This window comes from Elephas maximus, chromosome 20 (assembly GCF_024166365.1).
Source record: "Elephas maximus indicus isolate mEleMax1 chromosome 20, mEleMax1 primary haplotype, whole genome shotgun sequence".
Classification (NCBI taxonomy): Eukaryota; Metazoa; Chordata; class Mammalia; order Proboscidea; family Elephantidae; genus Elephas; species Elephas maximus.
In genome coordinates, this window is record NC_064838.1 from 80,967,997 (window position 1) to 81,040,085 (window position 72,089).

Here is a 72,089-nt window from a genome sequence, read left to right on the forward strand (position 1 = left end):
GGGTGCAGCAGACAAGGTACAGAATGCTTTTAGGCGCCACAAATATGAAAGCCAGACAAGAGGGGGAGACATTTCTGCTGACTCATCAACATCTATTCGTCTTGAAATTTGGGATAGGGAAAGGCTGAACTTAGAGATTGCCCCTGGAAACTCCTTACCCTCACTATGCCCTGTGTCTGAAATATATTACAAAGTATAAGAATTGCAAGTTTCTTGATATTTTGATAAAAGTAACATAAAAATTATATGACAGTGATTTGCTTTGGATTTTACTAGTTCAGTAGCTTTCTAGTTTAGGTATTTTCTATTCAGTACTTTTTTGGTATTTTATTGATTATATTTTGTTGATGTATATCTGTGAACAGACTTACACGCGTGTATATGAACGCACACATGCATGCACACACTCCTACACTCGTGAACACACATATCCACTCAAGGATTTCATGGATAAAATTATAATATTGACATGAAGGTAGATCTCAATAATTCTTGAGATATAGAAATTTAATGGTTAAGAAGACTAAATTCCACCAATACTGTTTATATATTCTATGCAAATCTAATAAAAATCACAACAAAATTTGTAAAGAAAATGACAAACTAATGCTAAAACTTATGTAGGTATGTAAAGGCCCAATAGTAGCTAGAGTAGTACTAAAAAATAAGTAACATCCCCTACCAGATACCTGACATTTTGTAATAAATGAACAGTGCTGTGTCCTTACTTAAATAAACAGACTTCTCATTTGACTAAATCTAGTTTATGTCATTGTTTAATTTCTATCTCTATGCTTACAACTACCAAATTTATATCTCCAAATAGAATCTCTTCCCTGAAATCCATGGTTGAATATCAACTTCCAAGTTAATATCTCCATGAGGATACATATTAAGTATTCAAAGTTGACATATTTGAAGTTTAAAGGTTGATTACGCTCTCCAAGATATTTTCCTGCTCAATCTTCATCCTATCAATAAATGATGCCTTTATTCAACCAAAGCTTTAGTAGCATCCCTGACTCCACTGTTCTCTCAAAGAATGCATTATTCAACATTTCCTCATTGTCTTCAGGATTTTGCTACTTTTGCTATTTTCCATACTTGATGGTTCAAGTCATCATACTTACTCACCTGTACTTTTGTAATATCTATCTAAATGGTCTTACTGTGCCCATCTTTGTACCATAAAGCACATGGAATAATCCATTTAAAGTATGTTAGATTTTATTAAGGTTCTATTCAATTTTACAAAAACCTGAGTTGAATGGAAAGCTTTTAAAATTAAACTCAAGGCCCAACTCCACCTGGCCTCCATTATTGTATGCTTCTCAATTCCTATTACATCACTGGGCTCTTTCATTGTATTACAGCTATATTTTGCTGAGGTTTCTTCTATTTTAGGGCTTTAGCCAGTTCATTTGCTTTGAGCAGTCTGCTTCTAGAAATGATAGAGAGACTTCATCCCTGAACCAGTTACTATCTTGTCTTTTACCCTACTTTTTAAATTTTTCTTCAGATAGCAAGGCACCATCTAACTATATATATGTAATTATGTGTGTCTATTTCTGTCTATCTACTACTAGAAAAAGAATCGATGCATGCAAACTCCAGCATTGATGAAGAATGTGGAATATACCATAGACTCCCAATAGAATTAATGTTTACTCATTCAGTCTTAGAAGAAATACAACCAAAACGTACCTTAGAAATTAGGATGGTGTCTTAGTCATCTAATGCTGCTATATCAGAAATACCACAGGAGGATGGCTTTAACAAAGAAAAATTTATTCTCTCACTGTCTAGTAGGCTACAAGTCCAAATTCAGTCGTCAGCTCCAGGGGAAGGCTTTCTCTCTCTGTCTGCTCTGGAGGAACGCCCTTGTCATCAATCTTCCCTTGGTCTGGGAGCATCTCAGTGCAGGAATCTCAGACCCAAAGGACATGCTCTGCTCCAGCACTCCTTTCTTGGTGGTATGAGGCTCCCATGTCTCTCTTCTCACTTTGCTCTTTTGTATCTCAAAAGACATTCACTTAAGACACTACCTGATCTTATACATTTCATCAACATAACTTCTGCTAATCCATCTTATTACATCATAGTGATAGGGTGTACAACACTTAGTGAAACCACATCAGATCGTAAAATGATAGGCAATCGTAGAATCGTACAAGGGAATCATGACCTAGGCAAGTTGACAGATATTTTGGGGGGGACACAATTCAATCCATGACAGATGGTGAGACTTCAAATTGTTTACTTTGAACATGTCATCAGGAAAAACCAATTGCTAGAAAAAGGTACCATGTTTGGTAAAGTAGAGAGCCAACCAAAATGGGGGAAACCCTCAGTGAGACGGATTAACCCAATAGCTGCAACAACGGACTCAAAATACCAAAGATCATGAAGATGTTACAGGACATGGCAATCTTTCATTTTATTATGCATAAAGTCACCATAACTCGGAACCTACTTGATGGCAGCTAACAACAACTAGAATGCATATACTTTGACATCCTGCTTTGGTATCTGAAAAAAAGATTTGTGTCCAGAAAGTGTTTCTTGGATGAGTGAATGCAACTTGTGTAGATTAGATTATTAGTCACCAAATATTGACATTATTCCCCTGCTTGCCCCCACACACATAGACCTACACTGTCTCCATGGGAGGAGTATATTTCCTGACCCACTGACACTAGTCTTGGCCATGTTACTTGGTTAATGGAATGTGGATATGAGTGTGAGTGTGGTGTTTCCCAGCCTAGTCTGTAAGAGACTTCTCCTCTGAAAGCTTGAAGTTCTACCATGAGATGAACATGCCTCAAGTGTCTGCTGCCCCTTCAACTTGTCCAAGGAAATTAAGAGATGCATGGAAACAACCTGAACTCAAAACCTAGCTGATCTGTAGAGTTGCATGAAATACTTTTTATTACGTGTCACTAAGATTTTGTGGTTGTCTTTTATGCATCATTATTGTAGTAAAATTCTGACCAATATCCCAACCCAGTGCCTTCGAGTCGATTCCATGACTAATATAGGAACATGATATGGAAGCCAAATACAGACCTAATGGTATATGAAATATATGATTAATTCACTATACCTAGAAACGAGGGAGAGGGTTATCCTTGGTGCATCCTGAGTAGCGGGGTATTTCTCTTCTCTTTCACGTCAGGATTTGCCATATGACTTGCTGGGCAAATGGAATATGAGTGAAGTGAAAGATTCCACATTCAAACAGAAGAATTAAGTGCCATTTACCTGGTTCCATCCGTATTCCTATGCATTTGCCATGATAGTGGCTAACATAAGAGCTGCTAACCAGAAATGAAATTAGAAAAGATGATAATACAGAGCAGATTTGCACTTGACTCACACCCAAGAGGTATTATAAATGAGAAATATCCCCACATTTTAAGTCAATGAAGCTTGTGGATTGTCAATCAACTAGGATAGAGTTCAAGCCCAGTTCTAAGGATATAACCTAACCATTTCACCAATAACAGTAATCCCATTTGTCGTGATTATGTCTGGAGCATGAATTAAACCAGATGTTGTCTAATTAGGTCAATTGTTTATTTATTCTAGAAGGGGTTCATGCACCTGTAATTATTATACAAGTTTGAACTCAGGTTTTTTTTTTTTTAACCCAGTTAACACAAATTTAAACTGATTTAGTGATAATGCAAAAAAAGTGCTTTCGCTGATGATAATGGTGATGATATACACCCGTTCCAACCCATATGTATTTTATATAATTAATACTGACAGAAGCTTGGGTGAAACTTTGACTTGCTCTACAAGCATGACTAGAAACCAGTGAGATATCACAGGTGTCTCCTATGAACAATAGGCATATTGGTTTTGACAGACCCTAAACGAAAGATGTCTCTATAATGGTATTTTTAATACCATTAGGTGACCATTTATATATTTTTATAACTGGTCCTTATTAATGGTAAGATAAACGGGACAATAATAGATTTGAATATCTGTATAACAACAGGAAACTGCAAGAAATTGAAGCCAGATTCAGAAGAGGGAGTGGAACCAGGGATATCATTGCTGATGTCAGATGGATCCTGGCTGAAAGCAGAGAATACCAGAAGGATGTTTACTTGTGTTTTACTGGCTATGCAAAGGCATTTGACTGTGTGGATCATAACAAATTATGGACAACATTGTGAAGAATGGGAATTCCAGAACACATAGTTGTGTTATCGGGAACCTGTACATGGATCAAGAAGCAATTGTTCAGACAGAACATGGGGGAGACTGAGTGGTTTACAGTCAAGAAAGGTGAGTGTCAGGGTTGTGTCCTTTCACCATACCTATTCAATCTCTATGCTGAGCAAATAATCTGAAGAACTGGACTATATGAAGAAGAATGAGGTATCAGAATTGGAGGAAGACTCATTACAGCCTGCATTATGCAGATGACACAACCTTACTTGCTGAAAGTGAAGAGGATTTGAAGCATTTACTGAGGAAAATCAAAGACTACAGCCTTCGTTATGGATTACACTTCAACATAAAAAAACAAAAATCCTCACAACTGGACCAATAAGCCAAACCATGATAAACAGAGAAAAGATTGAAGTTGTCAAGGATTTCATTTTACTTGGATCCACAATCAATACCCATAGCAGCAGCAATCAAGAAATTAAAAGATGCTATTTCCAGAGGCAGAGCCAAGTTGGCAGAATAGACAGGTGCTTCCAGCGAGCCCTCTTTACAACAAACACCAGAAAATAACAAGTGAAACAAGTATATTTATGACAAGCTAGGAACCCTGAGTATCAAAGGCAAGCTTAGAAAAAGAACTGAGGGGCAAGGGGAGGAAGAGATGGTTCAGAAGTGGAGAGGAGTTACCAGACCTGAATCATGGGGAGCCCTCAGGCACCATTCCCAGGAGCCACAGTGGCAGGATGGTACTAGTGTTTGGCCACAGTTTCCTCAGGGAGAAGCAGCCAGCCATACAGCCTACTCAAACCTCCGGAACCAGAGAAGAATGGTTCTCTCAGCAAAAGCTAATTACCTGCATATATTTCACCGCACCTCCCACTCTGCCCCCCTACCCCCCTACTCCCAAGATGGCTTCAGTGGCTGACTTCCCTGGGCCTGAGATAGGTCCTGTTGAGAGCCTAGACCCATCCTCACGGGCTTTGAGAAGGAGTAAATTTGCAATTGGGGAAAAACATAATTTACCAGCTCCATTAACTGGGGAAGCTCAGGACAGAAGCAGCTCCTGATCAGACATAAACAGTCCGTGGACTTTGACAACCTTTCCCCTCTGAATGGACCTGTCTAGGTTTATTTCAGGAGAATAGGCCCCTGTTGGCAGACACCAACTATTTCAGCTGTGCAGTGGAGAGGTGGGTGTTTGATGTTTGACATTGCTTTGCCTATTAAACAGGGTCCTCACCTACCCATATCAGGGGCCTAAGGACAGATGGCTCCACTCGGGTCACCCAGCCACCAGCAAAAGAGGTCCGAGGATAACTGGTACTTCTCAGTCCTTACAATGAAAAATATTGGGCACCCATGGTCCATCTGAAGAACCCACCCACCTGTACACTCTAGGGAATAGGGGCACACTTTCCTCAGAGACACTTGGGGGATGATTCTCAGCCCCCTGCCGTGTTCAGAGTATGACCACCTGCTACAACCAGATACAGGTACCTGCACCAATCACCCCTGCCCCTCTAAGGGTGTGGGACACAGCCTGCACCACACACTTGATGATCAGCTACCTAGACACCTGAGCTGAATTCATACAAGAAAACTGAATGCACTCCTAGACTGATCTACCTGAGAACAGCTCTAACCATCTGGTGAGAGGACATCAGAGCTCCAAAAGTGAAAATAATCAAGTTAGCTTTACTCAAGCAACCCATCGGGGCATATCAAAACAAAACAAAGCAAGAAGCTATGACACAGTAAGCAAACATAAAATAAACTAATACAATAACTTATAGATGGCTCAGAGAAAACAGTCAATTTCAAGTCACATAAAGAAACAGACCATAATCACCTCAACAAACTCTCAAAACGAAAAATCAAGGGATCTTCTAGATGAAAGTGCATTCCTGGACTTACCAGAGGCAAAAAACAAAACATTAATATGCAGAACTTTTCAAGACATCAAGAAGGAAATAAGGCTATGCGTGGAACAAGCCAAGGAACATACAGATAAAGCAATTGAAGAAATTAAAAAGATTATTCAGGAACATAATGAAAAATTTCATAAGCTGGAAAAATCCATAGACAGACATCAATCAGAAATTCAGAAAATTAACAATAAAATTAAAGAAATGGACAACTCCAATAGAAAGCCAGAGAAGCAGATTTGAGCAAATGGAAGGCAGAATTTCTGAACTTGAAGATAAAGCACTTGGCACTCATATGTTTGAAGAAAAATCAGATAAAAGAATTTTTAAAAAATGAAGAAAGCTTAAGAATCATGGCAGACTGTATCAAGGGAAATAACCTACGAGTAATTGGAGTATCAGAACAGGGAGGGACAACACAAAATATAGAAAAAATTGTTGAAGATTTTTTAGCAGAAAACTTCCCTGATATCATGAAAGATGAAAAGATATCTATCCAAGATACTCATCTAACTGAACATGAGGCAGATGTCCAAAGAAAGTCTCCAAGACAGATTATACTTGAACTTGCCAAAACCAAAGATAAAGACAGAATTTTAAGAGCAGCTAGGGATAAAGGAAAAGTCACCTAGAAAGGAGGGCCAATAAGAATAAGCTTGGACTACTAGGCAGAAACCACACAGGCAAGAAGGCAATGGGATGACATATAAAAAGTTGAAGGAAAAAATTGCCAGCCAAGAATCATGTATCCAGCAAAAATGTCTCTCAAATATAAAGGTGAAATTAAGACATTTCCAGATAAACAGAAGTTAGCAAATTCATAAAAACCAAAGCAAAACTACAAGAAATACTAAAGGGAGTTCTTTGGCTAGAAAATCGATAATATCAGGTATCAACCAAAGACTAGAACACTGGGCAGAGCAACCAGAAGTCAACCCAGACGGGGAAATCCAAAAAAACAAAGCAAGATTATTAAAAAAAAAAAAAGCTCAAAATAAGGTAACAGCAATGTTATCATAGAAAAGAAGACAACATTAGAATAATAAAGAGGGAGTTAGAAACGTATCATACACATTCCATATGGAGAGGAAAATACGGCGATACAAAGAAATAGAAGTTACGTTTAAATTTAGAAAAATAGGGGTAAATAATTAGGTAACCGCAAAGGAGACAAACTATCCTACTCATCAAAATAAAAAAAATTAAAAAATAGAGACTCAGCAGAAACAAAATCAATAACAACAAATATGAGGAAAGGACAATATATAAAGAAAATCTACTCAGCACATAAAATCAAGTGGGAAAAAGAAACTGTCAACACACAAAAAAAGACATCAAAATGATAGCACTAAATGCACACCTATCCATAATTACTCTGAATGTAAATGGACTAAATGCACCAATAAAGAGACAGAGAGTGGCAGAATGGATTAAAAAACAAGATCCGTCTATATGCTGCCTACAAGAAATATACATTAGAATTAAAAACACAAACTAAAACTCAAAGGATGGAAAAAAATATATCAAGCAAACAACAATCAAAAAACAGCAGGAGTAGCAATATTAATTTCTGACAAAATAGACTTTAAAATTAAATCCATCATAAAGGATAAGGAAGGACACTATATAATGATTAAAGGGACAATACACCAAGTAGATATAACCATATTAAATATTTACACACCCAATGACAGAGCTGCAAGATACATAAAACAAACTCTATCAGCATTGAAAAGTGAGATAGATAGCTCCACAATAATACTAGGAGACTTCAACACACCACTTTCACTGAAGGATAGGAAATCCAGAAAGAAGCTCAATAAAGACACGGAAGATCTAAATGCCACAATCAACTAACATGACCTCGTAGACATATACAGAACACTCCACCCAACAGCAACCAACTATACTTTCTTTTCTAGTGCACATGGAACATTCTCTAGAATAGACCACATATTAGGTCATAAAGCAAGCCTTAGCAGAATCCAAAACATTGAAATACTACAAAGCATTTTCTCTGACCAGAAGGCCATAAAAGTGGGAATCAATAACAGGAAAAGCAGGAAAAAGAAATCAAACACTCGGAAACTGAACAATACCCTCCTCAAAAAAGATTGGATTATAGAAGACATTAAAAAAAAAAAAAGGATGGAATAAAGAAATTCATAGATTCCAATAAGAATGAAAACACTTCCTATTAGAATCTTTGGGACACAGCAAAAGCGGTGCTCAGAGACCAATTTACATCAATAAATGCACACATACAAAAAGAAAAAATGGCCAAAATGAAAGAATTATCTCTACAACTTGAAGAAATAGAAAGAGAGCAACAAAAGAAACTCACAGGCACTAGAAGAAAACAAATAATAAAAATTAGAGCAGAACTAAAAGAAATAGCAAACAGAAAAACAATTGAAAGAATTAACAAGACCAAAAGCTAGTTTTTTTTAAAAAAAAATCAATCAAATTGATAAACCACTGGCCAAACTGACAAAAGAAAAACAGGAGAGGAACCAAATAACCCAAATCAGAAATGAGAAGGGCAATATTACAACACACCCAACTGATATTAAAATAATCATATCAGATTACTCTGAAAAATTATACTCTAACAATTTGAAAACCTAGAAGAAATGGATGAATTCCTAGAAACACAGTGCCTACCTAAAGTAACACAAACAGAGGTAGAACAACTAAATAGACCCATAACAAAAGACGAGGTGAAAAAGGTAATCAAAAAACTGCCCCCCCCCCAAAAAAAAGAGCTCTGGCCCGTACAGTTTCACTGAAGAGTTCTACCAAACTTTCAGAGAAGGGTTAACACCAACTAAAGGTATTTCAGAGAACAGAAAAGGACAAAATACTCCCAAACTCTATGAAGCCACCATATCCCTGATACCAAAACCATGTAAAGACATCACACACACGCACACAAAAAATTACAGACCCATATCCCTTATGAACTTAGATGCCAAAATCCTCAACAAAACTCTGGCCAATAGAGTTCAACAACATATCAAAAAAATAATTCACCATGACCAAGTGGGATTCATACCACGTATGCAGGAATGATTCAACATTAGAAAAACCATTAATGTAAGCCATCTTATAAATAAAACAAAAGACAAGAATCACATGATTTCATCAATTGATGTAGAAAAGGCATTTGACAAAGTTCAACCCCCATTCATGATAAAAACTCTCAGCAAAATAGGAATAGAAGGAAAATTCCTCAACATAATAGGGGGCATTGATACAAAACCGATAGCCAACATCATCCTAAATGGAGAGAGCCTGAAAGTATTCCCCTTGAGATAGGGAAACAGACAAGGATGCCCTTTATCACCAGTCTTATGGAACACTGTGCTGGAGGTCCTACCCATAGCAATTAGGCTAGATAAAGACATAAAGGGCATCCAGATTGGCAAGGAAAAAGTAAAAGTATCTCTTTGTGCAGATGACATGATCTTATACACAGGAAACCCTAAGGAATCCTCCAGAAAACTACTGAAAGTAATAGAAGAGTTCAGCAGAGTATCAGGATACAAGATAAACATACAAAAATCAGTTGGATTCCTCTACGCCAACAAAAAGAACATCGAAGAGGAAATCACCAAATCAATACCATTTACAATAGCCCTGAAGAAGATAAAAGACTTAGGAATACATCTTACCAGAGATGTAAAATACCTAAACATAGAAAACTAGAAGACGCTACTGCAAGAAACCAAAAGAGACCTACCTATGTGGAAGAACGTACGTTGCTCATGGATAGGAAGACTTAACATTATAAAAATGTCTACTCTACCAAAAGCGATCTATAGATTTAATGCAATTCCGAGCCAAATTCCAACTTTTTAAAAATAATTTGTATTGTGCTTTAAGTGAAAGTTTACAAATTTATATACACCTTACTACACAATGAGACAGCCTGCTCCCTCCTTCCAGTCTCTCTTTTCGTGACCATTTTGTAAGCTTCTAACCCTCCCATCTTCCCTCCAAATAGGAGATGCCAACATAGTCTCAAGTGTCCACCTGATACAAGTAGCTCACTCCTCATCATCTTTCTCTCCAATCCATCGTCCAGTCCAATCCATGTCTAATGAGTCCAATGACATTTTTTAATGAGATGGAGAAAAAATCACCATCTTCACATGGAAGGGAAAGAGGCCCCAGAGAAGTAAAGCATTACTGAAAAGAAGAATAAAGTGGGAGGCCTCACTCTACGTTATTTTAGAACATATTATACTGCCACCGTAGTCAAAACAGCCTGGTACTGCGACAACAACAGATACATAGGCCAAGAGAACAGATTTGAGAATCCAGACATAAATCCATCCACATATGAGCAGTTGATATTTGACTAAGGCCCCAAAACAGTTAAATGGGGAAAAGACAGTTTTTTTAACAAATGATGCTGGCATAACTGGATATCCATCTGCAAAAAAATGAAACAAGACCCATACCTCACTCCATGTACAAAAACAAACTCAAAATGGATCAAAGGCCTAAATGTAAAATCTAAAATGATAAAGATCATGGAAGAAAAAATAGGGACACTGTTTGGAGCCCTAATACATGGCATAAACAGTATACAAAACATTATTAACAATGCAGAAGAAAAACTAGATAACTGGGAGCTCCTAAAAATTAAACACCTATGCTCATCCAAAGACTTCACCAAAAGTGTTAAAAGACTACCTAGACTGAGGAAAAGTTTTTAGGTATGACATTTCCAATCAGTGCCTGATCCCTAAAATCTACATGATACTGCAAAAATTCAACTACAAAAAGAAAAATAACCCAATTAAAAAATTGGCAAAAGATATGAACAGACACTTCACTAAAGAAGACATTCACGTAGCTAACAGATACAGGAGGAAATGTTCACGGTCATTAGCCATTAGAGAAATGCAGATCAAAACTACAATGAGATTCCATCTCACTCCAACAAGGCTGGAATTAATCCAAAAAACACAAAACAAGAAATGTTGGGGAAGTTGTGGAGAGATTGGAACACTTATACACGGTTGGTGGGAATGTAAAATGGTACAACCACTTTTGAAATCAATTTGGCGCTTCCTTAAAAAGCTACAAATAGAACTACCATATGATCCAGCAATCCCACTCCTTGGAATATATCCTAGAGAAATAAGAACTTTTACAGGAACAGATATATGCACCCTTATGTTCATTGCAGCACTGTTTAAAATAGCAAAAAATGGAAGCAACCAAGGTGCCCATCAGTGGATGAATGAATAAACAAACTATGATATATTCACACGACAGAATACTACACATTGATAAAGAACAGTGATGAATCTGTGAAACATTTCATAACATGGAGGAACCTGGAAGGCATTATGCTGAGTGAAATTAGTTACAAAAGAATAAGTATTGTATAAGACCACTACTGTAAGAACTGAGAAATAGTTTAAACAGAGAAGAAAATATTCTTTGATGGTTAAGAGAGATGGGAGGCAGGGAGGGAGGGAGAGGAATGTTCACTAATTAGATAGTAGATAAGAACTACTTTGGGTGATGGGAAAGACAACACACAATACAGGGGAGGTCAGCACAACTGGACTAAACCAAAAGCAAAGAAGTTTCTGAATAAACTGAACGCTTCAAAAGCCAGAGTAGCAGGGGCAGGAGTTTGGGGACCATGGTTTCAAGGGACATCTAAGTCAATTGGCATAATAAAATCTATTAAGAAAACATTCTGCATCCCACTTTGGAGATTGGCATCTGGGGTCTTTGGCCCTAGCAAGCGGCCATCAAAGATGCATCAACTGGTCTCAGTCCACCTGGATCAAAGGAGAATGTAGAACACCAAGGACACAAGGCCATTATGAGCCCAAGAGACAGAAAGGGCCACATAAACCAGAGACTACCTCAGCCTGAGACCAGAAGAACTAGATGGGGCCCAGCTACAACTGATGACTACCCTGACAGGGAACACAGAGAACCCCTGAGGGAGCAGGAGAACAGTGGGATGCAGACTCCAAATTCTCGTAAAAAGACCAGACTTAATGGCCTGACTGAGACTAGAAGGACCCTGGTGGTCATGGCCCCCAGACCTTCTGTTGGCCCAGGACAGGAACCATTCCCAAACCCAACTCTTCAGACAGGGATTGGACTGAACAATAGGTTGGAGAGGGATGCTGGTGAGGAGTGAGCTTCTTGGATCAGGTGGACACTTGAGACTATGTTGGCATCTCCTGTCTGGAGGGAAGAGGAGAGGGTAGAGAGTGTTAGAAGCTGGAGGAATGGACATGAAAAGAGAGAGTGGAGGGAGGGAGTAGTCTGTCTCATTAGGGGAAGAGCAATTAGGAGTATGTAACAAGGTGTATATACGTTTTTGTGGGAGAGACTGACTTGATTTGTAAACTCACTTAAAGCACAACAAAAATTAAAAAAAAAAAAGAAAGAAATCAAAAGACGATTGCATTGGGCAAATCTGCCTCAAAGGACTTCTTTAAAGTGTTGAAAAGCAAATATGTCACCTTGAAGACTAAGGTGTGCCTGACCCAAGCCATTGTGTTTTCAATCGCCTAATATGCATGTGAAAGCTGGACAATGAATAAGGAAGACCAAAGAAGAATTGACGCCTTTGAATTGTGGCGTTGGCAAAGAATATTGAATGCACTGCCAAAAGAAGGAACAAATCTGTCTTGGAAGAAGTACAACCAGAATGCTCCTTGGAAGCAAGGATGGCGAGACTGTGTCTTACATACTTTGGACATGTTGTCAGGAAAGATCAGTTCCTGGAGAAAGACATCATGCTTGGTAAAGTACAGGATCAGCGGGGAAAAAAGGAAGACCCTCAAAGAGATAGATTGACACAGTGGGTGCTACAATGGGCTCAAACATAGTAATGATTGTAAGAATGGCACAGGAGCAGGCAGTGTTTTGTTCTGTGATACATAGGTTGGCGATGAGTCAGAACAGACTTGATGGCACCTAACAACAACAATCGATTTGAAAATGATATCTTCAGTTCTTTTTTACTGCAATTTACTGAATGCTCTATAATTCTGGTTGACTCATAGTGTCACAGTATTTCAAATTTATTTTCCTAACTTTTTTCAGATTCTTTGAAATGATCCTACTGAGTGATTTGGATAACTTTTATATACAACTCCCATCAACCTAGTCGCATGGTACATTGGAATATTAGTCAACCCATTTATTTAAGTCTGATTAGAGCCACTTCATTTCTCACAAAATGATTTAATAAATATCTAATTATTTTACAAATAGTTGTGTTGACATTTGTAAACATATTCCATTTTCTCACGCTTTACTTGAGTCATATTAAGCCCTGATATCCTCCTTCCTTTTGGGAATGTGAGAGTGGAGAGGCAATTAAGAATAATCCACAGCTGGCTCCAGTCAGGCATTTCCTTTCCATGGACCCTTCCTTTATGATAAAAATCTCACATGAGATGATTCTAGATGATGTAATTATCAAGGAAGAGTAAAATTCCCATGTTTCCATATGAGGTTTCATTTCACTGAGAATTAAATTACCTTGATTAGTGTTTATTTTTCTGGTACCACACACGAGCAGTTGCACATAGAAGATATTGCTTGTTTAAGATATTTCTGTTCATTTGTTTAACTTTAAGAGTCTTCTCTGGGACCCAGTCAAGACAGCCAAATCGCATTTGGTTCTTTTTCTGGTCTTTAGGAGCCAATGATGTAACCACCAGGAAGGTAAGTAGCTATAAAAATGAATGTTTCTGCACAGATGACTTCAAATGCATGACTGCAGGACATCAGGAATGTTCTGGATGAAATATGATGAATATGTTGCTGTTTCTAAGATTTGGTGGAAACCCTGGTGGCATAGTGGTTAAGTGCTATGGCTGCTAACCAAAGGGTCGGCAGTTTGAATCTGCCAGGCACTCCTTGGAAACTCTATGGGGCAGTTCTACTCTGTCCTATAGGGTCGCCATGAGTAGGAATCAACTCGACGGCACTGGGTTTAGTTTGGCTTTTTGGTTCTAAGATTTTGCAGGTAAGGATAAATTTTCTTAATCTTTTTATTCCCATAAATGATTGTCTAATCAAATATACATTATTCTATTTTAAACACCATTGTAGAAGCAACCTTCTGTATGTTCCTGCTATGAACATATTTTACATTTTGTTTGATTATTACTGTTGTAGTCCTACCCTTCTGAGAGCCAATCGTTTTGAAATCCTCACCTGCTCTTCATATTAGGTTTCTAACTTACTCTTCTTACATTAAAAACAAAATATTAACATCTATATTTATAAATTTATCACTTCAACATGACAGTTAAATTATCTAGCCTGATGTATGGATTCAATAGATAATAAGTAACATATTTATATTTTCTTACTATTTTAAATAACTTCCGCATGCCATGTGAGGCACGCAGTGCAGGAATTATCTATATTTCAGTTTCAGGAAGGTAAATTTGCTTACTTAGATGCATACCCCCAATAGCATATAAACACTGAAATTCAACCTAGCGTTTGTGAATTCACAATGAAACTGAAAGGGAAACAAAAAGAGGTAGCATAGAAAGAAAGAAGAAAGGAAGGAAAGAAACGTATCTGAGCAAACTGTCTAGAAGCTTGGAGTGAGTAAAGAAGGCAGGTAGAAGAAATACCAATATTTGTTAGTATTGGCTTTGTTTCATCCATTGTCAGAAGTAAGTTTCATACGTCTGTATATATGTGTAAATATATATATATGTATGTATGTATATATATATATGTATATTCTTTCCAGATGAGGGTCATCATCCCATATTGTGGGTGAGTAAATCAAGGCTATGGAAAGTAAAGAAGCATAGAAGCATACTTAAAGTCATCAGCCAATAAGGGACAGAGTGGGATTACAAATACAAATCTGCCTAATTAAAAAGCCAGCATTGTATCAATGATATTTCCCTTAACGTTATAATGGCTCCCACTTTATACTTACAATGTAAGCATTGCTGGACAGTATAAAATATCTATTTGAATCCTGAGTTTCCTACACAAAAAAGTAATGATGAAAGTGGTGAGAAATTTAAAGTATTGAACACTACAAACACTCTGGGCTGTACCATACATAATACGACATGAACAATTGACTTTGTTCTCCAAGAGTAAAAGATAAGAAATATTAGACAGTAAAGATAATTTAAATCTATTAGCCAGCAAAACATGTGAAAATAGTAGCCCAACCACTCCTGACCGTCTACTCTGTTAGCATCATAATCGCTATTCAGAGACTGATGCTGAGTTTGTGCCATTGAGAATGGGTGAAAACAGGAGCACCAACTGGTCTCAAAGGCATTTAAACCCCTGCTGAGATCTGGAGCTAATCATTTTATCTTACTTATTTGGAATTTATTATAATTTTTGATCAATTTACATTTTAAAATTTTAAACATTACATAATTCTCTTTGACATATTTCATGCACTAAATACATAGCTGGAATATAAGCTTATCAATTTATCTGACTTATTACAAGAAAGGAGTCCTGGTGATGTAGTGGATTACAACCTGGCTGCTAACCAAAAGGCCGACAGTTCAAATCCAGCAGCCACTCCTTGGAAATCCTTATGGAGCAGCTCTCCTCTGTCCTATAGAGTCGGTATGAGTTGGAGTCAACTTGGTGACAACAGGTTTGGTTTAGTTTTTTTATCACAAGAAAAATCTAAATGTTAACATTATTTTTGGTGAATTTATATTTTGAAATTAAAAAAAATGTATATATCTAAAAAAAGCATAGATAGATTATAACCTGTTTTACAAATGTTGAAATTAAGTTTTATAGTCAGTAAGTATTGCCGATATACAGCTAGTCAATGAAGGAAGTAAAACCCAGGTAATTGAAACTTGATTCTAAATCCCATTCTGTCTCCACAAAAATGTAATTACCCGTATGTTTAATCATGCCTGAACTCTGAGTGGACAAGAAGAAATATAATAAAAGAAAACAACAACAACAAATAAAATGAAACACTGTTGTAAGTGTTAAGGTAGAGAAATAAGAAAGACATTTAAAAGTAAATAACAGGGCTTCAACAACAGGTAAAGAGCGCAATAAGGCAGTAAACATCTTGAGTCGACAATAGTGACCATAGTGCTATAGGATGTAAAAAAAAAAAAAAAGACTTCACAGGGACACAGAGTGATCAGTGTCACATAAAATGGTGGTGGGACTAGAACTTGGGTTTACAGCTTTGCAAAGATTTTCAAAGCTATTTATTTTTATTTATTTATTTTTTTTAAAGGGAAAAATAATGGGTTCAGAATGGGAAGAGTTGTGAGCAAAGCTATGTTTATGTAATGATTTAAGCATTTTTTCTACAGCATGAGACTTGTAAAATGATTTATTGCATAAAAATAATACTTGAATGACATGGACAACTAGTTTAATTCCAATAAATCAGAAATTGCAATACCTGCTAAAGGGAAAAGCTGCTGGATGCACATTTTGAAGCATCTAGCTATTTTATTTCAGTGTCAAGATGCTCCGCTCTTTTACATAATGCTGGTAACCTCTGCTGCACTTATTTTTTATTCTTTGTTTTCTGTTTCTATCTGTCATGATAATAGACATCTATTGACTTATTCTGCTGTTTAATGTGTTTTTATTTGTTTTTGTCTTTTTTAACCATCTGAATTATTACATTAAACATTTACCTACAAGTACACCTACAGTTATGGAACATATTTGTTGTTGAAACTTTCATGTCAAAATATTTTTTGATTCAATATTCTCTAGCCACAATAGTCCCTCCAACTCTTTAAACCATTGGAACATCACTATAATTTGAAATGTAATGATATACACATTATTAGACACCTGATTGCTGCCTTAAGCCACATTAAAAAAAAAAAAAATTTTATATAGAGACAATGATTTGACAAAATAGTGGTTTGCCTAATAATAAAATTTAACATTTTTATAAGATTTTTCACTGTACTTTTCAAGGAGAGATTTGGAGCCAATTCTTGAACAATGCTCTTGGCAGGCTGAAGAATTTTAACCTTAGTAGAAGGTGAAGAGCCCTTGCAAATATTGAGACAAAGCTGTCTTTCTTCCTGTGCTGAGATGAAGGTCCATGTTGCTGTGTGGAACTGCATCAGGTAGAGAATTTCTAAAGTGAGCCAAGACCCACTATGCAATTTCTTCATCCTTAGAGTTAAATAACCATAAGAATATTTCCTATACTTCAATTTATTCTTGAACATTGAGTAAATGGTCAAAAAAATGAATGACATTGGGTAATATTTGTGAGAAAAATATGTGTAGAATGTTCATTATATGTACACAGAACTCTGGGTATATGGAGCAAGAAAAATATCTACAAAAAATATGAATTAATTAAGAGAATTAGATTCTGGCAACCAACACAGAACCAATATGCACTTATGTCTTTAGTGATGTTCAATATCCAATGCCTTTATTTTCAATTGACTTGCTTACAGAGCTGTGTTTTGTTCTAGAGATCAGTGTTATGAAGGCAAGTGGGACTTGCTGAGGCACCACAAATGAAGTCAGTGTGATTATACATATTCAGCTGGGGATCCATCATCAAAACTCTTGGTAAACTACTGGTAAGTAAGCACTTTTATTCAACCTATTTCTGACTAAAAGAGCCAGTCCCCAAAATATACTAAAAGGTGGATGTCATGGATTGTATTATGTCCCCCTCAAAATGTGTGCACCAAGTTGGTTAGGCCATGATTCCCAGTGTTCTGTACTTGTCCTCCATTTTGTGATTGTAATTTTATGATAAGGAGGATTAGGGTGGGATTGTAACAAAAAACATTACTAACAATGTACAAGTACCCAAACAGAAATTAGATAACTCCTAAAAATCAAACACTTATGCTCATCCAAAGTCTTCACCAGAAGAGTAAACTGATTGCCTACAGACTGGGATACAGTTTTTAGCTATAACATTTCCGATCAGCCTCTGATCTCTAAAATCTACATGATATTGCAAAAACTCAATAACAAAAGACAAATAATCCATTTTAAAAATGGGCAAAGGATAGGAACAGGTGCTTCAACGAAGAAGACATTCAGGCAGGTAACAGATACATGAGGAAATGCTCATAATCATTAGCCATTAGAGAAATGTAAATCAAAACTACAATGAGATACCATCTCACTCCAACAGGGCTGCCATTAATCCCAAATCACAAAATAATAAGTGTTCGAAAGGTTGTAGAGAGACTGGAACACTTATTCACTGCTGGTGGGAATTTAAAATGGTGCAGCAACTTTGGAAATCAATCTGGCACTTCCTTAAAAAGCTAGAAATACAACTACCATAGCATATGGCAATCCCACTCCTTGCAATATATCTTAGAGAAATAAGAGCCTTTATATGAACAGATATATGCACAACCATGTTCACTGCAGCACTGTTTACAATAGCAGAAAGATGGAAGTAACCAAGGTGCCCATCAACAGATGAATGGATAAATAAATTGTGGTACATTCACACGATGGAATACTTCACATAGATCAAGAACAATGATGAATCCGTGAAATATTTCATAGCTTGGAGAAATCTGGAGGGCATTATGCTGAGTGAAATTAGTCAGTTGCAAAAGGACGAATATTGTATGAGACCACTATTATAAGAACTCAAGAAATAGTTTAAACAGAGAAGAAAATATTCTTTGATGGTTATGAGGGTGGGGAGGAAGGGAGGGAGAAGGATACTCACAAATTAGATAGTAGACAAGAACTACTTTAGGTGAAGGGAAAGACATCATACAATAAAGGAGAGGTCAGCATAACTGGACTAAACCAAAAGCAGTTTCCTGAATAAACCAAATGTTCCAAAGGCCAGAGTAGCAGGGGCAGCAGTTGGGGGACCATGTTTTCAGGGGACATCTAGGTCAACTGACATAATAAAATCTATTAAGAAAACATTCTGCATCCCACTTTGGTGAGTGGCATCTGCAGTCTTAAAAACACTATCAAGCGGCCATCTAAGATGCATCAATTGGTCTCAACCCACCCGGAGCAAAGGAGAATGAAGAACACCAAAGATACAAGGTAATTATGAGTCCAAAAGACAGAAATGGCCACGTAAATCCAAGACTACATCAGCCTGAGACCGGACGAACTAGATGGTGCCCGTCTACAACCGAAGACTGCCCCGACAGGGAACGAAACAGAGTATCCCTGACGGAGCATGAGAGCAGTGAGATGCAGACCTCAAAGTCCCATAAAAAAATCAGACTTAATGATCTGACTGAGACTAGAGGAACCCTGGAGGTCATGGTCCCCAGACCTTCTGTTGGCCCAAGACTGGAACCATTCCCAAAGCCAACTCTTCAGACAGGGACTGGACTGGATCATAGGATAGAAAATGACAGTGGTGAGGAGTGACCTTCTTGTCTCAAGTGGACACATGAGACTATGTGGGCAGCTCCCGTTTGGAGGGGAGATGAGAAGGCAGAGGGGGACAGAAAGTGGCTGAATGGACACGGGGAATTCAGGGCTGAGAGAAGGAGTGTGCTGTCTCATTGGTGGGAGAGGAACTAGGAGTACATAGCAAGCTGTATACTAATTTTTGTATGAGAGACTGACTTGATTTGTAAAGTTTCACTTAAAGCACACACACAAAAGATGGGAAGAACACACAGAGTCACAGTACCAAAAGAAATGGTCGACTTTCAGTCGTTTCATGAGGTGGCACGTGATGAAGAACTGGTAATAGTGAAGCAAGAAGTCCAAGCTACACTGAAGGCACTGGCGAAAAACAAGGCTCCAGGAGCTGACAGAATACCCAGAGTTGTTTCAACAAACAGATGCAGCACTGTTCATGCCCATTCCACCATGCAAAGAAATTTGGAAGCTAGCTACCTGGCCAACAGACTGCAAGAGATGCATGTTTGTGTCCATTCCAAAGAAAAGCAATCCAACAGAATGTGGAAGTTATCAAATGTAAATCACAGTATTAGTAAATATGGTAAACAAACAAACAAAGAAACTCTATCTATTCTACAGTGAATGTGACATTCTATTCCCAGGAGATCCAGTGAGTTTATGACGTTGTTGTTAGGTGCTGTTGGGTCAGTTCCAACTCATAGCGGCCCTGTGTACAACAGAACGGAACAGTGCCCAGCCCTGGGCCTTTCTCATTGCTATGTCTGAGCCCACTGTTGCAGCCACCGTCTCAATCTGTCTCATTGAGGATCTTTGTCTTTTTCACTGACCCTCTACTTTACCAAGCACGATGTCTTTTTCCAGGGACTGATTCCTCCTGATAATATGTCCAGAGTACGTAAGACCAAGTCTTGCCACCCACCTTTCTAAGGAGCATTCTGGCTGTACTTCTTCCAAGACAGGTGTGTTCATTCTTCTAGCAGTCCATGGTATATTCATTATTCTTCACCAACAACATAATTCAAGTTTCAGTTCTTTTGTCTTCCTTATTCATTGTCCAGCTTTATCTGCACATGAGGCGACTGAAAATATCATGGCTTGGTTCAGGCACACCTTAGTCCTCAAAGTGACATCTTCGATTTTTAACACTTTAAAGACGTCTTTTGTAGCAGATTTGTCCAATGAAATATGTCGTTTGATTTCTTGACGGCTGCTTCCACGGGTGTTGATTGTGGATCCAAGTAAAATGAAATCCTTGACGACTCCAGTATTTTGTCTGTTTACTGTGATTTTTTTATTGTTCCAGTTGTGAGGATTTTTGTTTTCTTTATGTTGAAGTGTAATCCATACTGAAGGCTGAAGTCTTTGATCCTCATCAGCAAGTGCTTCAAGTCGTCTTCACTTTCAGTAAGCAAGGTTGTGTCATCTGCATGTCTAGGCTGTTAATGAGTCTTCCTCTAATCCTCATGCCCCTTCTTCTTCATATAATACAGCTTCTTGGACTGTTTGGATTATACGTTTTTTTAAAGACACTCAGTTTTTGGTAATTTACTAGGGCAGCCCTAGAAAATGAATACAGAGCCCTTCACCAAGAACAAGTCAAGTTAGCACCAAAAATGCTCCTGTAAGGGTAGCCAAGTAACATGAGACATGGCAGTTTTAAAAAGTATGAAGTAAAACTCTCAGCTTTGACAGACAAAGGGCTCCTCTAAGACTAAGTTCATTGCTGTTGAGTCGATTCTATCTCATAGTGACCCTAAAGGACAGAGTAGAATTGACCCATAGGGTTTCCAAGGAGCGACTGGTAGATTCAAACTGCAGACCTTTTGGTAGCAGCCAAATGCATAATCATCGCACCACCAGTGGCTTTCAAATCAGCTATAGGCTGATGATATCCAAATTCTTAGAACCCGGAAAACTACTCTACCTCAGAGTGGTATCCACAGCTGGGAACTGTTCTCCACACTTGGATGACCTCAGACATCCAAATCTAACATGTCCAGAAAAAATCTTTTGGTCATTTTCTCAAGTTTGTTCCTCCATGGTTTTCCACATGGTAGTGAATGGCTCTGGTGACCATGCTCTCATGGTAGCCTGAATTCTAGAAGTCACCTTTGATTCTCCGTTCCCCTCATCCCATACGTCTGATCCACCAGCAATTCTTGGCAGCTCAAGCTCCAAAGTACACCTCAAGCCTGCCCACTGTTCCCACCTGCACTACCACCATCACTCCTCACCCTGACCACTGCAGAAGCATCCTGACCAGTCCTCTGTATTTGCTGTCTTCAAGTTCTCCTGGACTACAGTTAATTCCTGGGACACATTCTTTCTCAAGACCATTGAACAATAGAAGGAGAAGGGCATTTAGTTGTATGCTACCTCCTCCGCTTGAGCTGCATGTCCCTCAGAAATCACTTTTCACTGTCCACTCTATAATGTCTCTATTCCAATTTCGTGTATTTGGCTGCACTGCTTTGATAGCGTGCCGTTCATGTGTGCTTCAGGGGTCATGTAGACAGCTGCTTGGAGGAATTTTTCTTAGGACAATCATGGTTGTGTGCCATCAAGAGATTCTGACTCATATCAACCCTGTATGACAACTTAGAACTGCCTCACAAGGTTTCCTAGGTTGCAGTCTTTATGGCGCAGCCCTGGTGGCCCCGTGGTTAAGAGCTCGGCTGCTAACCAAAGGGTGGACAGTTCGAATCCACCAGTTGCTTCTTGGCAGAAAGACATGGCAGTCTGCTTCTGTAAAGACTTATAGTCTTAGAAACCCTGTGGGGCAGTTCTGCTCTGCCCTATAGGGTCACTATGAGTCGCAATTGATTCAACAGCAACTGGTTTGGATTTTGTTTGGTTAGAATCTTTATGGGAGCCCATCTCCAGATCTTTTCAACCCCTGAGCTGGTGGGTTCCAACGGCCCACCTTTCAGTTAGCCAAGCACTTAACCGTTGCACCTCCAATACTTAACTCTGCACGCGAGAGGGCCCTCTCCTGACGTCTCCCGTCTCCTCGCCCCGCACACCTTGGTGTTGTCCTTGCTTCTAGACCCCACCGTCCCCTCTGGAGGCCCAACCCCCCCACGCCCCCCCCCAACCCGGGCCGCTGGGCGGGGCCGGCAGCCATGTTCCACGCCGTCCAGCCAGTTACTCCCGGAAGCGCTGGGACGGGCGGTGAGGGGCCCGGGCCGGATGGCGCGCCTTAGAGAGGATGGTGTTCGTGCTGCTTTCCGTGCCGTGTTTTCTGAAAGGTATGAAACTCCGGCAGCTGGCTGGAGGGACCCGCTCCCAGAGTGAACAAGCCCGGCCCCTTGAAGGTGTGGAGGGAAGGCGCCAGGAGGGCGGGTCTCAGTCCCAGCACCCCGTGGGCTCCAGAGGTTGGAGAGTCCGGACGTTGGGTTAGCAGCTTGCATCGCCCCCTCCGTCGTACCCCGTCCCGAGTGATCCCCAGGGGCGGACGCAGCGCGGGGGAGGGAGGAAGCGGCCACTCTAGGGGCTGCGAGAGGGAGCCTCTGGCCCAGGAGACGCAGCTGGTCTGCGAATTTGCATCCCCATGGATTTGCGGGGGGGGGGGTCCAGCCGCGGGATCCAGCTGCGGAGTGCCCTCGGGCCTGGGGGCTTGAAGGGCTTGGGGAGAAAGGCCGTGTCCAGGGCTGTGCCCAGGTCCCTACTCTGCCCGGGGCGGGTTTGCGGGCCAAGCTGGGGGAGGGGCGCCTGCCCCCCCCTCGCCCCCCACCTGCTCCCTGTGCCAGGGGGGAAACCAAGGCCCAGAGTTCACCCGGGGGGGGGTGAGATTCCAGACTGAGGGCGGGGCACTCACCCCCATTCGTCGTCCCACCCCCACCAGACTCCGTAGGGTGCCAGGGACAGGGGAGAGAGGGATCCCCCGCCCAAGGCCCTGCTGCCCCTTACTGTTTTGGGCGCTGTGCCTGGGAGGCTGAGGCACCCTGCGCCCGCGCCTGCCCCCGGCTAGTCTACTCTCGGGGCTGGGGCGTCAGCGCGGCCCCACCGGGAGAGGAAGGGGTCCTGGGAATCTGTGGAGCAGCGCGGGGATCCTACTCCTTGTGGAAGCAGCGATTCAGTGTCTGTTAACAGTGTGGATGCCGGGTCCCGCTCCCCCTCTGGGTGGCGGGGGTGGGGGTAGAAGGAAGGGGGCCTGAGCAACCAGGTTGTTTGTTAACTTAAACGTTTGTGCGGCGCTGTGTACCAGTCGCTGTGGACGCGGTCTCTGGTGCTGAGGGAATTTGAGGGTTCCTCACACTGGCGGGATTTGGAGCCTCTACCCTGGTGGCAGTAGGTTTAGTGGGTTACCCTGGTGGCGTAGTGGTTAAGTGCTAAGGCTGCTAGCCAAAAGGTTGGCAGTTTGAATCCACCAGGCGCTCCTTGGAAACTGTGGGGCAGTTCTACTCTGTCCTATAGGGTCGTTATGAGTCAGAATTGACTCGATGGCAACGGGTGTGTTTTGTTTTTTTTTTAGGTTGGAGATTAGGTGTCTCTCGGGCTGACATTTGAAGGTCTGGAGCTGACGGTTTGTGAGGGTTTCTAAGGGTTTTAAGCGCTCCGGCCATGGGCACCAACCCGATCTTCCAGCCCCTGCGGATAGACCGCCCCCCCCCGGGGGGGATTGGCTGCTCTGGGACCCCGAGCCCAGAGGGCGGTGAGAAGCTGACAAACGTGAGTGATGCCCTGCAGGCTCCAGTTGGCGGGGCAGCCCTTCTCACATGGTCTCAATACGGGCAGTCGGCTTCGTGCCTGGGGGTGGTTTCCGGATGTTCCCTCGTGTCCCCCCACCCCGTGCGGGGCGACAACTCTCCTCTGGGTGGGGACCTAGTAGAGGCCTGCAGAGCATCAGGGTATGGAGGGGCAGAGCTTGGGCGGGGAGGGCGCGGCCCTGCAGGTTCCTCTACGTGACCACGGCAGGAGGGTGCGGGTCGTGAAGGCTGGGCCTGGTCGAGGACCCACTAGGTCTCGCAGAAGGAGTGGGTTAGGATAATAACAGCATTAATGGGAGTATTGAGAGAGCGCCCTGGGGCGTTGGATCCCTTGGGAAGAAAAGCTTCTGCTATCGCCACTGGAGCGGTACCCAGGTCGGTCCGGGCTTAGGTCCAGGAGGTTCCCATGCTCAGAGGGCCTGGTGGGCAGAACAGAACCTGCGGTGCGTGCGCCCTCTCGCGGCCTTGCGCCGAATCGCTGAAGTTCAGTGTCAGGCGATTCTAAGCCATGGTTTTGGAACTGAATAGTGAAGCAGAGCAAATGATGCAGTGCCTTGATGGGACCGGTGGAGACACCAACAAGCAAAGCACAGCTCAAAGTTCAAAATTCCACTGAGTGTTAGTAGGATTTGGAGGGAGAAAATAGACGGAGAGTCGAGAGGCCCAGAGATGCAGAAGGGTTAGAGGATTAGCGTTAGGGGTTAGGGTTTGGTGTTATGGGTCCAGGTTTGGGGGTTAGAGGTTTGGGAGTTAGGTTTAGGGGTATAGGTTTTAGGTGGTTGGGGGTTGGGGTTAGGGCTGGGGTTACTAGGCTCGGGCACAAGTGGTTTAGGGTTAGGGTTAGAGTGAGGCTGAGGTTGATTCCCCAGTCTTGTGTACCGTCTCTTCCTTCGCCAGAGTTACCACATATCTGTCGTTTGGTTGGAAACCCTGATGGCGTAGTGGTTAAGAGCCACCAGTGCTAACCAAAGGCCTGCAGTTCAAATCCACCAGGCACTCCTTGGAAACTCTATGGGGCAGTTCTAATCTGTCCTATAGGGTCGCTATGAGCTGGAATTGACTCGACGGCAGTGGGTTTGGTTTTTTTGGTTATTGTTTAGTTGGCTTTTCTCTACCCACTCTTCGTCTCCCTGGTGAACATCAAGGATTGTTTCTGTGCGTAAATGTTTTCATGAGTTTTTATGATAGTGGTCTCTTACTGTATATGTCGTTTTGTGATTGACTTAGTGTGATGCGCCCCAGATTCATCCATGGCGTGAGGTGTTTTGGAGATTCATCATTGGTCTTTATTGTCGTGTAGTGTTCCACTGTGTGTATGTACCGTAGTTTGTTTATCCATTCCTCTGTGGACGAGCACTTAGGTTGTTTCCATCTTTTTGCTACTGTGAATAATGTTGCAGTGAACACGGGTGTGCATATGTCTATTCCTGTGACTGCTCATGGAAACCCTGGTGGCTAGTGGTTAAGTGCTACAGCTGCTAACAAAAAGGGTTAGGGTTTGGGCTTAGGGATGTTAGGGTTAGGGTTGTTAGAGTTAGGGTTGTTAGTGTTTGGAGTTAGAGTTTAGGGTTAGGGTTTTTTGGTTGGGGTTAGGTGTTAGGGTTAGGTTTAGGGTTTGAGGTTAGAGTTTGGAGTTACAGGTTAGGTGTTAGGGGTTGCAGTTTGGGGTTTAGGGTTTTGGGGTTTAGTCGTTAGGGTTTGGGTTAGGTTTTAGGGGTTAGGGTTTAGGTTTAGGGTTGGGGTTGGTGTTGGGTTTGTTTGGGATATGTGGTTTGGGGTTAGAGGGTTGGGGTCTAGAGTGTTGGGGGTTAGAGATTGAGGGAGTTAGAGGGTGAGGGGTTAGAGGGTGAGGGGGTTAGAGGTTGAGAAGATTATAGAGTGAGGGAGTGAGAAGGTGAGGGTGTGAGGGGGTGAAGGTTAGGGTTTAGGGTTAGAGGGTTTAGGCTTAGGGTTCAGAGGCTTGGGGTTAGGGGGTTAGGGTTTCAGGGTCCAGAGGTTGGGGTTGGTGTTGTGGTTTGGGTTAGAGAGTTAGGGTTAGAGGGTTAGGGTTAGAAGTTTAGGGTTAGAGGATTAGGGGTATAGTTTAGAGGTTTAGGGTTAGGAGTTAGGGCTAGGGCTTAGGGGTTCAGGTTTAGGGGTTTGGGATGGGTTTGGGGTAAGGTTTTAGGGTTTAGGATTAGAGGGTTAGGCTTAGGGCTTAGAGCCTAGGGTTTAGGGCTTAAGGTTTAAGGCTTAGAGTGAGCGTTAAGGCTGGGGGCTGGGGTTAGGGTTTAGGTTATTAGGGTTAGAGGGTTAGATGGTTTAGCGTTTAAGTTTAGGGTTTAGGGGTTGGGGTTAAGGGTGTTAGTGTTTAGGGTTTTGGTGTTTAGGGTGTTAGGGTTAAATGTGTTAGGGCTAAGGGTGTTAGGGTTTTGCGTGTTAGGGTTTTAAGTGTTATGGTTTAGGATTTAGAGTTAAGTGATAGGGTTAGGCTTAGGCTCATTCTTAGGTTTAGGGCTAGGGATTTGAGGTTTAGGGTTTGGGGTTGGGTTTGGAGGTTGGGGTTAGGATTAGGGCTAGGGTTAGAGGGTTAGGGTTTCGGATTAGGGTTTCATGTTAGCGTTAGAGGGTTAGGGTTCGAGGGTTAGGGTTAGGGTCGTTAGGATTAGGGTGGTTAGGGGTTAGGGTTAGGTGTTAGGGTTTAGGGTTTACAGTTAGGTTTAGGGTTTGGGCTTTCGGATTTGAGGTGTGCGTTTAGGATTTGAGGCTTAGAGTATAGGGTTTAGTGTGTAGGGTTTTGATGTGTAGTGTTTTGGGGTGTAGGTGTTTAGGTTGTAGGGTTTAGGGTATAGGGGTTAGGGTTTGGGTTAGGGTTAGAGTGAGTTTAGGGCCTTGGGGGTTAGGACCTAAGGGCTTAGGGTCTTAGGGGCTTTGGGGCTCAGGGCTTAGGGGCTAGAGTTAGAGGGCTAAGGCCAGAGGGCCAGAAGGCCAGAGGGCCTCGGTTATGGTTTCATTCCTGGCTGGCAAATTTTTTCCTTCAATATTTTGTATAAGTCATCTCATTGCCTTCTTGCCTCCATGATTTCTGCTGAGTAGTCCAAGTTTATTATTATTTACTCTCCTTTGTTGGTGACTTCTTTTATCCCTAGCCTCTCTTAAAATTCTCTTTATCTTTGATTTTGGCAAGTTTGATTATTATGTGTCTCGGTCACTTTCTTTTGAGATCTACCTTATGTGGAATTCAATGAGCATCTTTCATGATATCATGGAATTTTTCTGCCAACAAATCTTCAACAGTTCCCTTTGTATTTTCTGTTACCCCTCCCTGTTCTGGTACTGAAATCACTCATAGTTATTTCTCTTGATAAAGTCCCACATGATACTTTGGATTTCCTCATTTAAAATTCTTTTATCTGCTTTCTCTTCAAATATATTAGTCCCAAGAGTTTGATCTTCAATCTCAGTAATTCTGCCTTCCAGTTCTTCGATTGTGCTCTTCTTACTTTCTATTGAGTTTTCTAAATCTGTAATTTTATTGTTAATCTTCTGAATTTCTGATTGCAGTCTCTCTATGGTTTCTTGCAGCTTATTAAATTTTTAATTATGTTCTTGAGTAACATTTTAATTTCTTCAGCTGCTTTATATTTGTGTTCCTTGGCTTGATCTGCATTTTGCCTCGTTGGAGAAATCCTTGGGCCCTTCACTGGCTCTCCATTCAGCTCCACGACGTCCACTCCTGGGCCTGGCATTTGGCCGGTGCCCCACTGAGCGTGTGCTCCGGAGCCATGTTTCTGCACCCATCACTATCATTCTGCCACCAGGGGATATGTGAGTGTGGGAGTCACCATCTGTCACTGGCAGCAGTCTCACAAGTCACTAGACTTCCAGGTACTCGCAGACCTAGGCTGCCTTCTGCCTCAGGCAAGGTCCCAAATCCTTTATACCAGATGCTGACACCTGGCCACTGGGGAACATTCATTTTGATCAACACAGAGGTCTGAGTGAGGGTCAGCAGGCCAGCTAGGTGAAGTGAAGTCCAGGTGGGCGTAACTGAGGTTTCTTTGCCATCACTATGGAGAGAGTCCCCCCACCGGAAGAGTGGGCGGAGCTTATGATGGGCCTGGTGACAAGACTCAGCCAATGGCAGAGATCCAGTCCGCCAGGCAGATGACACAGGGCCCTCCATTGTGACCTAGGACACCTAGTGGCCACAGGATTTGAGCACACCCTGGGAAAGGCTACGCAGGCACAAGGGAGCCCCTGGTGCAGACTGGTTCAGGGCATTGGCAGAGCAGGCCAGGGTCCAATTTTCCCACCTTCCTCAGGATATCAGTACACAAGACATCCCCACTCAGCATCTCTTGCCTCTCTCTCTGTATATGTTCATACTCTGAAATCTCTTCCTTCTCTCCCCGAGTCACTTCACAGCTTGGAGTGTCTGAGAGAGTGCCTAGAGACGAAAGAGCAAAGGGGGAAGGCCTCTGGCTCTACTGGTTGCCCATGGGCAGAGAAGATCTGCTAGTCTATCTGGAAGGTCTAGAGAGTAGTGACTGATTGGGGAGCTACATCACGGGTGGACCCTGGCCGGGTGAAGCTTGTTGACATGTGGCAGCCTCTCCGGAGACTACTAATTCCGCTGATGACATTGTATGCAAATACCCGGGTGAGTGCCATGGGCAGAAAATATTGAAACATATCTGCCAGAGGCCTATCCTGGGTCTGAAGAGTCCCCTCTGGTCTCCAGGGTCTCATCATCTCAGCACACACTTTGCCTGCACACATGGAATCCGCCTCTCTCCACGAATGCCTTCTCCTGCTAGGAAACACAGGATGGCACTCAGCCAAGGGAGAGAACAAGCAAAGTCTACTGAAGCCCCCATTGTCAAGATTTTGCTTCTGCTGGGCCACAGCCCCCGGTGGCACACTGCATGCACGTCACTTCTCCAAACACAAGGCCGAAATCCGGGCGTCCAGGGCCCCAGCAGTCCAGAGTCTGCGGATGGCGGCATACTCTGCGGAGGGTGCCACCTCTTTGCCACGTACAGGAGGGAGGCCTGGGCCCTCGACTGGCTCCGCTAGAGCTCCACGACCTCAGCTATTTTCCCTGACCTTTGGCCCATGCCCTCATGAGTGTGTGATCTCTAGTAACACTTCTCCTCCGACCACTCTCAATCCGCCACCTGCGGATACCTGAGCATGGAAATTAACATCTATCACTGGCTGCAGTGTCACAGGTCACTAGGTGTCTAGGCTCAGACTGACCTTGGCTGTCTTCTGCCCAGGCAACTAGCCTAAGCCTTCAAAGGAAATGAGGACACGTGGTCACTGGCCGACATCCTTTAACCAACACTGAGTCCCTGGTCAGCATCCTGGAGTCCTGGCAAGAAGAGCCAGGCACCTCCAGGAGCATCTGGAGGAGGAGACAGGGGCTGAAGAAGCTACCACACCTACTGGTGCTGCTACACATGTGGGAGACCTGGCTGCAGAGGTTGCAGGCATGGCCTCAAAGTCAAAGGAGAAAGCACCTGAAGACGTGCTAGGACTCTTAGACTGAGAGAAGCAGGATGTCTGGACTGCAAAATATGCACCCTTCAGGGAAGAAGTTCATTCAGGCTTCTTAAACCCACCTCACCTGGAAGATCCATCCTCTTTTAGCCTTGTGCCCCTTCCACGCCCCCTCTAGTACAAGGAGAGATGCAGCCCTACAGCACCAGGGTGGAAGAAGCCCCAGGATAGCTGTCCGAAGACATGAGGTCCACTCAAAAGCTTCCCCCGCCAAGGAGAGAAGAGGACAAGACTCATCTGCAGATGAGGTCTCAGGGCCCTGAGAATGAGCATAATGTTTGTAAGGAAAGAGAAACAGGATTTCAGTGGGACATGGAAGTCTGAGAAAGAGCCTCTGCAAAGATAGCTCTAAGGGAGGTGTGATTGTGAAGGTGGGCTGGGCACTGAGTTCTCTGTAGTACAAGGTACCAGACAGAAGCCAGACTCTGGGGGGAACCTGCCTGCTGGTGAGCAGTGGGCATAAAACCCTAAACCAATGAGAATCGAATCCCTTCCCAGCAGCTTCTGCACAGATCAGTGATGTTTGCTTGGTCTTTCTCTTTTGTGTGGTCTAACCTGATCTGTTCTGAGATCAGAGAGTTGGAATAGAAAAGCCTGACTGAAATGAAACGAGCAAAGAGAAGACAAGGCCTCCTAAATCTGGTGAAGACAGAACACAGATAACCAAAGGTGAGGATGGGAAGAAACAGATTGAGTTCCAAGTCCCATCCACAGTATCCCAGGGCCTGGGAATCCCTGGAAGTGCCAGAGGTGTGTTCTCCCTGGGAGATGCGACCCCAAGTGTCAGAGGAAGCCCTATGGAGCAAGGAAGGGAGGGCAGGGCCTCTAGGATGGGCACTTCCATACAGGCTGCCCATGTGAATTTCTCAGAGTGACCGTGACAGATCCTGAGAGGGACAGTTTGAGGCAAAGGAAAGTAAGTTTTCTGAAGAGGGGTGAATTCCACAGTCTCCTGATAATGAAACAGAAATCCCGTCCTGCTCAGAGGTACTGAGTAGGAGGGATTGTGAATTCCCATCCTGCACAGAGGTTGGCTGCGAAGTTCGACTGTCTAAAGACAATTTGGCCAAAGTCTTCTTTATCTTTCAAAGATATATCTTTAACTTCCTGCAAATTCAATCCTGGAAAAAAGCCTAGAATATACAAGTGTGGGTTTTTCAGGAGAGCAACAAGGGGAGAAGGTGATAGTGGCATATCAGAGAAGGAGAACAATAGTCTAAGGGTCCCTGTGTTACTTAATGAACCACACACGGTGTCCAGCATACTTCCTTACCTGTAGACATGTAAATGCAGTAGATGTTTTAGCAATAACTGAATTAATCCTCACAGAATTCCTTTTGGCCATTTCCAGGCATAGAGACCAGAAGAAGTCATTAGTTCCAAGAGCAAGCAATAATTCGCTGGTCTGAATTTTGTTCAATTTCTGTGTTTGCCCTTCACAGATGGATAAAAGTCTCTGAATCTGGCATTGAAGACAGTGTTTTCTCTATTGTTATGGATTGAATAGTGTCCCCCAAAATGTGTGCCAACCTGGCCAGACCATGATTCCCAGTATTGTGTGGTTGTCCTGCATTTTGTGATCTGATGTGATTACTTCTGTGTTGTAAATTCTAACCTCTGTGACGTTAATGAGGCAGGATTAGAGGCAGTTATGTTAATGAGGGAGGACACAATCTACAGGATAAGGGTGAGTCTTGAGTCAGTCTCTTTTGAGACACAAAGAGAAAAGTGAGCAGAAATGAGAGGGACCTCATACCACCAAGGAAGAAGTGCCTGGAGTGGAGCAGGTCCTTTTGACCCAGCGTCCACGCGCTGAGAATTTCCTAGGCCAGGGGAAGATGGATGACAAGGACTTTCCCCCAGAGCCACAAAGAGAGAAAGCTTTCTCCTAGAGCTGGTGCCCTGACTTCAAACTTCTTGCTTCTTAAACTGTGAGAGAATAAGTTTCTGTTTGTTAAAGCTATCCACTTGTGGAATCTCTGCTATAGCCACACTAGATAACTAAAAAACACATATATAAAATAGTCAAAAAAAAAAAAAGTTTCAAATACACACACGTACACGTATGATGTTATTAAACTTTAAAAGGTTTTACATTCTTATAACACATTTAACAACAGAGATTTGTATACAGAAGTTATAATAAGAGCCATCCCCACATAAGTATATTGTACCTGCTCCCCCAAAGTGTCCAGTGTCCAAAGATACATATGTACCCTTTTACACACTTCTTTTTGTTTGTTTTTATGGAAATTAGGTCACACTCTACCCATGTTTTTCTCTGAATCACTCTTCACTTGACAATTTTTCATGGTTCCTCTAAATCAGCAGACATGGAAGAAGCACTCTTTTTGGTTCTTCTTATTTTTAACTCTCACCATTCTTCTGTCAGTTTGTTGTACTGTGGTGGCTTGCATGTTGCTGTGATGTTGGAAGCTATGCCACCGGTATTTCAAATACCACCAGGTTCCCCCATGGTAGACAGGTTTGAGTGGAGCTCTGGATTTAGACAGACTAGGAAAAAGGACCTAGTGATCTATTTCTAAAAACAACTGGCCAGTGAAATCTTACAAATAGTACTGGAACACTGATTCAATGACAGAGGATAACCCCTTAGGTTGGAAGGCACTCAAAATACGAGTGGGGAAGAGCTACCTCCTCAAAGTAGATCCCACTTTAATGACGTTTCCTGATGGGGCACAACTCAAAATGAGAAGAAACTGATGCAAATATCCTTTAATAATCAGAATGTGGAATGAAGGAAGTATGAATCTAGGGAAATTGGAAGTCATCAAAAATGAAATGGAATGCATAAAGGTCAATAATCCAAGGCATTAGTGAGCTGAAATAGCTTGGTTTTGGAAATTTTAAACTAGACAATGATATGTTCTACTATGCCAGGATTCAGGTACTGAAGAGAACGGCATCATATTCATCGATAAAAAGAACATTTCAAGATCTTTTCTGAAGTACAACACTACGAGCAATAGGATAATATCCACAGGCCTACCAGGAAAACCAGGAAGAGCAGTTAATAAGACTATTATTCAAATTTACACACAAATCATGAATGTGAAAGATGAAGAAGTTGAAGGTTTTTACCAAGTTCCGCAGTTTGAAACTGATCAAACGTGATGCATTCATCAATCAAGATGTACTGATAATTACGTAATTAGAATGCGAAGTTGAAAACAAAGCAGACAAATCAGCAGTTGGAAAATAAGGTATTGATGATAGAAATGACAATAAAGCTTACATGATAGAATTTGGCAAGACCAATGACTTATTCATTGCACATACCTTTCGTCAGGAACATAAATGGTGACTATACTCGTGAACTATTCCAGGCAGAATAGACAGGAATCAAATTTGTGGAAGGTGATGATGGAGAAGGTCAATATCATGAGTCAGAATCAGGCCAGGGGCTGACTGCAGAACAGATGATCATTTGCTCATATTCACGTTCAAGTTGAAGCTGAAGAAAATTAAAACAAGTCCATGAGTCAAAGTATGCCCTTGAGTATATCAAACCTGGATTTAGAGACCATCTCAAGAATAGATTTGATGCACTGCACACTAATGATCGAAGACCAGATTAGTTGTGGGATGATAGCAAGGACATCATATATGAAAAAAACAAAAAGTCATTAGAAAGACAGGAAAGAAAGCAAAGACCAAAGAGGATGTCACAAGAGACTCTGAATCTTGCTCTTGAATGTACAGTAGCTAAAGAGAATGGAAGGAAAAATAAAGTAAAAGAGCTCAATAGAGTACCTGAAAGGGAAGCTGGAGAAGACAAAGTATGATAATAATAATGTGAACAGATCTGGAGTTAGAAAACCAAAAGGGAAGAAAACACCTGGCATTTCTCAAGCTGAAAGAACTGAAGGAAATATTCAAGCCTCTAGGTGCAATACTGAAGGATTCTATGGGCAAAATATCGAACAACACAGGAAACATCAAAAGAAGACGGAAGGAATACACAGACTCAGTACACGAAAAAGAATTGGTCGACGTTCAACCATATCAGGAGGTAGCATAGGATCAAGAGCTGATGATACTGAAGGAAGAACTCCAAGCTGCACTGAAGGCATTGGAAAGAACACGGCTCCAGGAACTGATGGCGTACCAAATGAGATGTTTCAACACACGGACGCGGTGCTGGAGGTGCTCACTTGACTATTCCAATATATTTGGAAGACAGCTACCTGACCAAATGACTGAAAGAGATCTATATGTGTACACATTCCAAAGAGAGGTGGTCCAACGCAATGCGGAAATTATCGAGCAATGTCATTAACATCACACGCAAGAAAAAATTTGCTGAATATAATTTAAAAACAGTTGCAGCAGTACACAGACAGGGAACTACCAAAAATTCAAGCTGGATTCAGAGGAAGACATGAAACATGGGATATCATTTCTCATGTCTGATGGATCTTGGCTGAAAGTAGAGAATATCAGTAAGATGTTTACCTATTTTTGTTTCCTATACAAGCACACTCAACTGTGTGGCTCATGACAAATTATGGATAGCTTAGCAAAGAATGGGAATTCCAGAACACTTAACTGTATTCATGCGGAATATCTACGTAGACCAAGAGGCAGTCATTTGAGTAGGGCAAGGAGATACTGTGTGGTTTAAAATCAGAAAGTTATGTGTCATGGTGGTATCCTTTCACCATACTTACTCAATCTGTATGCTGAGCAAACATTCTGAGAAGCTGGTCTCGAAGAAGAAGAACATGGCATTAGTTTTGGAGAAAGATTCACTAACAACCTATGATATGCAGCTGATACGACCCTGCTTGCTGAAAGTAAAGAGGACTTGAAGCAGTTACTGATGAAGAGCAACCACTATAGCCCTCAGTATGGATTACACCTCAACATAAAGAAAACAAAAATTCTCACAGCTGGACGAGTAAGCAACACCATGATAAACAGAGAAAATACTGAACTCATCAAGCATTTCATTTAACTTGAATCCATAATCAATGCCCACAGAAGCAGCAGTCAAGATTTCAAACAATGTATTGCATTGGGCAAATCTGTTGCAAAAGACCTCCTTGAAGTGTTGTGAAGGAAAGATGTCACTTTGAAGACTAAGGTGTGCCTGAGCAAAGCCATGATATTTTCTATCACCTCACATGCTTGAGCAAGTTAGACAATGAATACGGAAAACCGAAGAACTGATTCATTTAAAATATGGTGTTGGCAAAGAATACTGAATATACCATGGACTGCCAGAAGAATAAACAAATCCATCTTGGAAGAAGTACACCAAGAATGCACCTTAGAAGCAAGGATGGCGAGACTTCGTCTCACGTGCCTTGGACATATTTTCAGGAAGGACCTGTCCCAGGAGAGGCTCATCATGCTTGGAAAAGCTGAGGGTCAGAAAAAAAGAGGAAGGCGCTCAACAACATGAACTGACACAATGGCTGCAAGAATGGGCTCAAACATAGCAATGATTGTGAGGATGGTTCAGGATCAGGCGGTGTTTCATTTTGTTTTACACAGGATCGATGGCATCTAACAGCCACAACTAACATATGTATGCATATATATATGTATGTGTGTGTGCATGTGTGTGTGTGTGTATATATATATATATATATACCCATTGCCATCGAGTCGGTTCCAACTCATAGTGACCCTACAGGACAAAGTAGAACTGCCCCACAGAGTTCCCAAGGAGCGCCTGGTGGATTCGAACTGCTAACCTTTTGGTTAGCAGCTATAGCTATTAACCATTATGCGACTAGGGTTTCCTTATATATATATATATATTCTCTTCACTAGTTTTGCACCTCTAGAGATCCCAGGCTAAGACATTTGGTACCTACTGTGGTTCTAGAGGAACCAAATCTTAAGGATGAGTTTTCTGAATTGATTCTCAAGTCTGGCTAGTCTTAAAGGCACTGATGACTGTCTCCATTAGTAAACAGGCTATTGCTAATCCATGGTGGGAGGTGACAATAGAAATACGCAAAATACTACTACCACTGGATCAAATATTTGTGAGAGACAAGGCTCTGCCTGATTACATATTTGATACTTTTCTATAATTTTGTCAGAATAAGAATAATAAGGAAGCTGCTTGGTTGGTCCCGCTTTTGCTAGCCACACTGGTGAATGAAAGAAATGGACTCAAAGCTCAAGCACCACATACAAGATCTGAAAGCTGCCACTTGTGCCCAGAAGGAAAACCATATTTCTTATAGTAACAAGGCTAATGCTGCCAAAAATAAACTCAGATTCTTATCATAAGAGTGACTGAATTAAAGCGCCAGTTGAATATCCAACCTCAAATGGTGTCTGAAGTTAGAGTGAGGGCACTGATTGGGAAGAAATGGGATCCTGAAACTCGGGATGAGGACATATGCGCAGACAGTCAGGAAGCGGGGGACAATGAACCTCCAATTTCTGTTGAATCGCTCTTCCTAACAGAACCAGACCTCTTACTCCCATCTGAAGAGATTCTCTAACTGCCTGCTAAGGCACCCTTCCCAGTAAAACAATTATCCCTTCCACCTCCATCTGATGAGATTGCCCCAGCTGTGCCTGAAGTGTCTTGTTTGAGTTATCTCCTGGGGTGGTGTCTGGGGCATTGCCTGGGGCATCACCTTAGGCAGATGCCTTATAAGACACGGCTGAACATCCCACTGCCACTGCCCATTTTTGCTTCTAGACCTATACCTAGGCTTCAGTCCCAACAAGCCCCAAAAGGCAAACTATAAAGTGTGACCCAGGAGAAGGTATGCTAAACTCCAAAAGAACTGCTTGATTTTTCTAATATATACATACAGAAACCTGGTGAATATGTGTGGGAATGGCTATTATGGGTGTGGGATAACGGTGCAAGCAACATAAAGGTGGATTAGTCTGAGTTTATTGATATAGACCCAGGAAGCATAGATTCTTCATTCAGTGTTTCAGCTTCAGAGGTTAGAAAAGGATCTCATAGTTTATTTGGCTGGTTTACTGAAGCATGGATTAAGTGGTGGCCTACAATAAATCAAGTGGAAATGGCAGATCTGCCATGGTATACCGTAGGAGAAGGTAACCAAAGGATGAGGAAAATTGGCAGGTTAGAATGGATTTATTAGGCTGGACCCACAGACCCACACACGGAGTGCCCAGAGGGCTCTCTTTTTACCATAGCGGTGAGGTACAAATTTGTGCAGCAAGCCCCAGCATTATTGAAGACTTCTGTGGTTGCTATTTTATGTAAGTAAGAGTCCACAGTGAGAACTGCCCTAACTGAATTAAGACACCTGACTACAATGCAGTTGACTGGACCCCATGGTTGTAGCAGCCAAGTGGTGGCACTCAATCAACAAAGACAAGGTGGGTGTGGTTACCATAACAGACAGTAGAGTCAAAGCAGTAATCAGAATAGTCTGCTCGCATGGATTTATGGCAATGGCTACTTAGTCATAGTGGCCCTGGGAGTGAAAGAGCTGGGAAATGTACATCTCCTGGTACCTAGTGTCTTAGATATCTAGTGCTCCTGTAACAGAAATACCACAAACGGATGACTTTATCAAAGAAAATTATTCCCTCACAGTCCAGGAGGCTCTGTAAGTCCAAATTCAGGGTGCCAACTCCAGGGGAAGACTTTTTCTCTCTGTCACTCCTAGGGGAAGGTCTTTGTCACCAATCTTCCCCTGGACAAGAAGGTTCTCAGCACAGGGATCCTAGGTCCAAAGGATGCACTGCTCCTGACACTTCTTTCTTGGTGGTACTGAGGTCCCCCTGTCTCTCTGCTCTTTTCTCTTTTATATCTCAAAAGAGATTGACTTAAAACACAACTTAATCTTGTAGATTGAGCCCTGCCTCCTTAACATAACTGCTTCAAATCTTCGCTCATTAACATCATAGAGGTAAGATTTACAATACATTGGAAAATCACACCAGGTGACAAAATGGTGGATAATCGCACAATACTGGGAAGCATGGCCTAGTCAAGCTGATATATACATTTTGGGAAGACAGAGTTTAATCCGTAACACCTAGTATGCAGCTATCGACCTATTAATGCCTTTTTCTCCATACCTGTTTGGAAGTATCACCAGAAACAGTGTGCCTTCTCTCTGACCTAAGTATATAAGGACCAAATAATATAGAGGAATCTCTGTTACATTTTCTCCATCTTACCGTTATTTGGCCTCATAGGCAGACCCAGTCACTTAATTGCACGGCAGAATGAAGAGATTAAAGCCCCAACATTCTTGCCAGTGGACCAGGAAGGTAGCTGCTCAGACATCAGAGAGGCTCACAGAGACAGAGACCAGGCGGCTCAAGAGAGGGATACCATAAAGTTGTTTTTCATACCCCCTCCACTCCCATAGTTGCATATGCTTTGCTCTGACCCCAAGAAGTAGATCAATCCTTTGAGAACTGCATTATGGGTTAGAACACCAACAAGGTCCCAGACTGAGTGACACTCCCATAGATTACATCCAAATATCACTGCAAAGTCTTCAAAATCTGAACTGACATCTGAGCCACAGCATCCAGAAGTTGAGAAAGAACCTGCAGCCTGAACATAACTGGGTCAAGTGATTCCTAAAACAAACAACATCAACATTTTCTGTAAGATTGAAGTAAGACACAGTCTTGGAATCATAGACAAAAATTTTAAAAAGCTACTTTAACCACGCTCAAAGAAGTAACAGGCACACCTTAGAAAAATAGAAAAATACATAGAAACCATTCACAAATGAAAATTTTAGACAGGAAAAATAGAGATAAAAAATTCACTTGATCAGCGGAATGCTGTTGACAGACAAAAGGATCAACGAGATGAAAATAGTTCAATTGAAAATATCCAATTGAAAACAGAGAACAAATATTGAAAAAAAAAATGAACAGAGCCTCAAAAAAATCCAAAAATATCTAACATTTATTTATTGGAATTCCATAAGGTGTAGAGAAAATATGTAGTGTAGAAAAAAGTATCTGAACAAATACTGGCTCAACACTTTCCCAATTTGTTGAAAGACATAAACTTACAGATTCAAGAAGCTATGCAAACTCCAACAAGTTAAACTCACATAATTTTACGCCCAAATGCCTCACTGTCAATTGTGGAATAACAAGGACCAAGAAAATATCTTCAAAGAAGCTAGAGAGAACAACTCATTTCACACAGGAAAAACATTTGGAATGACCCTGTATTCATCGTCAGAAGCCATGGAGGCCAAAAGGCTGTGAAAACAACATTTTTTCAACACTGAAAGAAAAGAAACATTAACCCAGTGTTCTATAGGCTGTTATTTCCTTCATGAGTAAAGGAAAAATATTGACATTCTCAGGTGAAGGACGCTTAAGAGAATTCATCGCCACCAGACTTGTTCTAAATGAAACACTAAAGGAAGTTCTTCAGGTGGCAGGCTTGGAATTTCAGGAATTATGGAAAGCAACAAAGTCGAAAGTACCTTCTGAAGTTCGCCGTTCAGCCAAAGATTAGACAGGTCTATAAAACAAACAATAACACACGTGAAGAAAGTGTTTCTTAGTTCAATCGTGTGTATGAGACCAAAAGTGCAAAACCTGCCCAAAAGCACAGAAAAGAGGGCAGGATGGAACAGGAATCATGGCGGATGGAAACGGGAACTGGAGCATAGAAGAGAATACTGACACATCATGAATATTGCCACCAATGTCACAAAACAATTGTGTATAAATGGTTGAACAAGAAAGTAATTTGCTCTGTAAAGTTTCAAATAAAGCACAATAAAAAATTTTTAAAAAGTGGTAGGTATCTGGGTAAACATATTATGCCAACCCTGCTGTCACTGCACAACATGGCGCAGGACTCCCCTCTTTGGAAAGACTTTCTAGCGTATTGGAAACACTTTGGAATATACTCTTGGTGGCAAATTAGTATTAGAGAATGGGATTAATTTTGAAAATATGAGATGTCTGTACTCATGTCTGGTGAATAAACTGGATAATAACATTTTCAGAGCGAAATGAGATGTTCTAACAGAAAAATAGGCCTGAATTCCCACGTGGGCCATGAGCCTACTCTGAAGGCCTTTCCCACAGAGGCATTTCAGGCACTTCTAGGGCAGCAGGAGCACTGGGGAATGCATGTATCAACCTCCCCCAGGGCCTTCTCTGAGGGGTAAGTACCTGCTTTAGTACTAAGCTTAGTGGTTCATAAATAGTCATTCTGCATAAGGTCTTCAGGTTCAAGTCTGTAATCCAGCTGGGATTCTGTGTGTGTTGCATCTCTGCATCAAAAGAACATGCTTCTAGAAGCAGAATGCCAGGAGAGAGGAGGTTGGGCAGTTGGGGGTGGGGGGTGCTGCACAGACAGGGGTGCCCAAGGGAGGCACAATATAGTCATTCTGCAGCAGGTCTAGTCATTCTGCGTAAGAATTAGAATGCTTCTGTCAATGCGTAATAGGTTACATGCAGGACATAAACAAAGTGACTGAAGGACAAAGTCGAACAGTAAACCAAGCCACTCCCTGTCAATCCTTACCTGAGAGGGTCTTCATGAAGACTTCCGGGGATGGAGAAGGACACAGTAAATGCTGATTTATTTTACCTCTTCCTTCCTCAAGAAACAGGAACTGGTGTTAAGATGTCAGGTGTCAAGCCCCAAACTCCTCTTCTGGTCTGTATTTAAGCTGTATAATAAAACTGGGAATCAGGCAATCAGCCGTGAGCAGACAGACCCAGAGTATTCCCAGTGCCCCACATCTCTGAGCTCCATTGAGATCCTGTTCTTAGTCACTAGATTAGCAGAGGAGCTGAAAGACTGAAATTCCGTGTTTTAAGGCAACTTGGGCTTCAAACAGTCACTTATTGCTAAAGTCATATTTCTCTGTGTTAATTTATGATCCTTAACTCAAATCCGGAGTTTGGAGCTCATTTTGATAACTCCTCATTAGTCTGCATAGACTAGAGTCTGCTCACAGTCAGTGATGACAATGGAGGAAACAAAGTCCCTAGCCCAGAGGAGGGACTGCTCCCCATATTTGAGGAAATGCCCCTGGGAAGCATCGGAGAGGTGCACTTTGGCCTCTGTGGCTCTGCCTTCTGCTCCTGGAATTGCACCCTGGGGGCCTCCATATGCAGATCCAGAGTCCGTGGGTGACCACAACTCCCCCCTTCTGGGTCATCGTCCGGACACACATTGCGATATGCTTCCTGCCCTCCTTTCCAGCATAAGCGCTGCGATCACAAGTGGCAGAACCAGTTCTCAGGTCCAGACCCTAGACCTTGCCCTCCTTGGCCTTAGGCTTCCCCTAGTCCTGGTGGAACCTGCAAGCCTGGCGGATGTGAGGTTAGCACCCGGCTGGGCAGGCTTGGGCCTGTCTCAAAAGGCTCATGGCACACGCAGGTTCCTCCTCCTTGAAGCCTGCGGGCTTGCGGTGGGCAGCCCGGCATCTCGTGCCTCCCTCGGGCGCCCTCTCTGAGCAGCAGCTCCCTTCCCCCTACCCCGCCAACCACCCAACAGTCGCACTGCCTGCTTTCTGCTTCTAGAAGCGTGTTCTTTTGATGCACACATGCAGCACACACAGAAGCTCAGCTGGATTACAGACTTGAACCTGAAACGCACAACTTTAAAACTACTAGACTGGGGGGAGGGGGGTATTGGCAGTGAAAAAAGGAAAAAAAAAAAATAAGAAAAAGAACAATTACAAAAAAAGTATTAGAAGACTGTATCCTCACATTATGGACTCAAGAAGGCTGCGGATAAACAACTGCGTAGATAGCATACTGTTGTCTCTTTGCAAATAAGTCTTAAATGAGGGAATTTGGTACTGGGAAGAGTTGCAGAGCCTGACTTTGGGGAAATCTGGGATTGACGAATTGCCTTGCATGAGGCTACAAGCCCTGATAATCAATATTTGAAGATGAGATTCGAGCAACCTAGAACATGCATCAGAATTTTTTCTAAGTAAATTAGCACCAGAAGATGCCTTTAACCACTAAATAAAATGGGTCAGTAGTTCAAGATCTCCCTACAAAGAAAACAGCAGACCTAGATCGTTTCCAGTCAGGTTCCAGCAAACATGCAAGAAACAGTAATTTTAATCTTGTACATAGTCAACAGAGATTAGAAAACCATGAGATACTCCCCTAACTTGATCCTTAAGGCTAGTTTAAAAATGATAACAAATTAGAGAAGGATGGTAGAAGAAGAGTTAGAGGACAAGCACACTCAGTAACTGAGATGCAAAACCCTACGTAAGATGCCAGCAAAGGAAATCCAGCAAAGTATAAACCGTGTAACATGCCATGATCAAGGTGGTTTATTGTAGGCATATAAATTTGAGTGAACGTTAAAGATTTAGTAATTTCATTCACCACATGCACAGGTGAAAGAAGAGAAGACATATGCTCACCTCAAGAGATGGGGGCAAAGCAGGTTGATAAAATCCAATCACACGGAGAGATAAGGACTAGGAGCAAACATGGAACAGAAAAGGAGTTCCCAAACGTGGAAAACTACAACTAGCATGATAGTTCATGGTGACGTGTGGGACATTCTCTTTAAAATTAATAAACAATAAAATAAGGGTGCTTCTATCATTACTTTTATTAAACATTTAACACTGGAAGTGTAAGCTAGTACAAAAAGAGAAAAAGTATAACTGCTATTCATAGATTATAGGACTGTCTCCATTGAAAACTGTAGAAAATACTGGAATTAATAGTAATCATAAATAAAAAATAAATTAAAATTTCAATGCATCACCATCGAGCTGACTCTGTCATAGCTCTTAGGTGAAAGCAAAGGACACTGATAGGGAAAGAGCAGGTTCGGGTGGTCTAGACCAAGGAGGGAAGAAAATTATTCTGCACTGGGCTGAACTTATAAGAACGGGTATGTGTGTTAGTTACCTAGTCCCTCCATAACAAAAAATAACACAACTGGATGGCTTTAAAGAACAGAAATTTATTTTCTCACAGTTTAGCAGGTAGTCGTTCGAATTCAGGGCATGGCTGTAGTGGGAGGTCCTTCCTTGTCTACCTCAGCTTCTAGTAGATGCCAGCAATCATTTGTGTTCCTGGCCTTCTAGAAGCATCTGTCTTCTTTGTCTGTCTTCCTTTTCACCTGTTTGTGTCTGTGTGTATTCTGCTCCTTTTATAACTAAGAAGAGTTAGGCTTAGGACCCACCCTACATTGGTATGACCTCATTCACATAATAAAAGCAGGCCCCCTCTTTCCTAACAAGGTCAGATTTACAGGTACAGGGGTTAGGATTTCCACATACATTTTGGAGGGACACAATTCAATCCCTAACAGTCGACTTACCAGATATTCTGGATTGAGAGTACTCGCATGAACAGCTGAGAGTGGTTCCAATTCTTTGCTACATTCGTTGGCTGAAACTTGTCTCAATGGTCACCCATAGGAATGCTGGAGCAATTTATTGTGTAGGACATAGCCAACCATTCCTAATCACGTCCATTGTGTGGAAAAACACACACTCCCATCACCGAAGCCTTGAGAAACTCATCGATAAGAAGAGAACGGTGGTTGGAACCAAGAATTGTTTCATAGCCTAGATAACATGGTGTAGCTGTTAGATATCCACATGGAGATGTCCGGTAATAAAACTTCACCCCACATGGGGATGTCAAGGATAATACCAACAGCTAATGGTCATTGAGTACCTGCACTGGTGCCAGGCACTCCTGTGCTTTTCCTTTCATGTTTGCTTTTCGTGATGGCCATATGAGGAATGTATCATTATAATGCATAAAGAGGTCAATACAGAGAGTTACGCTGACATTTGAATATATGAGTCTGGACCCAGGAGGAGTTTGAATGGACGGAGGTATAAACCTCAGGTCCTTAGCTACAAATAGACAGCAGTGAACTCACTGAGGCATCCTAGAGGGAGGGTGTCAGTAGAGAGAGGAGCAGGCACCAAGCCCAAGGGTACTCTGGTGTCTAGAAGCCTGCCAGGTGAACAGCAGCCAACAAGCCTCTCTGAAGTCCAGTGTGCTTCCTGGAGGGTTGTCTGTCCTTGCTCTCAGCTGCATTTCCCCAGTGCTCCTCCCACCTGCACTGGGTTGTCCCCTTCATGAGGACAGGGACAGTGTGTACCTTTCACCACTGTATCTGCATAATATAGACTATTTCTGGCCTATGGAATATACTGACTGAATGAAAAATAAACAAACGATAAGGACGTAAAATCCTTCGTAGTTGATACCTTGGAATACATTGAGGGGCTTCATGAGTAAGAGGGAGAAAAACTGATCAGGGCTGCTTCTGAGACCATCTCTTAGGCGTAAAGAGTGTTAAACAATAATTAAACAAAGAGATTTAATGGCAGAGATGTATGTTAAAAAGATGTAAGTATAGGTTGAGGATTACTAGAAACATGCACATTTATTATTGCAACTACAGTCATATCGTTAAAAAACATATACTACATGCACACAGAATATTATAAAGTAATTTAATGCCCTCATTAAAAAAAAACAAAAAAAATTTATCATGAGAAAAGACTAATGTTGAATGAAAATATCAGGATATAATATCCGTGTTAATATACATAAATGTGTGTGCTAATACCCACATAAAACCAGTTGCCACTGAGTCAGTTCTGATTCATGACGACACCAGTGTGCCAGAGTAGAACTGTACTCCAGAGGGGTTTCAGTGGCTGAGTTTTCGGAAGTAGACTGCCAGACCTCTCTTTCATAGCAATTCTGGGTGGACCTGAACTCCAACTTTCTGTCAGCAGCTCAAGATATTAACCATTTGCATCAACCAGAGACTCTAATACACATACATGCCAATATAAGTAAGATAACAGACATATCGGAACGTTAATAATTTATTCTATGCATTACGCATGTTTTCTTGTTATTTATTGCATACTTTCCCATTGCTTCCAAGTTTTTGAGGAATAGAATGTACTTCTGGAAAAATTCATGAGAGATTTTTAAGTAATGAAATAATTAACAGAGACAGAATGAGTAATCTGTGGCAAGGCAGCCCATGTACCCAAGATTACAGTAACACTGGTATGAAAAGCAGAATTGTGGAGTCCTGAAGCTCAGTGGTCCCATGCATCCATCAGGAAAGAGGGAAGAGCAAATAAACAAGGAGGAAATACAGTGAGCCAGAGGAGTGGGAGCCCTCTGTTGTGGGCACAGTTTTCTCATGAAACTTTAGATGGGCACAATGGGTGGGATTATCCACTTCCATCATACAAACATTTTTATTACCCTTGATTTTAACGGAACTATGTTATAAAAACAAATGATAAAATAAAGTATAATAAAAGAATAAATCTCATCAGTGGACTACTATCATTTTCCCCAGCCACTGAGGAGGGCAGGAGACACACACGGGAAAGAAGATGCAGCAGTGTGAAGACTCATGCTAAGTGAGGAGGGGAATGTTTCTGAGACAGGCCTTAGCTGCTACCAACTAGGGAAGTAGGCAGCCGTGCACAACCAACTGGAAGAAATGGCACATTATTTCTGAGACCTACTCCAGCTCCTAACAAATTATGGATAACATGGGGAAGAATGAGATTTCCAGGACACTTAATTGTTCTCATGAGAAACCTGTACATAGAAAAAGAGGCAGTCATCTAAATAGAACAAGGAAACTGCATGGTTTAAAGTCAAGAAAGGTGTGCATCACCGTTGTACCCTTTCACCATACCTATTCAACCTGTATGCTGAGCAAATCATCCGAGAAGCTGGACTGTCTGAAGAAGAATAAGGCATCAGGATTAGAGGAAGACTCATTAATAACCTGAGATATGCAGATGATACAATCTTGCTTGCTGAAAGTGAAGAGGCCTTAAAGCATTTACTGATGAAGATCAAAGACCACAGACCAACAGCCTAACAACTGGACCAATAAGCAACATCATGATAACAGAGAAAATGTTGACATCATTAAGGGCTTCATTTTACTTGGATCCACAATAAACACCCACGGAAGCAGCAGTCAAGAAATCAAACGACACATTGCATTGGACAAATCTGCTGCCAGAGACCTCTTTATAGTGTTCAAACGCACAGATGTCACCTTGAAAACTAATGTACGCCTGACTCAAGCCATGGTGTTTTCAGTCGCCTCATACGCACACGAAAGGTGGGCAATGAATAAGGACGACCAAAGAAAAATTGAGGGCATTGAATTACGGTGTTTGCAAAGAATATTGAATATACCACAGACTGCCAAAAGAATGAACAAATCTGTGTTGAAAGAAGTACAGCCAGAATATTCCTTAGAAGCAAGAATGGCGAGGCTTCATCTCACGTATTTTGAACATGTTGTCAGGAGAGATCAGTCCCTGGAGAAGAAAGTCATACTTGGTAACAAGTGGCCAGAACAATCGGCTCAAACATAACAACGACTGTGAAGGTGACAATAGGTAGTTTAACATACATTTTGACCCATACGAATTAAAATTTAAACAATTATTTCATGCCTTTTTGTAGTGGTTTTAGAATATACAATTAAAATAAATGCAAACAATTAATAGAAAAAATCTCTGAAAACAAAATTTAATTTTTTTAAGTGACTGCTCCATACCCCAAATCTAAGTGACGTGATATAAAGCACTGGTCTTTGCGATTCACAAAAAACAGGTGCCAATTCCTGAACAAGAACTGAAGTGACAGGAGAAACTCCCCATGCTGTTATAGCCCTGAGTATGGGCCCTAATCCAATAATCTGTCTTCATTAATTCCTTTTCATTTCATCTCTGTGAAAGAGGGGAGGGAGAAGGTGAGAGAGGGTTACATGTGCCTATTCTGTTCTTTAGCATCTAGTTCACTGCCAGGAACAAGTATTCGTAAGAGTCTAAAAATCATTAAAGTACAAATAAGGAGGAAAACCTCCTAGTATATATATGTATTAGGTGGCACAAAGAGTTAAGTGCTCAGCTACTAACTGAAAGGTTGGCAGTTTAAATCCACTCAGATGCCTTGGAAGAAAGGCCTGGCAATCTACCTCCAAATGGTCACAGCTATTGAAAACCACATGGAGGGCAGTCCTACTTTGAAAACTCACGGGGTCGTCATGACTGAAAATCTACTCAACGGCAACTGGATTGGTAATCTATACATGGCATAAATGTTCGGAAAATTAGTTTCTGAACATATACATGGCATATAGAATACACTGGACATTAGTATTATGTGCCAAAACCCATTGTCATCAAGTCGATTCTAACTCATAGTGACCCCAAAGGACAGAGTAAAATTGCCCCATAGGGTTTCCAAGGCTGTAAGTCTTCACTGAAGCAGACTGCCACATCTGTCTCCTACAGAGAGGCTGGTGGGTTCGAACCACTGACCTTTCAGTTAGCAGCCAAGGTCTTTAACCACAGAGCCACTAGGGCTCACTGCTGTCATGTACAGTGATTACATAAGCAAATTCTGAAACAAACTGCCTGGGTTTAAATCCTAACTCAATTTATCAGCTGGGTGATCTGGGCACATTACTTTACCTCTCACTGCCTCAGTTTCCCATTTCTAAAACGGATCTTATTCAAAAGGTTGTTACTCAGGTTAAATAAAACACACAAGGCACTTAGAAAAAGGCCTCACACACAGAATGAACACAATAAATGTTAGCTTACATAATTATTAAGGGAATACAAACAGCTTAGTTGAAGAAACTTCCATTGAGAAATAGTTGCGTTCCAAAATTCATGTGTAAAGTCATTTACATCAACTGTTAAAGTTGTATGTTTAGATTCAAGTGATTACTGAGGTGTGTTATGATCTTGAACAGAGTTCTGGGGACTATACAGGCAGACTCTGCATGCCCTTCTCCTGCACATCCATTCCATCTCCCTTGGAGCCCAGACATCAGGTTATCAATTAAACCCCTCCCACACTGGTGGTGTACTGTTTAAGAGCTACAGCTGCTAACCAAAAGGTCATCAGTTCAAATCCACCAGGCGCTCCTTGGAAAGTCTATGGCACAGTTCTGCTCTGCCCTATTGGGCCGCTATGAGTTGGAATAGACTCAGTGGCAATGGGTTTTTAATGGGTATGAGTTAACTGTTCAGTGCTTAAAGACATACAAAAAGCAACCACGAACACAAAAGTATAGTAAAAAGTTCTTATTTCAGAATAGCAAAACCTTTTTCTAACACAGTGGTGAATTAGGGTGGACTGTGTATCAAGAGGAGGCCTGGTGGCATAGTGGTTAAGAGCTCAGCTGCTAACCAAAAGGTCAGCAGTTCGAATCCACCAACTAGTCCTTGGAAACTCTATGAGGTAGTTCTACTCTATGCTATAGGGTCTCTATGAGTTAATATCAACTAGGGTCTCTACGGGTTGGAATCAACTTGATGGTGACAAGTTTGGTTTGGTTTGGATTGAATTATGACCCTAAAAAACGTGTGTTTCAACTTGGTTAGGCCATGATTCCCACTATTGCGTAGTTGTCCTTCATTTTGTGATTGTAATTTTACTTTAAGAGGATTAGGGTGGGATTGTAACACCACCCTCACTCAGGTCACCTTTCCCTGGGGTGTGGCCGGCACCACCTTTTATCTCGCAAGAGGTAAAAGGAAAGGGAAGCAAGCGGAGAGTTGGGGGCCTCAGACTATCAAGAAAGTAGCACCAGGAGCAGAGCATGTCCTCTGGACCCAGGGTCCCTGCACCTGAGAAGCTCCTTGACCATGGGAAGGCTAAGGACAAGGACCTTCTTCCAGAGCCGAAAGAGAGAGAAAGCTTTCCCTTAGAGCTGATGCCTTGAATTTGGACTATTAGCCTACTTTAATGTGAGGTATTACATTTCTCTTGGTTAAAGCCATCCACTCATGGTATTTCTGTTACGGCAGCACTAGATGATGAAGACAGTGGGTCAAGGTGGAAGGGGCGGATGAAGGACAAAAAAAGAAAAATGGACAACAAGAGAAATATAAGAATTCAGAGAACTGTGAAAATTTAATTCCTGAATATACTTTCTTTCTCCTCCCTGTAACTGTAAGGACTTTTCTCATATACAGCATATATAAGTAAATCCTTGCAATATTTAAAACACTTAGATTTTTGTAAAACTCATTCTCTGAAAACTCATGGTGGCCCCATTAATTTGTGGCTTAAAAACAACTCAGAACTAAAAAGAAGCATAAATAAATAAATAAAGGCACTGCTGTCATTTGCGGGTGATGTTCTTTTCCTGCTATCCACAACCCACACACTTGGGAGTTAATTTTCCAGGGTCAGTGTTCATAGACCATCCTCTTTCTCTTACCACCACCCCACCACCCTTAATTATTTAGAAAACGCAGTGCCAGTCAGTGCTCCAAACATCAAGTTTTCTCTCCAAAATGCCAACTCGCACTTGGGGAGCAGGCTACATTCTCAGCTATCAGCACTTCCACTAGCCCCTGCAGATAAGGAACATGTCTCCACTGAACTGTTCGTTGTAATTAAAAAAACAAAAAAAGTAAAAAACCGTTTCTTAAAACCAGAAAAAAAAAAAAACAGGCATTTCCCTATTACCCACCCACCCCACTCTCCCACACCGAGTGCTCCCCTCACCACACACACACGCAAATATTTCCTACCAAGGGTGTGTCCCAAGCACGGGGTCTGGCTCCGCTCTTCTTTTACACCCCTTGGAGGCCTCTGGAGAAACCATACGTTTGGTTGGCAATTCCCTGAACCCTGCCTATTCAAGCTGGCACTTATTCAAAAAGGCAGGTGAGTCTTCAAGTCAGGTTTTTATAAGGAGTTTAAGAGGAGCCAGGTGATATGCCTACTCACCCTCAAGTTTCTCAAAGGTAATAATTTCTTGAGATGTTTACAATGTCTCAACTATGGGTTAATTAAATCCCTTAGGATGGTGGGCATAGGAAAATCCTCCATCTCAATGCCCCCCATTTTGAAAAAAAAGAGGGGGAATCTCCAAAATCACAAATTTGAATTTCTACATACTTGATTGAAGTAAGGAGTAAGTTCCTCACGTGTGTTATTCTTGGTCTGAGCCTGGTGGTGCAGTGGTTAAGAGCTCAGCTGCTAACCAAAAGGTCTGCTGTTTGAATCCAACAGCTGCTCCTTAGAAACCCTATGGGGTAGTTCTACTCCATCCTATAGGGTTGCTAAGAGTCAGAATTCACTGGATGGCAATTGGTTTGTTTGTTTTTCAATCTTTGGCTGAAAGGTAGACTTTGTTATCAATTTATTAAATCAACTGGTAATTTGCTGGATATTTCTCATACACGAACTTATGATGTCTTCAAATCCAGCCAATCAGGTTTAGGAAGAGGGAAACTTCTCTACCTTAGCCTCCCTGACACTCCCACACCTTTTTCATTGATTTCCATGCCCTGTTTAAGTAACATCATTCATCACTTCTCACTATCTAGGTTATCTGAGCCAATTCATGGCAGTCAATTCCAACTGAGCCCTAGGATACCCTCATTTACATACTCTGCCCTGTTGTTCCTTCATCAATGGCTGTCTTCACATCTCCCCTTGAATGTCTACTAGGCATCTCAAACTTAATGTGGTTCAAATAAAATTCTTCGTCCAAGTGTCTTATCTACCTCCCAGTCTTCCTTATCTCAGCAAATGTTCTCACTGTCCTCTGGGTTGTTCAGGACAAAAACCTAGAAATCATCCTTGATTTCTCTCCTTTATTCAAATCTTGCATCCAATCCATTGACACATATTCTGGACTCTTGGCGCTACCTTAACATAAATCCTGACTCTATCCACTTCTCACTACCTCCACCTTACAGCCACCATCATCTCTTGGTTAAAACTGGACTCCGTACCACCGATCTTCCCTCTTACAGTCTACATAACAGCATCACCTCAGTGGCTTCTCATGGCAATTAGGAAAAATTCCCAAATCCTTCCCATGGTCTTTCATGATGCAGGGCTTGCCCACCATACTAACCTCATTTCCTCGGTTCACTCCACACTAGCCATGACTTATCTCCTGAGCTTCCTCAAAACATGCCAGAACACTTGGTTATTTAAGGGCCTCAGAAACAACTCTTTCCTTTATTGGCAATATCCTCCCTCCAGAACTTCATACAGCTATTCTCTCCTTTGATATAGGTCAGTTATCTCCTCAAATATCCTGCTCCCATAAGCCTTTACTAACTATTAATCTAAAACAGCTCACCCCACTCATTCCCTCACATGCAACTCTGTCTTATTTTCAAAATATTTAGCTCTCCTTGACATTTTTTGTTAATTATTACCTGTAAATGTATTTTTTGTGGTTGAGAATATATGCAGCAAAACATACACCAACTCAACAGTTTCTACCTGTACAATTTAATGACATCGGTTACATTCAAGTTGTGCAACCATTCTTACCCTCCTTTTCTGAGTAGTTCCTCTGTCATTAGCATAAACCCACTGCTCCTTAAGGTTCCTTTCTAATCTTTTCGGTAGCTGTTGTCAATCTGATGCCATATAGACAGTTCTTAAAAGAGCATATGCTCAAGGTAGACCATTTTTATTAGTTAAGTAGCTAATGTTCTGGAGCCCTCGTGGCACAGTGGTTAAGTGATACGGTAGCCAAGCAAAAGAAGAGCAGTTTGAATCCACCACCTGCACCTTGGAAACTCTATGAGGCAGTGCTATCCTGTCCTACAGGGTCTCTGAGTCGGAATCAACTCAACAGCAACAGTATGGTGTTTTCTTTTTTATACTTCAGTTTTAAGATGATTCAAGGGAATGCTTTTGGTGTAATGTTTAAAGATCATCTCACGGCAATAGCTTCAGGAGTTCATTCACCCTCAATGGCTCCAAAAAGTCTAGGGTTCATGAGAATGTGAAATTCTGTTCTGCATTTTCCCCCCTTTGATCAGGGCTTTGCTATGGACTCTTTGATCAAAATGTTCAGCAACAGTAGCCGGGAACCTTCTGGTTCTTCTGATCTCATGGCATACTAGATGTTCTTTTAAAAAACATGAGTGGATACTGGAGGTTATCAAATACTTATTTTATTACACCTATTAATATAATCACATTTATTTTTCCTGTACATATGGTAAATTATACTGATTCATTTTTGAATGTTAAACTAACCTTGAATTCTTGGGATAGACCCAACTTGGTCATAATATATTCTTCTTTAGAGTATTGCTGGATTTGTTTTGCCTATTTATTTTTATATTTTGCATCTATGTTCATCAGTGACATTGGCCTGTAATTTTCCCATCTTGTGCTGTTCTTGTCAGGTTTTGGTATCAATATTCATTCTACAAGCTTTATAAAATGAGTTTGGGTATATATTTCATTTTATATTGAAGAATTTGTGAAGTATTTCTTGAATATTTGGCAGAATTTGCAGGAAAAGCCATCTGACATGAAGTTTCTTTTTGAGAATAGTTTGAGCTCCAATTCAATTCTATTAACAGTTGTGGAATTACTTTTGCTTCCTGTTTCTTCTTGAATCGTTGTTATTAACTTACATGGTATGATACGTTTGCCTACTTTACCTAAATTTGCAAATTTATTAGCTAATATGGTTCATAACATTCTCACATTATCTTTAAGTTCTGCAAGATCTGTAGTAATTTTCTTTCTAATTCCTGATATTCGTTATTTATACCTTCATTCTTTTTCACTTGATCAGTCTTGCCTAAAGTTTGTCAATTTTACCAGCATTTTCTAAGAATCAACTTTAGTCTTCGTTGATCGTCTGTTGCATGTATCCAATCATTAATAGAAACAAAAATTCCTATGAATGTTTGTTTCTGGTTTTTTCCCAACATTTTGAATGGATGTTTAACTCACTTATTTTTCAAAATTTGTTCTTTCCAATTATATTTTTAAGGCTATAAGTTTCCTATACTATATTGTCTGTACTGCACCAATTTTTATATGCACTATGTTCATAATTGTTCACTTCAAAATATATTCTAATTTTCATTATGATGTCTTTTTTAACGCATAGTATTTTAAAATATCCAAGCACATGGAGATTTTGTATTTTCTTTTTCTAAGATGGTTTCTTCTTTAATTATGGTGTACTTACACAGTATCCTCTGCATTACTGCAGACTCTTGAAATTTGTTGAGACTTGCTTTATAACACAGTATACAGTCAATTTTTATAAACACTATGTATGTGCATGAGATGAATGTATATTCTTTAGTGGTTAGATAATGCAGACACATACACATATATCAATTTGGTATTTTTATACATGTTAAATCTTCTGTATCCTTGATAATTTATGGACTTCTATGTTTCTGAGGGGTGTGTTAAAAATCTATTATGATGCATGATGTCAAAAGGAGCCCCAGTAGTGCAGTGGTTAAGCACTCAGCTGTTAAACCTTTTGATTTGATCCACCAACTACTCTACAGGAGAAAGATATGACAGTTTCCTTCCATAAAGATTACAGCCTTAGAAACCCTTTGGAGAAGTTCTACTCCATCCTATAGTCACTATGAGTCAGAATTGACTCAACAGCACATAAGAAAAAATGTATGATGTGATGGAAACTGAGCAGTACGAAGGTATAAGAATTGGTCCTACCTCCAGGGTCAAAGGATGAAGGACAGAGAAAACAGCAGAGACATCCAAAAGCTTGGAAAAAAGGGGGCTGAGAGGACAATGGTTGGTGGTTTAAGGGCTTTGAAGGGCTACCACATATACTGAGGAATCTGGAGTGCAATATTCTTGCCTAAGGATGAAGACATGCTCATAAAGATCCTGACAAAGCTTTAGGCTTGCACCTCTGGCTGATCTTTGGGCTCCATGGGGGCAGGAAGTGAAGGCTAAGGCAGAGTTTTAGGCGCTCTTGCTTAACATTGAAAGAACACCCCAGTTCAGAGCCAATCTGCAAAGACTGGGATAATGTTACTTTTTCTTTTTGGCTACAAGCATTTAAAGAAAGCACTGTCAGGTCATGAACTGACTGCTGAGATAACAGAACAGAACTTCAGTGTCCACACATGAGAAGACATACAATCTTTGCAGAAATAGTTTGGAAACATCACTAAGCAAATGGACGACTGGCCCTCAACAATTAAAAAAAAAAAAGCAAACCCTAATGACAGGAGGGAATCTGATTTCCAGAGTTACATTATAATATTTAAGATATCCAGTTTTCAACACACTATTTTAAGTCATAAAAAGAAAAAGAAAAGGATGGTTCATTTGTTAAGAAGAAAGAAAGAAGAGAAATGAACAGAAAGCATCCCTAAGGAAACACAGATATTGGGATTACTAGACAAAGATTTTAAACCAATTGTCTTAAATTTCCTCAAAGAGCTAAAGAAACCATAGACACACACACAAAAAAAGGAAACCAAGAGAAGAATGTATGAACAAGTAGAAAATATTAATAAAGAAATATTATACAAAAGAACCAAATAGAAATTATAGAGCTGAAAAGTAGAATAGCTGAAATAAAATTTTCATTAGAGGAGCTCAACAGCAGATTTGAGCGAGACAGCAGGAAAATGTAAACTTGAAAAAGCACAACTGAAATTGTTCTAACTGAGGAGCATAAAGGAAAAAGAATGAAGAAAATGAACAGAGCCTAAGGGACCTGCGGGACAACATCAAGTATACCAATATACTCATTAAGGGAGTCCCAGAAAGGAAAGAAAGATGAAAGGACAGAAAGAATATTTGAAAACGTAATGACTGGAAGTTTCCCAAATGTCATCTAGATATCCAAGAAGCTCAATAAACTCAAAGGACAATAAATACATAGATATCCACAGAGAGACATAATCAAAATGTCAAAAGACGAAGACAGAAACTTGAAAGCAGCAAGAGATAAGTGACCCCTAATGTACAAGAGAGTCTCAACAAGTTTAACTGTTGATTTTTCATCAGACACCATTGAGATGAGAAAATTGTGGGATGATATATTTAAGATACTGGAAAAAAAAATACAGAAACAAAACTATGAACCAAGATTTCAATATCTAGCAAAACAATCTTTCAAAAATGAAGGCGAAATTAAGACATGCCCAGATACACAAAACCTGAGGGAGTGTGTTAGTAGCAGAACTGCCTTATGAGAAATGCTACAGGGAATCATTCTGGCTGGCATGGAAGGACACTAGACAGTAACTGGAAGCCATAAAAAGAAACAAAGACTCCGTAAAGGTATCTACTTAGATAAAACAAAGTGAGTAATATTTTTATATCATGCCTCTCTTTTTCTCATATATGATTTAAAGCACGAATGCATAAAAATACTTACACATCTCTCTTAATGGACACACAATGTATAAAGATGCAATTTTTGTAACAGCAACGTAAGTAGGGGAGGTAACTGAGCTGAATAAAAGCAGAATTTTGTATACTGTTGAAGCTAAATTTGTATTAATTAAAAGAAGATTGTTATAAATATATTAATTGTAATCCTCATGGTCACTACTAAGAAAGTTAAAAAATATCAGGAAAGGAAACAAGGAGAGGATCAAAATTGTACACTTGAAAAAAATCAGTCAAACACAAAAGTGGACAGTAGTGAAGAAAATGAGAAACAAAATACGTATATGACCTACTTCAAAGTAGAAGATATAAGTCCTTCCTTATCATTAATCGCTTTAAATATAAATAGATTAAATTCACAATTGGGATCATTAAAGTTGTGTGTCAACTTTGTTGGACCATGATTCTCAGCGCTTTCGCAGTTATGATGTAGTTTAGCAGTCGTATAACGATGCAATCACTTCCATGATGAGATGTGATATAATGTGATTACCTCCATGATGGGATCTGCTGTGAGTAGCCAATCAGATGTAAGGGAGTTTCCTTGGGGGTGTGGACTGCATCCAATATAGGTGGACTTTCTGGCAAGGCTCTTGAGCTTTTGCTCACTCTGAATCCTGCAGCTGGCTCCTCTTCATCTGATCTCAAGTTTTTGGGACTCGAACTCTCAGCTTACCTTCCAATTTTGGGATTCATCAGCCTCCGCAGTCTGTGAGCCACAGCCTGCCAGCTTACCTGCCGATCTTGAGATCTGTCAGCCTTTGCAGCCTGTGAGCCACAGACCTGTTGTATGACCTGCAGACCTTGAGTTCTGCAGTCCCTGCACCTATGTGAGTCAGGAGAAGTCACCAGCCTGACTCATGGACTTGACACTTACCAGCCTCTACAGCCTCGTGAGCCATTTCCTTGATATAAATCTATTTATATATAAATACATACATATATATATCTCATTGGTTTTGCTTCTCTAGAGAACCCAGCCTAAGATACCAATTAAAAGACAAACACTGGCAGAATGAATAAAAAAAATCATTCAATTGCTATCAAGCTGATCTGACTCATGGTGACCCCTCGCCCCATGTGTGTCAGAGTAGTAGTGACACACAAGTGTGTCAGTTCAACGGCTAATTTTTCAAAAGTAGATCGCCAAGCCTTTCTTCCGCAGTGCCTCTGGGTGGACTCAAACCTCCAACATTTTGGTTAGCAGCTGAATGCATTAACCGTTTGCACCTCCCAAGGACTCTATGTTTATTTCTGTATTACTTGTCTTTATACTATATACATACACACACACATAGACATCCATGAGTGGTTCATACAGATGCTTTGGACTTCGACTAGCAGGGCTCTATTAATTATTGATAGAAAAGTACTGATACCAATTACAAATGCGTATTTGTCCATTTCCCCTTTCAGATTTATTAGTTTTTGTATTTTGGAGCCCTGTTGTTAAATATGTACACATTTAGGATGGTTGTATCTTTTTGGAGAAGTGAACCTTTATTATGTTATGTCCCTACTTATTCCCAATAATACTCCTTTTTCTGAAGTATAATTTGTCTGATGTTAATATAGTACTGCAGTAGAACTGGATAATTTTCAACCATTTCAAGAGGTAACATAAGATCAAGAACTGATGGTATAAAAGGAAGAAATCGAAGCTGCATTGAAGGCATTGGTGAAAAAACTATCCTCTCTCCGCCATCTTCACTAACTCTGACACCAACTGTCCCTCACACAGCACTCCCTACTTCTCTGCTGGGTTCAATAATTCATTGCAATGGCCACACAGAGCTCACAGTCCATATTCATGATTATGGGGTTTATTAGGGAAGTAACAGTTATAACTCAGGCTCAAAGACACTCAGAATACAGTTCTTCTATCAGGACAGCCTCTTCCCTCCTGTGCTCATAGGTGTGACTCTGCCTGGCCTTGGGACTCTCTCCAAAGGCACTCAGCTTTCCTTCTCCCTGGGCCATCATCTCCTATAGCCGGGTCCCTGTTGCTTGGTCTCTCCTGCCATGGCATCTTACCATCTTCAGGGTTACAGCTTCCTCTCTCTATCTCAGTCTCCTGCTTCTAGGAGCTTCTCAGTGCAGGGATCTCAGGTCCATAATACATGCTCAGCTCCTGGCTGTTCTTCCTTGATGGGAGTTGAATCCTTCTCTTTGCTCTGGAACTGGTTCTCTTTGAAGGGAAAACTAAACAATCCCCTTGGTGAGCCACAATTACCCTATCACACAGTCCTGCCCAAGAACCAGGGTGGATGTTGTAAGACCATGGCTAGAAAGGCCACACAAAGTAAACACATCACAGTACCTTGGACTCATTTTTCAAGAGAAGTATCAAAAATCCCATACAAACAGATCGGTAAAGAATATAATCAATAGCAAGAACATTTTCATAATTATGTTTTCTGTATTTGGAAGAAATCTATAGCACTATTCTTATTTTGCCAATTCACAGGGATCACAGACATTAGTGGTAGATATTGCAGTACCAGAAAACTCTCTGGTGAAACAGTCTGTGAGCAGTCTTACAAACATGGATATTCCACCAGAGTCAAAAGAATGATGTTACATTAATCATCAAAGAGAACATTTCAAGATCTAGCCTGAAGTACAATGTTGTCACTGGTAGCTAATATCCATACACTTACAAGGAAGACCAGTTTATATGACTATTCAAATTTATGCACCAACCACCAATGCCAAAGACAAAGACATTGAAGATTTTAAACAACTTCTGCAGCCTGAGATTGATCAAACATGCAATGAAGATGCATTGATAATTACTGGTCATTAGAATGTTAAAGTTGGAAACAAAGAAGGAAAAGTAGTTGGAAAATACAGCATTGCTGATAGAAATGATGCCAGAAATCTCATGAAAGAATTTTGCAAGACCAGTGACTCATCCACTGCAAATATTTTTTTCCACCAACATAAACGGCAGCTATACACGTGGACTTTACCAGATGGAATACACAGGAACCAAACTGACTACATCTGTGGAAAGAGAAGATGGGAAAACTCATATCATCAGTCAGAACAAGGCCAGGGATCGATTGTGAAATAGACTGTCAATTGCTCATATGGGAGTTCAAGTTGAAACTGAAGAAAAGTAGAATAAGTCAAAAAGGGCCAAAGTATGACCTTGAGTATATCTCACCTGTATTTAGAGACCACCTCAAGAATACATTTTATGTGTTAAACACTAATGACTGAAGACCAGGTGACTTGTGGAATGACATCAAGGACATCACACATGAAGAAAGCAAGAGGTCCTTTAAAAGACAGGAAGGAAAGAAAAGACCATAATGGATGTCGGAAGAGACTCTGAACGTTGCTCTTGAATGTCGGGTAGCTAAAGTGAAAGGAAGAAATGACGAAGTAATAGAGCTGAACAGAAGATTTCAAAGGGTGGCTTGAGAAGAAAAAGTATTATAATGACATGTGTAAAGATCTGGAGATGGATAACCAAATGGGAAGAACACACTCAGCATTTCTCAAGCTGAAAGAACTGAAGAAAAAATTCAACCCTTGAGTTGCAATACTGAAGGATTCTACGGGTATAATATTAAATGACACAGGAAGCATCAAAAGAAGATGAAAGTAATACCCACAGTCACTGTACCAAAAAGAATTGGTCGACCTTCAACCATTTCAGGAAGTAGCATATGATCAGAAACCGAGGGTACTGAAGGAAGAAGTCCATGCTGCACTGAAGGAATTGGTGAGAAAAAAAAGCCTCCAAGAATTGATGGAATACCAACTGAGATGTTTCACCAAATGGATGCAGCACTGGAATCGCTCACTTGTCTAATCCCAAGAAATCTGGAATACAGCTACCTGGCCTATGAACTGGAAAGGATCCATATTTACGCCGATTCCTAAGAAAGGTGATCCAACCAAATGTGGAAATTATCAAACAATATCATTAATATCACATGCAAGTAATATTCTGCTAAAAATCATGCAAAAGCAGCTGCAGCAGTACATTGACAGGGAACTGCCAGAAATTTAAGCAGGATTCAGAAGAGGACATGGAAGGAGGGATATCACAGCTGATGTCATATTGATTCTGGCCGAAAGCAGAGAATACCAGAAAGATGTTTAAACCTGTGTTTTATTGACTATGCAAAGGCATTTGACTGCTTGGGTCATAACAAATTATGGATAACATTGCGAAGAGTGGGAATTCCAGAACACTTCATTGTGATGATGAGGAACCTGATCAAGAAGTAGACGTTCAAACAGAAAAAGGTGATACTGCGTGGTTTAAAGTCAGGAAAGGTGTGTGTCAGGGTTGTATCCTTTTACAATACTTATTTAATCTGCAAATAATCTGAGAAGCTGGACTTTACCAAGAACACGACATCAGGATTGGAGGAAGACTCATTAACAACCTGCATTTTGCAGATAACACAACCCTGCTTGCTAAAAGATAAGAGGACTTGAAGCACTTACTGATGAAGATCAAAGACCGCGGCCTTCAGTATAGATTGCACCTCAACATAAAGAAAACAAAAATCCTCACAACTGGACCAATGAGCAACATCATGATCAACGGAGAAAAGATTGAAGTTGTCAAGGATTTCATTTTATTTGGATCCACAATCGGCACCCATGGAAACAGCAGTTAAGAAATCAAAAGATGCACTGCCATCAGGCAAATCGGCGCAAAAGACCTCCAAAGTGTTGAAAAGCAAAGACATCACCTTGAAAACTAAGATGCAACTGATCCAAGCCACAGTGTTTTCAGTGGCCTCGTATGTGTGGGAAAGCTGGCTGATGAATAAGGAAGACCGTAGAAGAATTGATGCCTTTTATTTGTGTTGGTGAAGAATTCTGAATATACCATGAACTGCCAAAAGAACAAAAAAATCTATCTTGAAAGAAGTATAACCAGAATGTACCCTAGCCTAGAAGCAAAGATGGCTGGCTAGACTACATCCTACATATTTTGGACCTGTTTTCAGAAGGAATTAGTCCATGGAGAAGGATATCATGTACTATTTCTTTGGACTATCTAAGACCTCAAGAACAAAATCTCATGGTCCAAATTAACGTTTTTACTTACTAATTTTCAAATGTAGCCCTGGTGGAACAGTGGTTAAGAGCCTGGCTGAAACTAAAAGGTTTCAACCAGCCTCTCCTTAGAAACCCTACTGTGCAGTTCTATTCTGTCCAATAGGGTCACTGTTAGTTAAAATTTAATCCACAGCAATGAGTTATTTAATTTTCAAATATAAATTTTTTTGTGTTAATGTCTAAATTCTAAAGTAAATTTTATTTTATAAACTTCCGGTTTTATACATTTATTTTCTATTATTCAAATTTATTGTTATGGCAGAATCAAATTTAAAAAGTGACATTAGTTTTCAATCCAGGCAAAATGAAACGGCAATAACTAAGTGCAGTGCAAAAATGGAAGCCTGCAGAAGATAAAAAGAAAATGATTTGTGAATCCCTAAAGACTATTCCAAAATTCATTTTTAGAATGTAATAAATCAGCAGAGACTTCTTGCATTAAAGGTACGTGCTTAATGGGTGGGAATCATCTTACTAGTACCACTAGTGCTGAAATTAACGATGGCAATACAAATATAACAGAATTTGTTCCAAATTCTGAATCCATTTCTTGCTGTAGTAAAAAAAAAAGAAATTAGTAATGATCTAGAAAGTGAAACTAAGAATATTAAATTGTCACATCTGCAGACCCCATAAATAACAGAAATGCAGATCCTGCCTTGTGGAATAATTTTCTTCCAATGAAGTAAATTACTGGATCAAAAGAGGCCCAAGTGATTGTCAGCATCATAGTTGTCCACTTGTAAATTTGTGTTGAAAATTCCTGGACGGTAAACAAAGTTCTGTAGCCAGAATTTTTTCTAGAGTGCAAAGTTAATGATGAAAATTATAAGAGGGAGTGGCTACTGCAATCTCCATCAGTCAGCTCCCTGTATTGTTTCGTTTGCAAACCTACCAACCAAACAAACAAACCCATCATCCTCATTTAATTCTTGAATTGTTACAGATGAATTTAGCAATTGGTGCAAATTGAATAGGATCAGTAAACATGAAAATAGTTCAATTCACAGAGATCACGTTGTCATATTTAAACCAAACACATTGTTCTGGCTTAATTTATGAACTGGAATCACAAATTAATGAACATCAGTATTGAAAAGCCATTTTGTAATGTGTCGTTGTTGTCATAACAATCACTGAATGTGGACTATCTTCGTGAAAAAGAAATGAAGTCTTTGGGTCCCCACGAAATGGAAAATTTTAAAGTTGGCTTCAACTTGTTGCTCATTTGATCTATTTTTAGCAAGTCACATCTCAAAATACGGTAACACAGGAAAGGCCAATCCATCCTATAACTCTAAAATAACGTGTAAAAAATTTATAATCTTGATAAGTGATGAAGTTCAATGAACTACTGTCAGTGAAATAAGTATAGCTCGATATTTTATTTTGTCTGTGGATTCCACTTCTGAGCCTTCTCATACAGGCCAGCTAAGTATTGTTTAAAGATCCGTATCTCCAACAGATAGAAAACCTGTGTGGTGATTTATCACATTTACTAGCTTAAAAAAATCATACTGGTAAAGACACTGCAAAGCAAGTGTTTCACTAATTAAGTGAAGTTTGCAAAATTGATTTTTCTAAGTGCAGAGACCAATCCTATGACAATGCTGCCATTACGTCACTGCATTATAAAGGCATACAACAGAAAATTCTGGAATGAAATTAATATGCCCTTTTCATACCAAGGTGCTGCACATTCATTTAATTTTGTAGGATGTATCACAATAGATTTTTTTTGTCCAAAAGCAATTGATGTTTTTTCTAATATTCAGTTACTTTACAAATTTTTTGCCACCTCTACTCACTGATGAGCTGTTCTTAAAACACATTCAGGCAATGATTGAGCATTAAAATGTCTAATACACATTGGGAAGCACATGCTATAGCAACAAATACAATTCTAGGCGCCACACAGAATATTGCTGAAGACCAGATACAAAAAGGAAACACCAAAACAGAAGCTAAAATCATCGCTGCCTTAGTCATCTAGTGCTGCCACCACAGATACCATAAGTGGATGGCTTTAACAAAGAGAAATTTATTTTCTCACAGTCTAATAGTTTACAAGTCCAAATTCAGGACGTCAGCTCCAGGGGAAGGCTTTCTCTCTCTGTTGATTCTGGAAGAAGGTCCTTGTCCTCCATCTTCCCATGGTCAAGGAGCTTCTCAGGCACAGGGACCCCGGGTCCAAAGGACATGCTCTGCTCTTGGTACTATGAGGTCCCCAACACTCTTTCCTTTCATCTCCTGAGAGATAAAAGGTGGTACAGGCCACACCCTAGGGAAACTCCCTGTATCTCGGATCAGGGAGGTGTTAAAATCCCACCTTAATCCTCTCAACATAAAATTACCATCACAAAATGGACGACAACCTCACATGGCCTATCCAAGTTGATACACACATTTTGGGGGGACATAATTCAATCCATGACATTCTACCCTTTGGTCCCCCCAAAATCACATTCTTGCAAATGGAAAACATATTCATCCCATCACAAACCAAAACCAAACCCACTGCCGTCCAGTCGATTCTGACTCATAGCGACCCTATAGGACAGAGTAGAACTTCCCCATAGAGTTTCCAAGGAGCGCCTGGCAGATTCGAACTGCCGACCTTTCAGTTAGCAGCCGTAGCACTTAACCACTACGCCACCAGGGTTTCCTCATCCCATCATAGCATAGAAAAAGTCTTAAATCAAGTCCAAGTCCAAAATTCAAAAATCCCTCTTCATCTGTGAAATCTAGGACACAAGTTATCTGCTTCCAAAGGTACAATGGCACAAGCTAGACATTTCCATTACAAACTGAAGAAACTTGAGGGAAAGAAGGCGTAACATGCACCAAGCGAGTCAGGAGAACACATCGCATTAGCCCTCAAAGACATTGCAAACCAAGTGTTTCACTAATTAGGTGAAGCTTGCAAAATTGATTTTTCTAAGTGCAGAGACCAATCCTGTGACAATGCTGGGAAATGTCACTGCATTATAAAGGCATGCAACAGAAAATTCTGGAATGTAATGAATATGCCATTTTCATACCAAGGTGCTGCATATTCACTTAATTTTGTAGGATGTATCACAATGGATTTCTGTCAAAAAAATGATTTTTTCTTCTATTCAGATATTTTACAAATTTTTTGCCATCTCTATTCACCGATGAGCTCTTCATTGGCAATGATCAGCATTAAAATGTCTTTCTAATACCCACTGGGAAGCACGTGCTATAGCAACGAGTGCAATCCTGGAACCACACACTCAGATTCTAGGTGCCATAGAGAATATTGCTGAAGACCAGTCACAAAAAGGAGATACCAAAACAGAAGCTTAAAACATCGCCAACAAAATGGAAACACAGCCCATATATTTATGTTTGTTATGTATAATAATATATTGCATCATTTTCATTTGACGAGTCAATTCTCCAAGATTCAGAAGTAAATTTATAGACATGCATGGATCTCTACCAGCTATTAACAAGATATTTACATAAGAGAATATTTTGAAAACACAATAAAACAAATACTGCCAAATACTGATTGTCAAGCAGTTTATTGTTGCAGAAGCATTAAAAGAAACAAGCAAATGACAGAAATGCTCCAGAAGTATTGAGTGCCAGGGATCAATTTCACACAACCATCCTCACTGACACACCTGAGTCTTGCATGAAATGAAGGGTGAAGATGTATGAAGTTCCTTCTGATATTTTTTTCCTTCTTAATGTGAATATAACTGATGAAGAATTCCTGAAGGTACCCAATAAACCAGCACAGGCTTATCCTGACGAGGAAACCCTGGTGGCACAGTGGGTAAGTGCTACGACTGCTAACCAAGAGGACGGCAGTTCAAATCCACCAGGCGCTCCTTGGAAACTCTATCGGGCAGTTCTACTCTGTCCTATAGGGGCGGGATGAGTCAGAATCGACTCGACGGCAGTGGGTTTGGTTTTTATCCTGATGACTTAAGATAAACCTTTATGGAGAAGTGCTACAATTTCATTCTTATGTTAGAATTAAGTTTAGAGATTCAAGACAAATTTTACTCATGTAGGCGTGTAAACCAAAAAACCAAACCCACTACTGGTGAATTGATTTCAACACATAGCAACGCTATAGGACAGAGTAGAATTGCCCCCATAGGGTTTCCATGGAGCAGCTAATGTATTCAAACTGCCAAGCTTTTCGTTAGCAGCTGAGTTCTTAACCACTGCACCACCAGTGCTCCAAATATACTCTGGCCCAGTAGTTCAAATGCAACAGCCGCTCCTTGAAAACCCTATGAGGCAGTTCTACTCTGACCTATAGGGTCATCATGCATCAGAATCGACTCCAACTCAACAGGTTTGTTCTGCCTACTGCCTCATCCCTATTTCATTTTCTCATAGATAAGTTTCTGTGATAGTGTCAGATTCAGGAATGTGATGAAAAATGTCTCTTGTAGGGGTGGGGCCAAGATGGCAGAATAGTCAGATGCTTTGTGTAGCCCCTCTTATAACAAAGACCCAGAGAAGTAAATCGATTATATATGACAATCTAGGAGCCCTGAACATCAAAGGTGAAGTTACAGAATTGGACTTAGTGGCAGGGGGAGGGGGATATGGTTCAGAAGCAGTGAGAGGCTGACAGACCTGACCCGGCAGAAAAGAGCACCCTGCAGGCTGGATCGGATGGCATGTGCGGTGACGCAAGCAGTGACGCTCGGGACATGTTTTTCACATCAGAAGAGACCGAGTGGTAGAAAGTCTACACAAGCCTCCAGAACCAGTGAAAAGCAGTGCTAAGTTGGCAAAAGATAAGTACATGCATTTAAAATGCCACACAAATCAAAAATCATCCCCTTTGGGAAGAACATCTCTCCCATTTACCTGCTTCCTCCCTCTCTGTTTTTAGTCTTAGACCAGCTTCGGCTATTTCTGGGTCCCCTGGGCCAGAAGTAGGAACTATCACATGCCCTGGAGCAGGAACAAACAACAAAAAATAATCTGCCAGCTTCCCTAAGCCAGGAACTCAGGGAAGGCACAGACATAAGGGGTCCAAGGACTCTGAATGCCTTTCACCCTTGCATAGACCTGTGTGGGCCCATGTCAACAATGTAGGCCCTCATTAGCACACTACAACAGGGTATATACCTGAAGCCTATTTTCAACTGTATCAGCTATAAAGTGCAGTGGCAGGTTCGTGATATATGACAATGTTCTGCCAATTAAGCAGGGTCCTCACCTACCCACATCAGTGACTTGAGGGTTGGTGGCTCCACCCACGTCACCTAGCCACCCAATTCAGGAGTCCAAGAATAAGTGGTGAATCCCAGTCCTTACAACCAACAGCATTGGGTGACCATGGTCTGGCTGCAAAACCCACCCACCTATGTGCTCTAGGGAACAGGGACATGCTTTCCTCCCAGACACTCAGGGGCAGTCATTCCCCCCACAGTAGCCAGACACCTGTACCTACACCAATCAACCCTGTCTATGCAGGACTGTAGGTGAGAGCCTACACCACACACTTGGTGACCGACTACGTGGACAACTGAGCTGAATCCATACAAGAAAAGTAAAAGGGCTCCTAGGCTCACATACCTAGTAGCAGCTCTGATCACCTGGTGACAGGATGCAAGAGCTTCAAAGGTGCCAATAATCAAACTAGCTCAACCAAGCAGCCTATTTGGGCATATTAAAATAAAACAAGAAGCTAGGACACAATACAACAACAACAACAACAAAAAAAACCAAACCCAGTGCCATCAAGTAGGTTCCAACTCAGTAAGCAAACATAAAATAAATGAATATAATAACTTATTGATGGCTCAGAGACAACTGTAAATATCAAATAACATAAAGAGGCAGACCATGATGGATTCAGGAAGCTCCCAAAACAACAAATCAAGAAATCTTCCAAATGAAGAAAAATTCCAGGAATTACTGGAGGTAGAATTTAAAAGATTAATAGACCAAGCCCTTCAAGAGATCCAGGAGGAGATCAGGCAAAACGAAGAACAAGCCAAGGAACACACAGATAAAACAATAGAGGAACTTAAGAAAGTTACACAAGAGTATAATGACAAATGTAACAGGCTGCAAGAATCCATAGAAAGACAGCAAGCAAATCCAAAAGAGTAACAATAAAATTTCAGAATTAGACAACTCAATAGAAAATGAGAGGAGCAGAAATGAGGCACTGGAAGTCAGAATTAGTGAGATTGAAGATAAAATTCTTGACACCAACTTATTTGAGGAAAAATCAGATAAAGTAATTTTTTTTAAATTGAAGAAACTCTAAGAATTATGCAGGACTCTATCAAGAGTGATTGGAACACCAGAATCGGGGCGGGGGGTGGAGGGATAACAGAAAACACAGTGAGAATTGTTGAAGACTTCTTGGCTAAAAACTTCGCTGATCTTGTGAAAGATAAGAAGATATCTACCCAAGATGCTTACTGAACCCCACGCAAGGTAGATGCCAAGATAAAGTCACCAGGACATATTATAATCTTGCTTGTCAAAACCAAATATAAAGAGAGAATTTTAAGAGTAGCTAGGGATAAACAAAAAGTCACTTATAAAGAAGGGTCAGTAAGACTAAGCTCAGACTACTCAGCAGAAACCATGCAGGCAAGAAGGACATATACAAAGCCCTGAAGGAAAAAAAAAAAAATTGCCTGCCAAGAACTATATATCCAGCAAAACTGTCTCTCAAATATGACGGTGAAATTAGGACATTCCCAGATAAGCAGAAGTTTAGGGAATTTTTGAAAACCTAACCAATATGACAAGAAATAATAAAGGGAGTTCTCCAGTTAGAAAATCAATAACATCAGCTAACAACCCAAGACTAAAACACGGGACAGAACAACCAGATATCAACCCACGTAGGGATGTCACAAATAAATCAAAGCTAAAACACTGAAAATGTAGAAACAGAGACATCGATCTGTAAAAGATGACAACATTAAGACAAAAAAGAGGGACTAAATAATGTAGTCATAGATCTTTCATATGGAGAGGAAGTCAAGACGATATAAAGAAATAAAAGATTGGTTTAAATTTAGAAAAACAGAGGTAAATGTTAAGGTAACCCAAAGGAAACTAACAATCCTACACATTAAAAAAAAAACAAGGAAAACATTAATTTTCAGCAAATACAAAAGCAACAACAAGGAAAAAGATGAAAGACTAAAAAGAAAAACGATTCAGCACAGAAAAAATTAATTAGCAGTAAATACAAAGGCAACAAAAATGAAGAGGATGGAAAGAAAATGCACAAAGAACAACGACTCAACAGAGAAAATTAAGTGGAATAAAGAAAATGTCAACAAGACATACACAAAAAAGACGAAAATGACAGCACTAAACTCATAACTATGAATAATTACGAAAAATGTAAATGGTTTAATTGCACCAATAAGGAGACAGAGAGTAGCAGAATGGATTAAAAAACATGATCCGTCTGTATGCAGACTGCAAGAGACACACCATAGACTCAAAGACATAAACAAACTAAATCTCAAAGAATGGAAATATATATATATATATATATATCAAGCAGACAACAATAAAAAATAAGAGTGGCAATATTAATCTCTGATAAAACAGGCTTTAAAGTAAAATCCACCACAAAGGAAAAGGAAATACACTATATAATGATTAAAAGGTCAACAGGAAGACAAAATCATAATAAATACTTACATACCCAATGACAGGGCTCCAAAATACATAAAACAAACTCAAACAGCATTGAAAACAGAAATAGCTCCACAATAATAGTCGAAGACTTCAACATACCACTTCTGATGACAGACAGGATATCCATAAACAAGCTCAATAAAGACACGGAAGATCTAAATACCACAATCAGCCAACTTGATCTCATAGACTTAAACACAACACTTCACCCAACGGTAGTCAAGTAAACTTTCTTTTCTAACGCTCATGGAGCATTCTTGAGAATAGACCATATATTAGGCCACAAAGCAAGCATTAACAGAATCCAAGACATCAAAATATTACACAGCATGTTTCCTGACCATAAAGCCATAAAAGTCAAAATGCTGTCGTTATCATAATTTTAATTTCTTACATATTTTAAACCCAATAAAGTCTATTCTTATTATGTTATGCAGTCAGTAATCCTCTATTTTTACCCATTTCATTAACTTTCATTCCTTCTTGCATCTTAAGCCTTTCACCTTATTTTCTTTCTGCTTGAAGAATACCTTTGGAATTTTCTTTAATGTGGGCATGCTGATGTTAACTTATCTAGGTTCTGTTTGTCTGAAAACAAAAGGTCTTTGCTCATTCATGAAGGATGTTTTTCCTCAGCATAGAGTTCTGGGTTGCCATGGATTTTCTCTCTATAATTTAAATATACCATCTTATTGTCTTAGTGTTTTCACTATTTCTGTAGAGAAGTCATCGGTCAGTTTTTTTGTTTGTCCGTTAATCTCTTCCATTCTTTAGTAGTGTTCAATTATTTGCTTTTTGTGGGGTTTTTTGTCTTTAGCTTCAGCAGTCCTACTATGAATTTCTTTGTATTTACCCTACATGGGTCTTATAAGGAAACCCTGGTGGCGTAGTGGTTAAGTGTTATGGCTGCTAAGCAAAAGGTCAGCAGTTCAAATCCACCAGGCGCTCCTTGGAAACTCTACGGGGCAGTTCTACTCTGTCCTATAGGGTCGCTTTGAGTCGGAATCGACTCGACGGCAGTGGCTTTGTTCTTTTTTTTTTTTTTTTTTTGGTTTGGGTTTTGTAAGTCTTCTAGAATCTGTGACTTGATATCTTTAATCATTTGAGGAAAATTCTCAGCCATAATCTCAGTTTTTCTGCCTCATTCTTTTTCTTCCTTCTTAAAGTATCTTATGCTAGATATTCTCATTGTATTCTCTGTATCTTATTCCTTTTTATATTATATATATTTTTCCTTTTGTCTATGCCTCTATTTTCTTCCAACATGTCTTCCAGCTCACTAAATCTCTCTTCAGCATTTGTAATCTGCTGTTATATACATACATTAAGATTTTAACTTCAGCTATAGTTTTCAGTTGACTTTCTAAGTTGATCTTTTTCATAGTTTCTAGTTTTTTGCCAAATTTCTAAGTCTTGTCTTTATTTCTTTGAACATAATAGAGTTATTTCAGTGTCTTTGTCTGATAGCTCCAATACCTAGTTTTTCTGTGGATATCATTCTGTTATTTGTTGTTTCTACAGGTTTCACACTTTTCTTTCTTTTTAAAAAAATTGTTGATTATATTAGAGAGGCAAGGCCAAGATGGCAGAGTAGTGAGACGCTGCCAGTGATCCCTCTTACAAAAAAGACATGAAAAAACAAGTGAAGCGATTATATTTATGACAAGCTAGGAGCCCTGAACATCAAAGGCAAAGTTAGAAAACGGACTCAGCGGCAGGGGGAAGGAGAGACTATTCAGAAGTGGAGAGGAGTTACTGGACCTGAATAGCCAGGAACCCTCAGGCACCATTCCCTGGAGCGACTGCAGTGGGGCTGGCAGTAGCGTTCCAGAGGCGCTTCACTCAGGGAAAGACAGCAAGTTGCACAGACTACTCACACCTCCAGAACAAGAGAAGAATGGCACTCTCAGCAAAAGCTAATTACTTGTGTTTATTTTACTACGCCCCCAACCTCCAAGCTGGCTTCAGTGGCTGTCAACTTCCCTGGGCCTGAGATAGGCCCTGGTACCACTCTGAGCCATTCTTCCGTCCTTGAAGAAGGTATAAGTTCACAACTGGGGGAAAGATAATCTGCCAGCTCAATTAAGCTGGGGAGCTCAGGACAGAAGTAGCTCTTGTTCAGGCACAAACGGTCCATGGGCTTTGAATACCTTTCACCCCAGCATGGACCTCTGTGGGCCCATTTCAGGAGAAAAGGCCCTTGTTGCCAGACTGCAATGGTTTCAGCTGGACGGTGGAAAGATGGGTGTTTGATGTTTGACACTTCTTTGCCTATTAAACAGGGTCTTCACCTACCCACATCAGGGGCCTAAGGACTGGTGGCTCCACCCACAATACCTGGCCACCTGTGACAGGGCTCCAAGGGTAAGTAGTACCGCCCAGAACTTACAACCAAAAGCATTGGGTACCCATCGCCCTTCTGCAGAACCCACCCGTGTGCTCTACAGAACAGGGATGCACTTTCCTCACAGACACTCAGAGGTCAGCTGTCAGACCCCTGCCTTGATCAGAGCCTGACCCCCTACTGCAGCCAGATACTTCTGCCTACACCAATAACCCCTGCCCCTCTAAGACTGTAGGACAGAGCCTGTACCTTACACTTTATGACCAACTACCTGGGCACCTGAGTTGAATCCATACAAGAAAAGTAAATGAACTCCTAGGCTCATATACCTGGTAACAGTGCTAGCCATCTGGTGATAGTACATTAGAGCTTCAAAGGTGAAAATAATCAACCTAGCGCACTCAAGCAGCTTATTTGGGTATACCAAAACTAAACAAAGCAAGAAGCTAGGATGCAAAAAGCAAGCATAAAATAAACTAATACAATAACTTATAGATGGCTCAGAGACAACAGTCAATATCAAATCACATAAAGAGGCAGACACGGGGGCAGGACCAAGATGGCTGACTAGGTAGAAGCTTCCACTTATCCCTCTTGAAACAAAGACTCAAAAAAACAAGTGAATCAATTACATAAAGGACACTCTACAAACCCTGACCATCAAACACAGAACTAAGGAGTTGACCTGAGTGACAGGAGAGTGAAAAGCCACACTGCAGCAGCGACCGCTTCCGGAGCCAGTGTCCCATGCCACAGCCTTGAGCCCTCGCGGTTTCCTGGTGCCAGAGTGGTGGGGCTGATTGTGGCTTACTGAGACAGGGAAGCACGGATGTAGACCTAACCCGCAGGACCAACCTTGGAGGGGACCCAGGCAGCACACGCAGGCTCCACACAGACGCGGCTGGCAGGGAAATGAAAAACCACGGGGAAGCAGCGACTGGTTTTGGAGCCTGGAGTGCAGCGCCCCAGAAAGGAAACCTTGGTGCTGGGTGTTGGACTAAGTGGGGGAGGGCTGATTGCGTCTTCCTGAGACGGTGTGAGCATGGACGCAACCCTAACCCTCTGGGACAGTCTCAGCAGGGATACAGCCAGCACACGCAAGCTACACAATGCTCTGGAATCTCAGAAAAAACAGTCCTCACCAAACAACATAAGTAACTTTCTATATTTTGCCAGGCTACTCTCTTCTATATATCTGATTCCACCCCTCATTGCCCCAGCCAGCTTCATTAAGACTGGAATTCCCTGTGCCAGAGAGTGAAGTGCACTGCTCGATTTTTTTTTCTTCTTTCTTTTCTAACCCATTCTCCTGGCCTGAGAATTTAACAAAGAAAAAATCCTTCCCTGACTTCCGTAAACTGCAATTAACAATACAGAATCAGCTCCATCCAGGCATTAAGAGACCCATAGTCTTTGGCTTTCACCCTACAGGTAGCTAGGTGGCTATTATAATGCAAAGGCAATTCTGATAGAGATCTGACCATAATTGTTTTAGCTCAGCAGTGGAAAGGCAAGTTTTGGTGGTCAGATACCTCTCTACCTATTAAACAGAGCCCTCACTGGTCCACACCAGTGAAAAGAGGGCTGAGACTCCACCCACACCACCTAGCCACCTGCTAGAGGGGTCTGAGAATAGTGACGTCTACCCAAGCATTGGGTGCCTAAGATACACCTGCAGAGCTCACCCACCAGAGCACTCTAGAGAATAGAGCCACACCTACCTCACTGACACTTGAAGGAAGGCTGTCAGCATCCTGCCCTCCTCGAAATGTGACCCCCTGCCACTAATAGAAACTGGCGCATACAACCATCACCACTACTCCTCTAAGATAATAGGTGAGAGCCTACACCACGCACTAGGTGACCAGCTATCAGGACACCTGAGCTGATTCTATTCAAGAATAGTGAATAGACTCATACACTTATATACCTGGTAACAGCTCAGGCAAGCTGGTAATAGGACATAAGTGATTCAAAAGCTACAGCAATCACGATACCACAATCTAGTAGCCCATCTGGGTGTATTGTAACAAAACAAAC

The 72,089-nt window shown here is 41.0% G+C and overlaps 1 long non-coding RNA gene across 2 annotated transcripts; it reads right to left on the bottom strand.

The window, feature by feature from the left end:
* Positions 1-30,813: 30,813 nt before the first annotated feature.
* LOC126063847 (uncharacterized) lies at positions 30,814-43,178 on the bottom strand. 2 transcript variants are annotated; one of them, XR_007514408.1, is made up of 4 exons: positions 43,041-43,178; positions 40,254-40,401; positions 33,056-33,230; positions 30,814-31,684 (listed from the first exon to the last, which is right to left on the bottom strand). It is a non-coding gene; the product is annotated as an uncharacterized LOC126063847 (long non-coding RNA). The 2 variants fall into 2 exon arrangements; XR_007514409.1 differs by lacking the exons at positions 30,814-31,684; positions 33,056-33,230 and adding an exon at positions 34,862-35,142 and having other exon boundaries at positions 43,041-43,171.
* Positions 43,179-72,089: the final 28,911 nt, after the last annotated feature.